Below are 72,089 nucleotides of genomic sequence, written 5' to 3' on the forward strand. Positions count from 1 at the left end.
CCTCACCTCAAACATTCTGCAGGAGGAATATTGCGCTGACTTCCCTGCCATCCCCTCTTGATAAAACAAGAAAATGAATGAAAGAGCTGACCTGTTATTCACTCTATCCCTTAGGTTAGAGGAGTTGGGAGGCTGGGGGACATTACAAGTGTAGTGTCTAATGTTTAGGAACTGCCCAACTTAATTACAGATACAAATAAAACACTTAACCAGCAACCACTGCGCCCCGCACGATAACTGCAATCAGCTGTTACGGACCTACGCAAACAATTTAAATATTTACTACTTACCCAGCAGTCACTCTGTCTTCACTCCGACCGGATTCTGCTGGAAACCACCGACAGTAAGTTTAAAAAAAATATTCTCGTTCTCAGCAAGCACTCACTCAGAACCACAGCGCCCTGCACGAGAACACCTCAGGTGAAATAAAAACTACTTCCCAGTCACTAGCCAATCAATTACCTGGCGGCTGGGGCGTCACGGTTCAACTTCTTTCCACTTCTACCTGCCTTCGTGTCTCCCTCTTGATCTTTACTCAGCTGGGATCCTCCCAGTGGTTGTTTTTTTTTGTTAGAGGAGGATGTAGGGAGGGAAACACTGAAGAGGTTTTTTTTGAGTTTAACTGTCACTTGACAACAGCTCCTCCACAAATCACCTTCTAGATACAGTGACCGCACTGTTCTGATGCAAATTTCCCCCGTAACAGCCAATCAGCAGCTCCACTCTGCTGACCTCTGCTGCTGAGTCCATGTCTGTAAAGCATACAGGCAAGATTTTTGGCCCTGCCGCACAATGCCCACACCTATCTTCCACCCATTCAAAAAACCTGCTCATCCTGGCCACCGTCATGTGCGCCCTGTGGACCAACTGAATAAGGATGCATTCATCACCACCACCACCCCCCCCCCTCCCCACCCTCCCCGGTCTCCAAGCCTCCTCCACCTCCTTCCCCAAACCTTCACTTAGCCTTCACTGCCCCCACCGTGGCTTCCTTCCAATCCATCAACTCCTTATATACATCCGGCACATTACCTTCGGCTACCCCTGTTTGTGACACCATCTTGCCCTGTAGCCCCTGGGGTGATAGATGGGGAATGGACGGTGCTTGCTTCTTAACAAAATCCCTCACTTGTAAATAGTGGAACCAATTCCCGGCGGGCCACTCAAATTTCTCCACCAACCCCTTCAACCTCGATAAGATGCCTCCAACAAATGGATTCCCAAACAGCTCAATCCCCGTCTGTTACCATATCGACCTCCCCCGGGCCAGACCGCCCGCCGTCCTGAGCGAAGCTATAGTTCCCTCAGATCGGTGCCCAAGCCGAGGCCCCTTCCAGAATCAGGTGTCCGCACACTCCGGGTCGCAACCACGACCAGGCCTGTGGAGAATCTGGCCGGCGGGAACAGTAATGGCGCCGTCAGCAGTGCCGGCAAACTCGAGCCCATAAAAGGTGCTGCCTCTGTCCACTTCCAAACCGACTCTTCCCCCACGACCCACTTCCGAACCATGGCTATATTCCCGTACCAGCCTCCCCGGACAGGCGCCAGAATGCAGCGACTAGGGGCTTTTCACAGTAACTTCATTGAAGCCTACTCGTGACAATAAGCGATTTTCATTTTTTTCATTTCATATTCGCCGTCCAATGATAATTTACTTTATTTCGAAGAGTTCGCTCACACTGACCCGACTCCCGCAGCACAATTTTTACCGCGGGGCTTTACCCGCCCAAACAAACCCCGAAATCAATGCATTCGCCCATTGAAAAAGGCCTTCGGAATGAATATCGGGAGATACTCAAACACAAATAAACACCTCGGTAGAACCGTTATCTGTAACCTGCAGCACCGGTCCCGCCAGTGACAGCGGGAGCACATTCCATCTTCTAAATTCCCCCTTCATCTGCTGCGCCAGCAGAGCCAGATTGAGCTGGTGCAGTTTCTCCCATCGCCTCGCCTCCTTAACACGCAAATAACGAAAGATCGACCCCACCTCTCTTAACGGAAACTCCCCAGCCTCTTCTCCTGCCCACTCGCTGCAATTCCAAAATCCTCGCTCTTCCCCATATTCAATATATATCCCGAGCACCGGCCAAATTCCTCCAATATTCCTTTAACCCCCCCCCCCCCCCCCCCAATACCTGCCAAATGGTTTGATATGTAGGGAAGTAAATCGTCCCCGTACAACAAGACCTCATGCCCCAACCCTCACCTGCACTATCTCCTGCCAGTCCATTGCCTCTCAGCGCCATTGCCATATTCTCTTCAGGAAACGCAAGTAGCAGTGGGGAGAGGGGGCACCCTGACTCATTCCCCAGGCCAGCCTGAAATATGCCAAACTCACCTGGTTTGTTCGGACACTCGCTACTGTCTCCCCACCCGGTACAACAGCCACACCCAGTCCATAAACCACTGCCCAAACCCAAAGCGCCCCAGCTCCTCCCATACCTTACCCCACTTCATCCCCCCCCCCACCCGGTACAACAGCCAGATTCAGTTCATAAACCACTGCCCAAACCCAAAGCGCCCGAGCTCCTCCCATACCTTACCCCAGTTCATCCCCCCACCCGGTACAGCAGCCAGACCCAGTCCATAAACCACTGCCCAAACCCAAAGCGCCCCAGCTCCTCCAATACCTTACCCCAGCCCCCCCCCCCCACCCGGTACAGCAGCCAGACCCAGTCCATAAACCACTGCCCAAACCCAAAGCGCCCCAGCCCCTCCTATACCTTACCCCAGCCCCCCCCCCCCCAGTCGGTACAGCAGCCAGACCCAGTCCATAAACCACAGCCCAAACCCAAAGCGCCCCAGCCCCTCCCATACCTTACCCCAGCCCCCCCCCCCCCCCCACCCGGTACAGCAGCCAGACCCAGTCCATAAACCACTGCCCAAACCCAAAGCTCCCCAGCTCCTCCCATACCTTACCCCAGTTCCCCCCCCCCCACCCGGTACAGCAGCCAGACCCAGTCCATAAACCACTGCCCAAACCCAAAGCGCCCCAGCTCCTCCCATACCTTACCCCAGTCCCCCCCCCCACCCCCACCCGGTACAGCAGCCAGACCCAGTCCATAAACCACTGCCCAAACCCAAAGCGCCCCAGCTCCTCCCATACCTTACCCCAGTTCACCCCCCCCCCCCCCCCCCACCCGGTACAGCAGCCAGACCCAGTCCATAAACCACTGCCCAAACCCAAAGCGCCCCAGCTACTCCCATACCTTACCTCAGTTCACCCCCCCCACCCGGTACAGCAGCAAAACCCTGTCCATAAACCACTGCCCAAACCCAAAGCGCCCCAGCTCCTCCCATACCTTACCCCAGTTCATCCCACCCCCACCCGGTACAGCAGCCAGACCCAGTCCATAAACCACTGCCCAAACCCAAAGCCCCCCAGCTCCTCCCATACCTTACCCCAGTTCATCCCCCCCCCCACCCGGTACAGCAGCCAGACCCAGTCCATAAACCACTGCCCAAACCCAAAGCGCCCCAGCTCCTCCCATATCATACCCCAGTTCATCCCCCACCCCCGGTACAGCAGCCAGACCCAGTCCATAAACCACTGCCCAAACCCAAAGCGCCCCAGCCCCTCCCATACCTTACCCCAGTTCACCCCCCCCACCCCCCACCCTGTACAGCAGCCAGACCCAGTCCATAAACCACTGCCCAAACCCAAAGCGCCCCAGCCCCTCCCATACCTTACCCCAGTTCATCCCACCCCCCACCCCCCCCCCCCACCCGGTACAGCAGCCAGACCCAGTCCATAAACCACAGCCCAAACCCAAAGCGCCCCAGCTCCTCCCATACCTTACCCCAGTCCCCCCCACCCGGTACAGCAGCCAGACCCAGTCCATAAGCCACAGCCCAAACCCAAAGCGCCCCAGTCCCTCCCATACCTTACCCCAGTTCATCCCCCCCACCCGGTACAGCAGCCAGACCCAGTCCATAAACCACTGCCCAAACCCAAAGCGTCCCAGCTCCTCCCATACTTACCCCAGTTCATTCCTCCCCCCACCCGGTACAACAACCAAACCCAGTCCATAAACCACTGCCCAAACCCAAATCCCCCCAGCCCCTCCCATACCTTACCCCAGTTCACCCCCCACCCGGTACAGCAGCCAGACCCAGTCCATAAACCACTCCCCAAACCCAAAGCGCCCCAGCTCCTCCCATACCTTACCCCAGTCCCCCCCCCCCCCACCCGGTACAGCAGCCAGACCCAGTCCATAAACCACAGCCCAAACCCAAAGCGCCCCAGCTCCTCCCATACCTTACCCCAGTTCATCCCCTCCTCCCGGTACAGCAGCCAGACCCAGTACATAAACCACTGCCCAAACCCTAAGCGCCCCAGTTCCTCCCATACCTTACCGCAGTTCACCCGATCGAAGACCTTTACTGGATACATGTCGACAACCAATTCCACACCCTCCATCCGGGGTCATCATTATATCATTCAGGCGACGCCTGATGTAGGCCGACAAATTCCTTTCCATAACAAACCCCGTCTGGTCTTCTCCAATCAGCCCTGGCACAAATCCTCAATCCTTGAGGCTACAACCTTGGCCAGCAACTTATCACCCACATTTAAAGCGAAATTGGCCTATCGGACCCACACTACTCCGGATCCTTATCCCTCTATAAAATTACGGAGATCTGGGCCTGTGATAACGTAGGGGGATCAGACCCTGCTCACTCACCTTATTAAACCCCCTAACCAGCAGGAGCCCCAAATCATCCATTTTGTAAAATTCTACCGAGAAACCGTCCGGGCCCTTGGCCTTCCCTGCCTGCATGGCCCCCCATGCCCTCAACCAACACCACCCCCACCAGCCCAATGAGAGCTCCCAATCCCTCCACCAGACCCTCCTCCATTTTAGGGAACTCCAATCCCTCGGCGAAACACCTCTTTCCCTCCACCCCGACCGCGGTTACCGACTCATACAGACGCTTAAACAATCCTCAAACATCCCCTGCATCCCCACCGAGTCCAGGACCATGCCCCCTACCCTGCATAGCCTTCACTTTTCCGTTCTCCCTTGCTGCCTCCGGCTTCTGAAATTGATCAGCCACCATCCTACTTGCATTTCCTCCGTATTGACAGACCGCCCCTTAGCTCTCTTCAATCACCCCCTGCCTTGCCCATGGGTATCAGTGCAAACCATATCTGGAGTTTCTGTAGCTCGACCAACAATCCCGCCCTGGGGTCTCCAAATATCTCCTTTCCACCCGCATGATCTCATCCACCAACCTCGCCATCTCCGCCCGCACCATCTGATCTCTGTCCGCCCGGATAGGGATAGATTCCCCCCTAATACTGCCTTCGGTGTCTCCCGCAGCATGGCAGCCAACATCTCACTCCTGGAGTTCATCTACACATATCGCCGGTTAGCATTCCGAACCCGCTTACAAACCTCCTCATCTGCCAACATCCCCACATCAACCTTCACTGCGGCGCAGACCCACACCCACCTGCACTGCGGCGCAGCCCCACATCAACCTGCACTGCGGCGCAGACCCACACCCCCGATTCACCTACAAATCCACCCAATGCGCGCATGAACTGAAACCAGAACAGCGAATACTCCACAGCAACCAACCGCGCCAATAATGTCCTGTCCAACACAACATAGTTGATCCGGGAGAGCACCCTATTCACATGGGAGATAAATAGGAGGCGTTGCCCTCGGTCGACATATCCTGCACGGGGCCAACCCCCCCCCCCCCACGCCTCCCCACCTCCCACCCCCTCACGCCACCCAACCCCCGCAATCCTCCTCTCCGCATGCTCCATAAATCACAGTTCCCTCAGCAACACCACAGGCATCCCATCCAATTTGCTACTCCTCATAAGAAACCTCCCCCCTGGAGTCTGCCACATTTGTCCCAACTTCAAAAGCGAACCGTTTAATTCCCCGCACCGCCACCCTGCCCGTCTTCAATTCCAGTCCTGAGGGCAGTAACTGCCCTACCCAGCCTACCCTGAGCCTAGTGTGATCCCCAATGTTCAGTTGTATTTCCAGTAAGAATGCCCCATCCACGTTTAAAGCTCCTCAAAATGGCAAAGACGTGAGCCCTCCTGACCAGCCCATTCAACACTCCCACATTCCATGTGATCAAACTGACCGGGGAACCAGACCGCCCCCTCCCCCATAAACCATGCCCCTACCCCCCCCCCCCCCGCCGGAAAAGCCTCCATCCCGCATCCAGCACCATCTCAGGCAGCCCTCGGATGCCCACCTACATCAGTGCACCTGGTACCACATTTCAAATGTCCATGCATTGTCAACTGTCGTCTCCCCTCCCCGCACAAAAACAATGCCATCCCCATCAACACACTGACCACCTGCTCACCTACCCCCACTGCACTTCCGTGAGCTAGTGCACCCAACTAGCCTGGCAGCCCCGCCCGTGGCACCCAGCATCCTACCCGCCACAGATTCCCCACCCCGCCCCCTCACAAAGACCATCCTGGTGCAAACAACGACATCAACATTCAAAGACCGATGGAGAAAAATCAATCTCAAACCCACAGAAGAACAAAGGACCATGGCCGCCAGAGAGTGAAACAAAAAACAGATGAGCTCAATCCATTTACGCATGCCCCATCCCCATTTCAACCAACCCCGAAACCCCTCCCCCAAGAACACTCCGATAGTGGAAACAAAAGCCGCTCAAAAAAGAAGCAAAAAGAAGGGAGGGAAAAAGCCCCCCAAAAAATACCGCCAAGGACCTCGGGCTGCGGGACAGGTAGAACCAAGCTTCCCAAACACCTACTTCAACTTTGAATGTGTTCCTTCCCCTACAGGGGGCAGCACGGTAGTATTGTGGGTAGCACAATTGCTTCACAGCTCCAGGGTCGCAGGTTCGATTCCCGGCTTGGGTCACTGTCTGTGCGGAGTCTGCACGTCCTCCCCGTGTGTGCGTGGGTTTCCTCCAGGTGCTCCGGTTTCCTCCCACAGTCGAAAGATGTGCAGGTTAGGTGAATTGGCCATGATAAATTGCCCTTAGTGTCGAAAATTGCCCTTAGTGTTGGGTGGGGTTACTGGCTTATGGGGATAGGGTGGAGGTGTTAACCTTGGGTAGGGTGCTTTTTCGAGGAGCCGGTGCAGACTCGATGAGCCGAAGGCCTCCTTCTGCACTGTAAATTTTATACTGGGGTATTGACTCAAAAACTCCATCCCTTCCTCTTGAAACCCATAATAATATTCACGACCATTACAGGTCACCCAGTGGCGAACCGGGTACAGCATCCCGAACTTCACCCAGTTCTTAAAGAGGTCAGCCTTGACAATGTTCAAGCCGCTCTCCTCTTGGCCAGCTCGGCAATAAGACTCTTTACTCTGCTGGGTGAACATTTCGTTTCAAGAGGTCCGTCAGCCTCTCCATAAACCTCTGGGATAGAACATAGAACACTACACTACAGCGCAGTACGGGCCCTTCGGCGTTCGATGTTGCGCCGACCTGTGAAACCATCTGAAGCCTATCTGACCTACACTATTCCATTTTCATCCATATGTCTATCCAGTGACCACTTAAATGCCCTTTAAGTTGTCGAGCCTACTACTGTTGCAGGCAGGGCGTTCCACACCCTACTACACTGAGTAAAGAAACTGCCTCTGACATCTGTCCTATATCTATCACCCCTCAATTTAAAGCTATGTCCCCTCGTGTTGGTCATCACCATCCGAGGAAAAAGACTCTCACTGTCCACCCTATCTAACCCTCTGACTATCTTATATGTCTCTATTAAGTCACCTCTCAGCCTTCTCCTCTCTAACGAAAACAACCTCAAGTCCCTGAGCCTTTCCTCGTAAGACCTTCCCTCCATACCAGGCAACATCCTAGTAAATCTCCTCTGAACCCTTTCCAAAGCTTCCACATCCTTCCTATAATGTGGTGACCAGAACTGCACGCAGTACTCCAGGTGCGGCCGCACCAGAGTTATGTACAGTTGCAGCATGACCTTGTGGCTCCGAAACTCAATCCCCCTACTGATAAAGGCTAGCACACCATATGCCTTCGTAACAGACCTATTAACCTGGGTGGCAACTTCCAGTGATTTATGTGCCTGGATGCCGAGATCTCTCTGTTCATCTACACTACCAAGAATCTTGCCATTAGCCCTGTACTCTGCATTCCAGATGTCAGGACCTATCCGTTACCCTCCACAAGCTTCCCCTGTGTCGCAGAGAAGGTTTCTCGGCCCTCGTGCTCCTTTCGCATAAAACCACTGCTGGTCCAGGAATCCATTTCCCGGTGGAATGAACTCTTCCTCCGCCACACCTGCAGCTTTCCCATTACAGTAACCGCACGATAATCGTAGAAAAAGGTCCAAAACACGACCAGAAGCGGGCACTACCAAATATGCGACCATTCACACCATGGATGTCTAAAATAGTTTTAATATAAAAACACACACGCACAAACTGACATAGACAGGCACACACACGCGCATACACACATACATCACACACATACGCAAACAAACACATACAGATTCTCAGATACACACATACATACCTACCCACACGCACATACACCGACGCAAACATAAACAATAACAGACACACATATACTCAGCAACACACATACATACCCACCCACACACACAGACACCGACACACAGACACAAATACACACACACATAAACACAAACACACACATACATACCCACCCACGCATATACACACATACGCCGCCAGAGAAAGGCAAAAACACACATTCACAGATACGCACAAACACCCCACCCACAGACATAGAAACAGGCTTTGCAGCAACAGACACAATGTGAATTCCTGCATTCTGAACGCAGTTTAATCACAGAAGCAATTTAAGAAAATTCAGAAATCAAATTGAGAACAGCGAAGTACAGGGTTGGAATCTTGGAATTATTAGCCCGGGATTCGAGTTTCAAGAATATATATATTCACATTCTGAATAAAGAGTTGGTCTCACTACTGGAATTTTATGATTAACTGCCAACTCATGCTCTGTATCTCACACGACCCCCCCCCCCCCCCCCCCAGCACCACCCCCCCCCCCCCCGCCTCCTCGATGTGTGAGGAGACCTGGAGAATTATTGTAACAGTGGAAACGCTTTTCTTTCTCCAGTGGCATTTCTTGAAGCAGCGAACAATGGTTAATAGATAACTTTCAGGCTGGGCAAAGGTTTGTAGCGGCGTTCCCCGGGGGCCCGTATTGGGATCCTTACTTTTCCTGACAGAGATTAATGATCCAGATCTTGTTATGATGTGGAGATTCCGGCGTTGGACTGGAGTGAGCGCAGTAAGAAGTCTTATAACACCAGTTTAAAGTCCAACAGGTTTGTTTGAAATCACTTAGTTGCAGAGCACTGTTCCTTCCTCATGTGAGGCATTTTGTTAGGTGAGACATGGCGAAACTATACAATATAACAGTAACATTTTAAAAGGGGAGCAGGAACTGAGATAGCTCAATGCATGTATGCATTGACTTTGAAGATGGAAGGACAGGTGGACAGAAGTTAATAACGATTCAAACACTCTTGACTTTATTGAATGGGACGCAAAGTACGAAAGCGAGGAGGTTATCCTGAACTTACACAGGACTGAACAGGGGTAGACACAGAGTAAAGCTCAGCTATACTGTTACCATCAAACACTCCCAGGACATGGACAGCACAGGGATAGATACAGTGGAACGCTCCATCTGCACTGACCCAATCAAAAACTCCCAGGACATGTAAAGCACGGGGTTAGATACAGAGCAAAGCTCCCTCTACACTGTCCCATCAAAGACGCCCAGGACAGGTGCAGCACGGGGTTGTATACCGAGTAATGCTCCCTCTACAGTGTCACCAACAAACACAGCAAGGACAGATAAAGCACGGGGCTAGATATAGAGCAAAGCTCCCTCTGCACTGTGCCCATAAAACACTCCCAGGACAGGTGCAGGACGGGGATAGATACAGCGTAAAGCTCCCTCTACACTGTTACCATCAAACACTCCCAGGATAGGTATAACACAGGGATAGATACATTGGAAAGCTCCAACTGCACTGACCCAATCAAACACTTCCAGGACATGTAAAGCACGGGGTTAGATACAGAGCAAAGTTCCCTCTACTCTCTCCCATTAAACACTCCCAGGACAGGTGCAGGACGGGGTTAGATACAGCGTAAAGCTCCCTCTACGCTGTCATCAACAAACACACCCAGGACAGGTAAAGCACGGGGTTAACTATAGAGCAAAGCTCCCTCTGCACCTTCCCCATCAAACACTCCCAGGACAGGTACAGCACGGGGTTCGATACGGTGGACAGCTACACATACACTATCCCCACCAAATACTACCAGGACAGGAAAAGCACGGGGTTAGATACAGAGCAAAGCACCCTCTACACTGACCCCAACAAACGCACCATGACAGGTACAGCACGGGGTTGTATACAGATTAATGCTCCCTGTAAAGTGTCCCCATCAAACACTCCTAGGACAGGTACAGCACGGGGTTGGAAACAGAGTAAAGCTCCCTCTACATTGTTACAACTAACACGCCCAGGACAGGTACAGCACGGGGTTGGATACAGAGTAAAGCTCCCTCTACACTGTCCCCATCAAACACTCCCAGGACAGGTGCTGCACGGGGTTAGATACAGAGTAAAGCTCCCTCTCCACTGTCCCATCAAACACGCCCAGGACAGGTGCAGCACGGGATTGTGTACCGAGTAATGCTCGCTCTACAGTGTCACCAACAAACACAGCAAGGACAGGTAAAGCACGGGGTTAGATATAGAGCAAAGCTCCCTCTGCACTGTCCCCATAAAACATTCCCAGGACAGGTGCAGGACGGTGATAGATAAAGCGTAAAGCTCCCTCTACACTGTTACCATCAAACACTCCCAGGACAGGTATAACACAGGGATCGATACAGCGGAAAGGTCCAACTGCACTGACCCAATCAAACACTTCCAGGATATGTAAAGCATGGGGTTAGGTACAGAGCAAAGTTCCCTCTACTCTCACCCATTAAACACTCCCAGGACAGGAGCAGGAGGGGGTTAGATACAGCGTAAAGCTCCCCTCTACACTGTCATCAACAAACACACCCAGGTCAGGTAAAGCACCGGGTTAAATATAGAGCAAAGCTCCCTCTGCACTTTCCCCATCAAACGCTCCCAGGACAGGTACAGCACGGCGTTCGATACGGTGGACAGCTACACATACACGATCCCCACCAAATACTCCCAGGACAGGAAAAGCACGGGGTTAGATACAGAGCAAAGCACCCTCTACACTGTCCCCAACAAACGCACCATGACAGGTACAGCACGGGGTTGTATACAGATTAATGCTCCCTGTAAATTGTCCCCATCAAACACTCCTAGGACAGGTACAGAACGGGGTTGGATACAGACTAAAGCTCCCTCTAGATTGTTACAACTAACACGCCCAGGACAGGTAAAGCACGGGGTTATATATAGAGCAAAGCGCCCTCAACACTGTCCCCATTAAACACTCACAGTACTGGTGCAGCACGGGGTTAGATACAGAGTAAAGCTCCCTCTACATTGTTACCAACTAACACGCCCAGGACAGGTAAAGCACGTGGTTATATAAAGAGCAAAGCGCCCTCAACACTGTCCCCATTAAACACCCCCAGGACAGGTACAGCACGGGGCTAGATACAGAGTAAAGCTCCCCCTACACTGTCCCATCAAACACTCCCAGGTCAGGAAACGTACGGGGTTTGATACAGAGTAAAGATCCCGCTACACTGTCCCCAGCAAACACTCACAGGATCGGTACAGCACAGTGGTAAATACAGTGGAAATCTCCCACTATGCTGTCCCCCTGAAACAGTCCTAGGACAGGCACAGCACGGTGTTAGATACAGAGTAAATCTCCCTCTACACTGTCCCCATCAAACACTCCCAGGACAGGTACAGCACGGGGTTAGATACAGAGTAAAGCTCCCCCTACACTGTCCCCATCAAACACTCCCAGGACAGGTACAGCACGGGGTTAGATACAGAGTAAAGCTCCCTCTACACTGTCCCCATCAAACACTCCCAGGACAGGTACAGCACGGGGTTAGATACAGAGTAAAGCCCCCTCTACACTGTCCCCATCAAACACTCCCAGGACAGGTACAGCACGGGGTTAGATACAGAGTAAAGCTCCCTCTACACTGTCCCCATCAAACACTCCCAGGACAGGTACAGCACGGGGTTAGATACAGAGTAAAGCTCCCTCTAAACTGTTTCAATCAAACACTCCCAGGGCAGGTAAAGCACGGGGTTAGATACAGAGTAAATCTCCATGTGCGCTGTCGCCATCAAACACTCCCGCGACAGATACAGTGCAGGGTTAGGAAAAGAGTAAAGCTCCATCTACACGCCCTTCGCTAAAACTTTACGTGGGTGGTTACATAGGAATAGGGTAGGCTATTCAGCCGGTCGACCCTGCTCTGCCATACTATCCGGTCATGGCTGAACATTCTCTTTGATGCCGTTATTCCCACACTATCCTTGGAAAATCTGTTTTAAACATTCTCAGTGACTGAGCTTCCGTAGCTCTCTGACCAGGGAATACCAAATATTCACAACCCCCTGGGCAGAGACATATCTCCTCATCTCCATCCGAATTGGCTTCCCCCAGAACTTGTAAATGTGTCTCCTGGTTCTGGACTTTGCAACCAGGGGAACCATCTAAGCTGCATCCAGCCTGTCTGTCGCACTGATTATTTTGTAGTTTTCAATGAGATAACCTCACATTAATTCAAATTGTGGAGAATACAGGCCCAATTTCCCCAATCTCTCTTCAAAGGACAGTCCCGCCAGACCCGGAATAACATGGCGAACCTTTGTTCCGCTCCCTCTGAAGCAATAATTTTGTTCAGAAGGAAAAGGGACCAAAACTATTCACAGTGCTCCAGGATTGGCCTAACCCAGCTCAACAATTGGAGCAGAATCGCACACTCCTGAACTCAAACCGTATTGCGATGAAGGTCACCATACTATTAATCTTCTTAACATATTGCTGCACATGCATTGCAGCACTCTCTATGTGTCCATGTGTACTGCCCCCAGAAGGTGGCAGAATCAGAAAGCAAATCTGCATTATAGAATGCGTCTATTTTGTCAATCGAGTCTGCACTGACCCCCGGAAAGAGAAAACTACCGAGCCCCACTCCTCCGCCTATTCACAGAAACCCTTAATCTGCACATATTTGTGACACGAAGGGACAATTCGTTAGCACGGCCAATCCACCTAACCTGCACATCGTTCGACTTTGGGGAAAAACAGGAGCAGCCGGAAGAATCCCACGCAGGCACGGGATAAGGTACCATCTCCACACAGAGAGAGACCCACCGTCGATCTAATGTGCGGTCTGAGAAGTTCCTGTCACAGCTCCAGCACTCAAATTATCCTTGTGATTCAGGGTCAATATATTATTATCCTTTTTAATATATTGCTGCGTCAGCATTATGGACAAGGACATCCAGGAATCAAAGTGCCTTTGTATATCGGTACTTACACTACATATTTTTTGGGTTGTCGGACTAAGAGACGGATAGAAACGGGCGAATGTACAAACACCACACGGACAGTGACCCAGGGCCGGGAACGAACGCGGGTTCTCGGACCCGAGAAGCAGCATCTTTCGGGATTGCGCCACGGTGCATCCACCACTTTCAAAGCATTTCAGAGACATTCTTCACACTGATCATCCTACCAAATAGAGACACACATCGAGAGAGTCTATCAATAGTTAGAGCACAGGATTCTATACAAGGAACAGCTCCAACATACTGTCCCCATCAAACACTCCCAGGGCAGGTACATCACGGGGTTAGATACAGAGTAAAGCTCCCTCTACACTGTCCCCATCAAACACTCCCAGGACAGGTACATCACGGGGTTAGATACAGAGTAAAGCTCCATCTAAACTGTCCCCATCAAACACTCCCAGGGCAGGTACACCAGGGGGTTAGATAAAGAGTAAAGCTCCCTCTACACTGTCCCCATCAAACACTCCCTGGACAGGTACAGCACGGTGTTAGACGGAGTAAAGCTCCCTCTACACTGTCCCCATCAAACACTCCGAGGACAGGTACAGCATGGGGTTAGATACAGAGTAAAGCTCCCTCTAAACTGTCCCCATCAAACACTCCCAGGACAGGTACAGCACGGGGTTAGATACAGAGTAAAGCTCCCTCTACACTGTCCCCATCAAACAGTCCCAGGACAGGTACAGGACGGGTTAGATACAGAGTAAAACTACCTCTCCACTGTCCCCATCAAACAACCCAAGGATAGGTACAACACGGCGTTAGATAAAGAGTAGAGCTCCCTCCACACTGTCCCCATCAAACACTCCCCAGCCCGGGACAGCACGGGGTTAGATAGAGAGTAAATTTTCCTCGACACTGTCCCCATCCAACACTCACAGGATAGGTACAGCACGGGTTTAGATACAGAGTAAATCTCCCTCTACACTGTCCCCATCAAACACTCCCAGGACAGGTACAGCACGGGGTTAGATACGGAGTAAAGATCCCTCTACACTGTCACCATCAAACACTCCCAGGACAGGTGCAGCACGGGGTTAGATACAGAGTAAAGCTCCCTCTACACTGTCCCCATCAAACACTCCCAGGACAGGAACACCACAGGGGTTAGATACAGTGTAAAGCTCCCTCTGCACTGTCCCCATCAAACACTTCCAGGACAGGTACAGTACGGGGTTAGATACAGTGTAAAGCTCCCTCTTCATTATCCCCATCAATTACTCCCAGGACAGGTACAGCACGGGGTTAGATACAGAGTTAAGCTCCCTCTACACTGTCCCCATCAAACACTCCCAGGACAGGTACAGTGCGGGGTTATTTACAGTGTAAAGCTCCGTCTACACTGTCCCCATCAAACAATCCAAGGACAGGTACAACTTGGAGTTAGATAAATGGTAGAGCTCCCTCGACATAGTCCCCATCAAACACTCCCCGGCCATTTACAGCACGGTGTTAGATACGGAGTAAAACCCCCTCTATACTGTCCCTATTAAACACTCCCCGGCCATTTACAGCACGGTGTTAGATACGGAGTAAAACCCCCTCTATACTGTCCCTATTAAACACTCCCCGGCCATTTACAGCACGGTGTTAGATACGGAGTAAAACCCCCTCTATACTGTCCCTATTAAACAGTCCCAGGACAGGTGTAACATGTGGTTCGATGCAGAGTAAAGCTCCCCCGACAGTGCCCCATCAAATACTTCCAGGACAGATGCAGCACGGGGTTAGATACAGAGTAAATCTCTGTCTATACTGTCCCCATCAAACACTCCCAGGACAGGTACAGCACGGGGTTAGATACAGAGTAAAGTTCCCTCTACGCTGTCCCCATTAAACACTCCCAGGACAGTTACAGCACAGGGTTAGATACAGAGTAAAGCTCCCTCTATCCTGTCTCCATCAAACACTCCCAGGACAGGAACACCACGGGGTTAGATACAGTGTAAAGCTCCCTCTGCACTGTCCCCATCAAACACTTCCAGGACAGGTAAAGTACGGGGTTAGATACAGTGTAAAGCTCCCTCTTCATTATCCCCATCAATTACTCCCAGGACAGGTGCAGCACGGGGTTAGATACAGAGTTAAGCTCCCTCTGCACTGTCCCCATCAAACACTCCCAGGACAGGTACAGTGCGGGGTTAGTTACAGTGTAAAGCTCCGTCTACACTGTCCCCATCAAACAATCCAAGGACAGGTACAACTTGGAGTTAGATAAATGGTAGAGCTCCCTCGACATAGTCCCCATCAAACACTCCCCGGCCATTTACAGCACGGTGTTAGATACGGAGTAAAACCCCCTCTATACTGTCCCTATTAAACAGTCCCAGGACAGGTGTAACATGTGGTTTGATGCAGAGTAAAGCTCCCCCGACAGTGCCCCATCAAATACTTCCAGGACAGGTGCAGCACGGGGTTAAATACAGAGTAAATCTCTGTCTATACTGTCCCCATCAAACACTCCCAGGAGAGATACAGCACGGGGTGAGATACAGAGTAAAGCTCCCTCTATCCTGTCTCCATCAAACACTCCCAGGACAGGTACAGCACGGGGTTAGATACAGAGTAAAGCTCCCTCTACACTGTCCCCATTAAACACTCCCAGGACAGGTACAGCACAGGGTTAGATACAGAGTAAAGCTCCCTCTATCCTGTCTGCATCAAACACTCCCAGGACAGGCACAGCACAGGGTTAGATACAGAGTATTGCTCCATCTGCACTTTCCCCATCAAACACTCGTATGCCAGGTGCAACATGGGGTGAGATACAGAATAAATATTCCTCTAGAGTGTCCCCACAAACACTCCCTTGTCAGACACAGCACAGCATTATCACAGTAAATGGCAGACAGGCTGAGCGGTATGGGCCGACACATCAACACCTCAATGGATGCGGCAACGATGTGCATATGCCTCCTGCATATGGCACCATGGTGGCACAGTGATTAGCACTGCTGCCTCACGGCACCGCGGTACACAGTTTCGATCCTGGTTCTGGGTCACTGTCCGTGTGGAGTTTGCACATTCTCCCGGTATCTGCCCCCACAACACAAAATATGTGCAGGGTTGGTGGATTGGTCAAGCTAAATGGCCCCTTCACTAGAAAAAATGAGTACTCTAAGTTTATAAATAAATGAAAAGAAGACCTGGGCCATCCTTGCCTTCATTGAAAGGGGCATTGGGTTTAGAAATTCGCAGGATACGCTGCAGCTGGACAGAACATAAGTTCGGTCACACTTAGAATAGTGTTTGCAATACTGGTCTCCACTCTAGATGGATGTGGATAACTTTTGTGAGGGTACAAAAGCGGATTCCCAATTCTTGATAGGTTTGGGTTCAATAATATTCGCCTATTATCACGTTAAAGTTGTTACTATGAAAAGCGCCTAGACGCCACATTCCGGCGCCTTTTCGGGGAGGCCGGGAATTGAACCCGCGCTGCTGCCTTTGTTCTGCATTGGAAGCCAGCCCACTGTGCTGAACCAGCCCCAGGGTTTGGGCTGAGGCTTGTAGTGTGGTTCCGGTTGTTGCATGTGCCCCTCATGTCAAGCTTGCCAGTGAATGAGATGGACTCAGTGTATTTGGAGCTGCAGATGTGTGCAAGGCAGGGGTGCCTGTTGTTGCTGCTGTTAATTATTTTGGCAATTGAGCCCTTGGAAATGGCATTTCAGGTCTCAGCTGGGTGGAGGACAGGAAGTGAAGCCGGTCGAAGCATCGGGTGTCGCTGCACGCCGATGACCTGTTGTCGTTAGTGTCGGATAGAATGGAAAGCAGGGGCAGAATGATGGGCTTATTGGAGAGGTTTGGGGCCTTTTCCGGTTATAGATTTAGTGTCGGAAAAAGTGAGGTATTTCCGCTAAACGCAAGCATGCCCGAGGCCTTCATTTTTTGTATTTGCAAACAAGAGGCAAACCTGGGTTCACTGCCGTTTAAGTTGGAAGGGCAGCGGTTTCGGTACGTGGGGATTCGGGTAACCCATGTGTGGTCCATAATGCATAGGGGGAACCGCTTTCTTCCGAAACCCTTGTGTCAGTCCACAAACTAATCTCAGCGCTCGACTAAATGCCCATAGCCCTGTATAAATCCCAAAACTAAACACACTGCCCTGCTCTCTCCCCACAGCCGTGTATGAATTCACAAACTAATCCCACTGCCCCGCTCTATCCCCACAGCCGTGTATCAATCCACCAACGGATCCCTCTGTCCCGGTCTATACGCATAGCCGTGTATAAATCCACATCTAATACCACTGCAGAACTCTTCACCTTAACCCTGTATCAATTCCCAAACTAATCCCACTGCCCCACTCTCTCCCCATAGCCCTGTGTCAATCCCCAAACTAATCCCACTGGTTCGCTCTCTCCCCATAGCCCTGCAGCAATACTCAAACTAATCCCACTGCCCCACTCTCTTCCCATAGCCCTGTATCAATCCCCAAACTAATCCCACTGCCCCATTCTCTCCCCATAGCCCTGTATCAATCCCCAAACTAATCCCACTGCCACGCGGTCCCCCATCGCCCTGTGTCAATCCCTAAAAGAATCCCACATCCCCGCACTCCCACATAGCTCTGTGTCAACCCCAAACTAACCCTAATGCCCCGCTCTCTACCCACTCTCCACACTCACTCGTATAAAACCTCTGTAGGTACACCTACCCCTCTGTAACTGCACCCTGCTTCCCCAAACAACATTTACAACTTATACCACCTCTATACGTACACCTCCAACTCCTTAAATACTTCTGTAGCGTTTATTCCCAAGTCCATAAATCCACTGTCATCCAGACACCCCCTAGCGCAATCTATCCAATCAGTCCTAACATGGTCCTATACAAAAACCCTCACCGCCTTGGCCTTCCGTTGTCACACCCCTTCCCGCCAACATATCTTCACACTGCACCTCACCATCGTCAGTTATATTGAATACCTACCTACACCCTCTGCCTCATAACTTAAAGTAGTCTATTGACTCCTCCAAATAATCAGCCATCCTGTCCACAAAACAGTTGACAAAAAGCTTTCCCCTTCACCGCTCCTAATATCACTCCCTGTCTATACCCATACTTGCACATTCTCCAGACTCAATGCCTTGATCCGGTCCCTTACGGCTACCAAACCTTTGAAATTCGGGTATGCACGATTATATCCACCCCGATTCATTGCCTTCAATTTCCACTTTTTCACCTCTGCTTCCATCTCAATAACCACCTCCATACCTCCACTGTCGTTCCTCCACTCCTCAAGCAGCATCCATCTCATTTTCTTCCCTTCACCGTACCATTTTTCAAGCTTTTCAAGGAACCCCCAGTTTTGCCTACTCTTAATCACATATCTTTATACAATTACTATTCGATATTGATCACCGCCGTTCCACTTCAACATATTGCTGCCCTCTCAATTAAGTTATTAAAAATGAGGGTCCATAGCGTTAAGTACGTGGGAGTTCCGCAACCTCCCCCATTTCCATCTTCATCATGTTTTCATCCTGCAGCACAATGTATCTGATGATTATCTTCTCTGCGGTAATATTTCAATTACATCTCTACTGTCTGCCCGGCTTCTGGCATAGAACATAGAACATAGAACATTACAGCGCAGTACGGGCCCTTCGGCCCTCGATGTTGCGCCGACCTGTGAAACCATCTGAAGCCTATCTGACCTACACTATTCCATTTTCATCCATATGTCTATCCAGTGACCACTTAAATGCCCTTAAAGTTGGCGAGTCTACTACTGTTGCAGGCAGGGCGTTCCACACCCCTACTACTCTCTGAGTAAAGAACCTCACACATTATTCTGAATCAGCCCACATAGACTGCAGCATGTCAGTTTGAACTGCTCCACTGAACTTCTACCTTCGCAGTTTACTTCTGTTATTAGAATAATACCTTGACTTCAAATGTAATGAACATTGTTGCAGATCGATAAAAAAAATGTTCGATGAGTAAGCATGTTCTCCCGACAATCAATCATTTTTCGTTTAAAATTCTCTCACATTTATTAAATTATTACAGATTCTGAATAATGAGTATTTTTTTAAGTAAATGCATAAATAAGTGAAGAGGATTACAGAAAAATGCGCAATAAACAGGGATTAATTAGTTAAGTGTTTCGGTGCAAATAATCATCAATATCCAATTGGACCCATTTGATTTTCACATTTCTATCAGTCTTGTGAAGTAAATTGATAAATGAACAGGTTCCAATATATTAGTGTTCTACGCGCATTGGATGTATTTTCTTCAGTCATTGGACTGCTGATGTTGGTCAATTTATTGCTGGTTAATTTTGCAACAAATAGATTGTTTTAAAAATCAGTTAAAATTATTTGATCTGCTGATTGGATTTAATAATATTAGGTTATAACTGGAATCAACTTGAAATGGGACAAGGAGAATGGGAGATCGGTCTTCAGTAATGTTTTCCACCACATTTTACTAATTTCCCTATCAGTGTAAAGGGATATTTGATCGCACTGAGCAGCAGGTTTCTGAACTTTCTCTGGGTTATTGTGTAAATAGCTGTGTTGGTGCAGGAGCTCAGAAGCTGCAAAATAATCCCAGCCTCTTGAAAACGAGGAAAGGCAGGAAATAGGCTTCTGCCCTTGAAGGCCGACGTAATTCTAATGTATATGAAATATATAACTGTTGTCATCCAGAGCAGGATAAAACTACTGGATATTGCAAAGAGTAACACAATAGATCGTCTCCGGTTGATCATCTCAGGATCCTTTTCATCCCTGTCATTGCTGTGCTTCCGGAGGCTCATTCGGCCGCGACTGGCTATTAAAATGCGTTTGACGGTGACAATATTAAAGAACAAAATCAGAAAGAATGGAATCACTGGGGTTAGCAGCTGCTCAATCCAAGAATATGCTATCCAACTCGGCTCAATGAAAACATTTCTGGACAGCTTGCACCCCCACAGCATCCAGTTGTAATATGAGGAATACAGGAAGGGCCAGGGAATGTTCTTCAAGCAGAACACCGAGCTCACAGTGGTGATAACAACAACTGCAGTTTTCTCGGTGCAGTATTTGGTTTTCAGCTTCTGATAGCAAATGGCCACCAGGCGGTCAAAGGTAAAAGAGACAGTCAACCAAACAGAAATGTCGATTGCAGCTGGAGACATGAAGAGAATGAATCTGCACACGGGAGTGTAGAATAGAAAAGTGGAACCCCAATATAATGTAGCAATGCGATGTAAGATTACATTCCAGACAATAATCATGAGATCGGCTGCCGCCATGGCCACCAGATAGCGGGTGATGCATTTGGAGAGGCCACAGTCTTTGAAAGACAGGATTGCGATTGTAACGATATTCACTGTGAGAAGTAGAATAGAAACCAGATATAATAATGTCACAAGCAGGCGCACATGAACACTGCGATGAGGTTACTGTGGAAGTCTCCACATGTTTCGGTACACAGAGAAAACATTCAGAAAGTCACATTCACATGCAACAGGCACGTTTCGGGACTTGTGGGAGGAAACCGGAGCACCCGGAGGAAACCCACGCAGACACGGGGGGAACGTTCAGACTCCACACTGACAGTGACCCATGCCGAAAATCGACCCGGGGACACTGAAGCTCTGAGGCAACAGTCTTGAAGACTGTGCTACCGCCAGGTTATAGTCCGGGAACGTGATTATGCCAAACGAACTGTAGCATAGTGGTTAGCACTGTTGCTTCACAGCTACAGGGTCCCAGGTTCGATTCCCGGCTTGAGGCACTGCCTGTGCGGAGTCTGCACGTTCTACATGTGTGTGCGTGGGTTTCCTCTGGGTGCTCCGGTTTCCTCCCACAGTCCAAAGATGTGCAGGTCAGGTGGATTGGAGATGATAAATTGCCCTTCGTGTCCAAAAGGTGTAAAGTGGGGTTAATGGGTTACATAGATGGGGTGGAGGTGCCGGGCTAAATTGGGGTGCTCTTTCCAAGGGCTCAAGGGCCGGTGCAGACTCGATGTGCTGAACGGCCTCTTTAGTCACTGTGAATTCTATGATTCTATGATATCATTCTATGATGCTATAACTGGTCAACACTCAATATAGAACACCTGCTGCCACAATGAAGATCATTTGAAGTTCCATATACTGATATCCACACCCCCGGCGAGCTGCGATAATCTCCTGAATATCCAGTGCTTGATGTTGGCAGACATTGTGGATTATCACCTCTCAGCTGTAATGCTGTAATGCTATGTTTGAGACTTCAGATGGCGTTGAATTAGCTGTTTCAACGGATGCATTAAAACAGGGTAGAAAGCCGAGTTGGCAAGCCGATAACGTCCCCGGTTAATGGTTTGAGGGGACAGAAAATAAGGATGATCACCAGACCGCCAGAGAACAAACCAATGATAAAAATGAGCAGTCTGATCAACCGCTCTGAATAGGTGATCGGAAACGGAGCGGAAAGGAGCAGAAAGAAAACACTGCGCAACATTTAGAAAGGCAGAACATCATTAAACACGAAGCTGGTCGGTGGTAAGAGTCCAAAGGGGGGAAAAGGGAGTTGCAGAACATCTGACAAATATAAATAAACAGAAGAAATAATATCAAGATGTGAATAAACAAAAATATCAGTACTGTAATGCACTTGGTCAAAGGACACATTCAGAGATAATGTACCAGTTTTCTCGATCAGATAGTTATTCTAATGGTCAAACTGAAGAACGTTAAAAAATCATCACCATGTTTAACTCAAAATTGAAGGTCAACGCAATATATTTGCCCGGGTTTGAACATTAAACAGAAACAAGTTCAAGATTTCAAGATCTAAAAGTAATTTACCAGATACACCGACCGTTGCAAGTACAGGATAGTACACAACTGCTGACTCGAAAGATTTTGTTAAACGCATTTTCTGTGTAAAGGACTCGTGCTGGTGTTGGTGAAGATCTGACCCCTGGTGTTTGACACAGTAAAGTACCATGAACGGTTTATTTATATTAAACTGGATGCTTAGTGATCCGAGGTATATACATCCCTAGTGATGTTCTTTGCAGGTTGCTCAACAAACAATTTACTGGCAGCAGCTGCGCTCTCGCTGTCAGTCTCATTGGGGATTTCATCACAATCTATGGATCAGGCTCGAAACTCAAAGATGACCACTACATTTAAATATGCAATGTTGCTTGTTTCAAAACCATGGAGATCAACATCGATTTTGCATTTGGATACTGGGCACTAATTGCCTATGCCCTCGCATCATCCCCTCACTCACAATGTCGCAGTCACAGTCCTTATTCTTCTTAAATAATTTTCGTCTTTGTTCCTTTCAGTTTCCCGAGATTATTTTTCTCTGGTCCTTCCGCATTCATGTTTCCAAATTTATTTTCTCTCTTATTCTGTCTCCCTTTTATAGAAAATCTATTTCACTTTGCCCCATCTTCAATTTACCTATACTCTTTGAGAAACTGCTATATGTTTGTGTGTCTAATTCTCACATGTCTTGTATGCTCTCCCCTGCTCATGCTACAATAACTTGGCAGACAAGTGGTGAGGATGGAACAGAGTTACAGATCGCATAGACAGTTTGGGTGAATGAACAAAGGCTTGGCAAATGGAATATCATGTCGGGAAATGTGATGGTATACATTGATGGGAAGAATAAAGGATCTCAATATTATTCAAATGCAGAAAGACAGCGGAAATATGCCGCGCAGAGGAGTTTCATGAGAGGTGGGGTCCTCGTGAATAAGACATTAAAAGCCAGCATGGACGTTGAGAAGGCCAGAGGTGCGTAAAATGGAACGTTGGTCTATGTTTCAGCGGCAGGTGAGCACACAAACAGGGAGGTCTTGTTGCACATGGACAAGGCACTGATTGGATACAACAGAATTAGTGGTTCCAGCTGATGGCACTGGATTCAATGACGTGTCAGGCAGAGCAAGGCCATAAAGAGACTTTAAAACACTTGTTGGAGTGTAACATTGTTGTTTCTGTTTTTCTATGCGCCTGGGGAGTATCAATATAGGTCAGTGAAAATATTGACCACCGAAATCGTTGTTTCAAGTGATATCGGTGGGCAGATATTTTGGCTCAGTTAAAATTCGTCAGAGTGGGAGGACGAAACAAGGTCAAGGGTGCATTGATTTGGCAGGAGGTACAACATGCTTTAGATAGGAACTTCGGAAATAGATCGACAGATTTAGTTACTCGATTGGTTATGAGTGTAATTAAATGATTCCCTCCCAGAATAATAAATATGAATTTTCAGCTCAGAGGAAGATGTTGTCGTTTCAGATAATCCAAACAATTTTATGCAACTTCATAACCTTTCGCCGCCTCTTTATCTCTGTGATACATTTAATCATTGTCCTAAGTCTGTTTCCATTCATACCGAACGTTCAAAGGAGTTCGTTTCTACAAAATAGCTAACATCTCCCTAACCCCCCTCCGCGCCAAATCTATATCATAAGACCATAAGTCCATGGGGTATAGGAACATAATTAAGCCATTCGCCCATCGACGTGGCTCCGCCATTCGGTAATGGTTGTTATGTTTCTTACCTGCCTTGACCTCCTTTTTAATCAAAAATCTATCTATCTCTGTCTTAGAGACAGTGTGTTGGCCTCCACAGTATTCTGCAGCAAAGTGTTCCACAGATTCAGTACCCTTTGGTTGAAGAAATTCCTCCTCATCGCAGTTTTTTGTATTGTCCCTTTTGTCTGATACTGTGTCCTCGTCTTCTAGTTTTTCTTACTAGTGGAACAGTCCTCTCAACGACCAATCTATCCAGGCCTCTCAGTATTCTGTAAGTTTCAATAAGATCCACCCTCATCCTTCAAAACTCCAACCAGTACAGACCCAGAGTCCCCAACTGCTCCTTACGGCAGGCTCTCCATTCCAGCCATCATTCTTCTGAACCCACTCGGAACTCTTTCCAAGACGAACACATCCTGCCTGAGATACTGGGCCCAAAACTGCTGACAATACTCCTAATCGGGTCTGACAATAACATTATACAGGCACAGAAGTACATCACTGCTCTTGTGTTCTATCCTCTCAACATAAATGCTAACATTGCATTTGCCTTCCTAACTACTGACTGAACTTGCACGTTAATGTTAAGGTAATCTTTGGCTAGGACGCGTGCTTCTCATTTTCTCAGCATTTCTACATTTAGAAAATACTCTGTGCATCCATTCATCCTATCAAAGTGCATGACATCATACTGTAGCCCATTGCATTCAATCTGCTACTTATTTGCCCACCCGCTATCCTGCCCAAGACCTTATGTCGCCCCCTGATTCCTCAACACGACCTGTGCCTCCGCATAGCTTTGTATGATAATCAATTTCATTTTACATTTGCAAATTCTTGTCGAACTGAGAGATGAATAAGAAGAGTTGAGGGTAGAATAAAGGGCATTAGAGAGGTGGAGAGAATAAATAAAGTATATTGAGAGTAAAGGAAAGTACACGAGAAGAATAGATTGATATGTGAGGAGTTTGAAATAGTGCAACATGTCAGGAAGCTCACAGAGTGGATTGTTGACAATTGAAGAGTGGCTGGGAGGGAATGTAAAGAGTTGAAACCGAGAGGTTGTAAATGGTATGGAGAATGAAGGCGGAAACGTAGATGAAAGATAAGGAGGACATAACAGAATTGTGAATAAGGGAAAGTAGTGGAGGGTAATTTAAGGTGTGGAGAGAGAAGTCAGTGTAGAAAGTGAAGAGTATTATTTTGTCAGTTAAAGGGGTAAGATAGAGGAGCAGAATTATGCCACCGACATTCGAGTCTGCTCTGCCATTTAATCGTGGCTGGAATTTTCTCATCCCCATCCTGCAGCCTTCTATCCATAACCCCTGATCCCCTTATTGATCAAATATCTATCTATATATGTCTTAAGGACACAGTGAATTGGCACAGTGAAAGAGTTTCACAGATTCACCACCCTCGGGCTGAAGAAATTCCTCCTCATCTCTGTTTTAAACGTTTGTCCCATTATTCTGAGATGGTGTTATCCGGTTCTAGTTTTTCCTACAAGTGGAAACATCCTCTCCACGTCCACTCTCTCCTAGCGTGATCTTCTGAAGCCCTCTTGCTTCGTCAATACTGCCTGCCCCTCTGATGTTCTTTGTATCATCTGCAAACTTAGCAACAGTGCTTTCAGTACCTTCTTCCAGATCATTAATGTACATTCAAAAAAATTGGCAGCACTAGTTATAATGAGGGGGAATCATCAGATTAGGAAAGAACCAGCATGCATTAAATTCAAGGACAGTTTATCTGTTTTCAAAACACTGGAAACGACGTTTAATCTGGCGAATGCACGAGAAACAAGGTCATTGCGCTGTGAGAAGTCCAACGAGCGTTTCTAACGCCGTATCTCTGAGTCCAGGATGGCATTTAGCCTGACTGGTGCCAGTGTCATGAATGTCGGCAAACCCTTGCAGGACATTCTGAATGGGGAGTGATAACAGGCAGAGGTCGTGGGTTCCATTGGTACCAACGACAGAGATAAAAAATTGGACGAGGTCCTGCATTAAGAATTTACGGTTTTCGGAGCAGATTGAAAATATGACGTCAGAGGTTACTATCTCCGGATCCTTGACAGCGAGGATTGGATGAAGGAGGTATAGCAGATGAATGGCTGCTAGTGAGATGGTGCAGGCGACTAGGCCACTGATTCCGTTCCTGGGAAGGGCGCAACATTTAAATCTCGGATTAGTTGCACCTGAATCGGACTGTAATCTACTACTTTGCGGTGGGTTTGCTGATACTGCTCGATGGTGTGACAACTGGATTGGCTGGGGGAATGGGTCACAGTGCACAGGTTCAGTACGGAGTCACAGACAGATAAATTCAGAAATAAAAACAAGTCAGTCTGGATGGGAGAGCACAGATAAACTTGTCAGGGCACACAGGAATCCAAAACTGTACAGGTTAGTTTGATAGGCTATGATCAATGCACAGGGTAATCAATTACACATGCAAGTAATTACACTGGAACGAAGGAGGATGAGGTGCGACCTGACAGAGGTCTATAAAATTATGAGGGGCATCGACAGAGTGGACAATCAGATATTTTTTCCCCAGAGTAGAGGGGTCAATTACTAGGGAGCATAGCATTAAGGTGCGAGGGGCTAGGTTTAGAGGAGATATACAAGGCAAGTTTTTTTTTACACAGAGGGTAGTTGGTGCCTGGAGTTCGCAGCCAGAAGAGGGGGTGGAATCAGGGGCGGGAGTGACGTTAAAGGGGCATCTTGACAAATACATGAATAAGATTGGAATAGAGAGATACGGACCCAGGAAGTGTAAACGATTATGTTTGGACGGACAACATGGTCGCAACAGGTTAGGAGGGCCGAAGGGCCTGATGCTGTGGTACTTTTCATTCTTCTTTGTTCTTTTAACAGAGTCTATTTAAACAGTGTTCCATAATAACAGCTTGTTTACAGTGTCCTACAGTAATCAGTCTATTTGCACTCTTCCCCACAGAAAACTGTCGATTTAAACAGTGCCTACAGTGAACTGTCTATTTTAACAGTCTACTGCAGTAAACATAGATTACTTAAACAGCATCCCACGAATCTGTCTGAATCCTGTCTACTTACACAGTATCACAGGGAGGGGAATTAGTCAGGGTGGGTGCTTTTCACAGGGAGGGCTAATTAGCCAGGGTAGGAGCTGCTCACAGAGAGGGGGAATTAGTCAGGGTAGGTGCTATTCACATGGATTGTGAATTCGCAGGGTAAGGGCTGTTCACAGGGAGGGAAACAAGTCAGAGTAGGAGCTGCTCAGAGGGAGGGGACAATAATCAGTGCACGTGCTGTTCATATGGAAGGATAATTAGTTATTGACTATTCCAAATCAAAACAAACGATTTTACAAAGCTAGCCACGGGAGTGGCACCCACAGCCACCTGTGTAAAAACCTTGCCTCGTACATCTCTTAACCTTGCCACTCGCACCATAAACCAATGCCTCGTAATATTTGACCACTCTACCTGGGAAAAGCCTCTGTCTATCCACTCTAAATCTGTCCCTCATAATTTTGTAGACCTCTGTCAGGTCGCCCCTCAACCTCCTTCATTCCAGTGAGATTGCTAGCATGTGTAAATCATTACCCTGTGAGAACAAACCGAGTTTATTCAACCGTTCTTCATAGCTAATGCACTCCATACCAGGCAACATTCTGGTAAATCTCTTCTGCACCCTCTCTAAAGCCTCCACATCCTTCCGTTAGTGTGGAGACCAGAATTGAGCACGATACTCCAAGTGTGGCACAACTAAGGCTCTATACAGTTGCAATATGACGCGCCGAAATCTTATACTCAATGCCCCGGCCATTGAAGGCAAGCATGCCGTATACATTCTTGACTACCTTCTCCAACTGTGGTGCGCCTTTCAGTGACCACTGGACCTGTACAACAATATTTATCTGACTGCCAATACTCTTGAGGGTTCTACCATTCACTGTATATTCCATACCTGCATTAGCCCTTCCAAAATGCATTACCTCACATTTGTCCGGATTGATCTCCATCTACCATCTATCCACCCAAGTCTCCAAACTATCTAAATCCTGCTGAATTCTATCCGCAATTCTACGAACCATTGTGGCGTCTGCAAACTTACTAATCAGACCAGATTTTCCTCCAAGTCATTTTTGTGTACTACGAACAGCAAAGGAGCCAGCACTGATCCCTGCGGAACACCACGTCACAGCACTCCAATCAGAAAAGCGCGCTTCCATTGCTACACTCTTCCTTCTCTGACCTAGCCAGTTGTGTATCCAGCTTGTCACCTCACCCGTGATCCCGTGACCTCTCCTTTTGTACAATCTGCCATGAGGGACCTTGTCAAAGGCCTACTGAAGTCCATATAGATATCATCCACTCCCCTACCTGAATCAATCATCTTTGTAACCTCTCTGAAAAAACACTATCAAGTTTGTGAGGCATGACCTAGCCTCACAAAACCGTGCTGCATCTCGCAAATACGTCCATTTGTTTCCAAATGGGAGTAGATCCTGTCTCGAAGAATTCTCTCCAGCAAGTTCCCTACCACCGACGTAAGGCTCACCGGCCTGTAGTTCCCTGGATTATCCTTGCTACCCTTCTTAAACAAAGGAACTACATTGGCTATTCTCCAGTCCTCCGGGACATCACCTGAAGACAGTGAGGATCCAAACATTTATTCAATTTACTCACTTGCCTCCTTCAGTATTCTGGGGCAGATTCCATTAGGCCCTGGGCACTTATCTACCTTACTAATTTTCAAGATTCACAGAACCTCGTCTTTTTGGATCTCAATGTGACCCAGACTACCGATACACCTTTCTTCAGAATCAACGTCCACCAATACCTTTTCTCTTTGGTGAATAGTGATGCAAAGTATTAATTTAGTACGTCGTCCATTTTCTCTGGCTCCACACATAGATTCCCTTGCCTATCGATCAGTGGGCCAACCCGTTCCCTGGCTACCCTCGTGCTTTTATATGTACGTGTAAAAATCTTGGGGATTTTGCTGAACCCTATTTGCCAATTACTTTTCGTGACCCCCTTTTAGCCCTCCTGACTCCTTGCTTAAGTTCCTGCCTTATTTTCGTGTATTCCACAAGGGATTCGTCTGTTCCCAGCCTTCTAGCCCAGACAAGTGACTGCTTCTTTTTTTTGACGAGGCCTACAATACTTCTCCTTATCCAAGATTCACAAAATTTGCCTTATTTATCCGTCCTCCGCAAAGGAACATATCGGTCCTGAATTCCTTTCAACTAACATTTGAAAGCCTCCCACATGTCAGATGTTGATTTACCATCAAACATCCGTCTCCAGTCTGGGTTCTTCAGTTTCCGGCTTATATTGTTATAGTTAGCCTTCCCCGAATTTAGCACGTTCACCCTATACCATTCGTATCCTTCTCCAAAAGCACGTCAAAACTTATTGAATTGTGGTCACTGTTCCTGAAATGCTCCCCTACTGAAACTTCAATCACCTGTCCGGGCTCATTCCACAATACCAGGTTCAGTGCAGCCCCTTCCCTCGTTGGACTATCAATATATTGTTTTAAGAAGCCATCCTGGTTTCTCCTCACAAACTCTGCCCCGTCTAAGCTCCTAGCACTAAGTGAGTCCCAATCAATATTCGGGAAGTTGAAGTCTCCCATCAGAACAATTATGTATCTTACACTCCGTTCCAAAATCTATCTGCCTATTTGCTCTATCTCCCACTGGCTGTTGGGAGGTCAGTAGTAAACCCCCAACATTGTGGCTGCACCCTTCTTTTTCCTGATATCTACCCATATAGAATCGCTGCCCTCTGAGGTGTCCTCCCGAACCAGTAGCGCAACTCCGACACCACTTTTACATCCCCCTCTATCCGGCCTGAAACATCTAAATACTGGCACGTTTGGCTGCCAATCCTGTCCTTCCCTCAACCTGGTCCCTGTAATGGATACAACATGATAGTTACAGGCTCTAAATCAATCTGCCTTACCCGTTATACGTCTTGCATTGGAACATATGCACCAGTCCACCATTCACTCTGTTTGCAGCAACATCTCCCTGCCTGCTCTTTCCCAAAGCCATACTGGCTCTATTCCCCAGTTTTCCTTCAATGTTTTCAGCTTCTGACCTATTGCTCCGATACCATCCCCCCTCCCCCTCCTCCTCCCCCCCCCCCCCACCCCCCCCCCCCCCCCACCCGCCATACTAGTTTTTGTTCTAGGGCACTGTTTAAATAGACTGTTTACTTTAGGACATTGTTTATGTAGTCTCTGTTTACTGTTGCACACTGTTCAACAGATTGTTTACTGTAGGGCACAGTTTAAATAGGATGTTTACTTTAGGGCACTGTTCTCTAAGATGTTTAAAATGCAGCCATGCAGGGCAGCACGGTAGCACAATGGGTTAGCACTGCTGCCTGTCCCCTCTCCACGTTTGATCCCATGTTTTATCTCTCTGCGTTTGGTCCCATGTTTGATCCCGGCTCTGGGTCACTCTCCGTGTGGACTTTCTACCCGAGTTTGCGTTGGTTTCACAACCCAAAGATGTGCAGAGTAGGTGTTATGGTCATGCAAAATGTATTGAATAATTGTTTTTAGAAAGAATTCTGCCATACTCGACCTCTAAGATTTTTAAAATTTAGTCATTCTCGACCTCAAAGATGTTTAAAATATACCCATGCGAGGCCTTGAAAATGGTTGAAATGTAGCCATGTTCGGCCTTGATGATGTTTAGAATTTTGTCATTCTCTGCCTCGAAGATGTTTAAAATTTAGCCATACTTGGACTCGAAGATGTTTAAAATTTAGCCATACTTGGACTCGAAGATGTTTAAAATTTAGCCATACTTGGACTCGAAGATGTTTAAAATTTAGCCATACTTGGACTCGAAGATGTTTAAAATTTAGCCATACTTGGACTCGAAGATGGTTAAAATTTAGCCATACTTGGACTCGAAGATTTTTTAAATTTAGCTATGAGCAGTCTCTAATGTTGCTCATTCTGGGAGAATGTGCTTTACACTCAATTTGGCTCTGTTTTATTGCTTAGCTCCAGAGACGCCAGGTATCGTTAAGATACCGCCACAAGATTCAAGTTCAAATTCAGACCAATAACTCAATACACCAGTTAGTAAGTTCAAACAAGGCACGTTTATTATAATAAAGTTATCTACTACTTATGCATATAAAAGTACAAGACTAGGCTATTCCTACCACTAGCAGGCCAATACTTATCTGAAATAAGGGGACTGCCGGATCAGGGAACAATGGCCTCTTGCTTTGTCCTGGATCCGCAGGCTTCCAGTCGGTGTGGACTAAACGGGTCAGGAGTGTCTACTCTCGTAGCGTGCGTTGTATGACACTTACATGATGGCGGCTGCTGACCAGGCCTTTCCTTCTCAAGGTTCTTCTACTGCAAAGGTGTTCTGCAGGGAGGGCAGGCTGGTCAAGAAGAACAAATCGGTCCTGGGACCTGACTTCTATGGTTCCCAGGGGCTTTGCATCCTTCTGAGCGGACCCACTATAAACCTGTAATCGATTGGGTCTCTGCCCAATCGATTGATTTGAATTTCCCCAATAACGGGGCCGTTCCTCAATCACCGGGTCATTCCTTACACCTTATTGGTGGCCTTTGTCTTAGACTACTGGTGCTGAAATGTCTGGCCTTCCATAAACTGTTTAACTGTTGTGTCCATTGTCCCTGGGAATCACCGTAAATCGCTTCATTAATATGCACAGCTTGTTAGTTACAATTCTGTCAGGTTTCTGTGGCAGCTAGAATACAGGGGATTCTGCAGACTGCTGGTTTCTTTGCCAATGTCCATTTTACCCTGCAATCTTTGCATTCTTCCATTTTGTGTGAGGAAGTGGCCAACACAGGTGGATACATTCCCTCCTTGTGATCCTAACACGAAAGCGTGAAGGATCACCCAAGTACGCTGTCTCTGTTCCCTGACCTCAGCGAATTCCATGGCCTCTGCACTTTCCTCAACTCTGCAGAACATTTTTAACCACAATCTCTACTTGGCGCTATGTCAAAGGGGACATGCATTACCAAAATCAACAACGGGAACCTCTAACCATCCTTAAATAAAGTACACTCATTTACATTCAATCATGCTAAACTTCCTATCAATACAAAATTACAGCAGCATTCATGGCACATTTCTCTGACTCGGCAGTCGAACTCAGAGGTACAAAACATTTAAAGTTCCTTTATATACGTGGCATGGCAAAAACGAAAATAAAATCCTTCATTCACATTAAAAGGGGCTCGGGGGACTGATGGAAACCGAAGATAGGGGATCTCATTCTATATATTTAAGGGCAGCACGGTAGCATTGTGGATAGCACAATCGCTTCACAGCTCCAGACTCCCAGGTTCGATTCTGGCTTGGGTCACTGTCTGTGCGGAGTCTGCACATTCTTCCCGTGTGTGCGTGGGTTTCCTCCGGGTGCTCCGGTTTCCTCCCACAGTCCAAAGATGTGCAGGTTAGGTGGATTGGTCATGATAAATTGCCCTTAGTGTCCAAAATTGCCCTTAGTGTTGGGTGTGGTTACTGGGTTATGGGGATAGGGTGGAAGTGTTGACCTTGGGTAGGGTTCATTCCAAGATCCGGTGCAGACTCGATGGGCTGAATGGCCTCCTGCACTGTAAATTCTATGTTAAAAAACACCGCCTAGGTACGAGAGTGGTATGCTCTCCTTCGCCATTTCCTCATCCTAAGGGTCTGAACTAGGATACAGTCAATCGCTAGTGCCAAAAGCGATTCTATCACATATCAAGTCATGAATCTGGTACATCAGGTCAGGGTAGTGTTGCCGTCTGGGATTGGAGTGGTCTGTGTCTGGGAAACATTAACGGCCGGGGTGGGGGTAAGGGGATTAAGCGATGAAGAAAAATACAATCGCAGCCGTCATCTTCCTTCTCTCTTCTCTTCCTTCTGTTTTCTTTCACCTTGATCTTGCTCTGATCATGCTTGGTCCCTCCTTCGAACGTCCGAAAGCTAAGGGGTCAAGCATTGTATCTGTTAGTGTTCTGCTTAATACCTCGACTGATCGTATATCTGTCCTCTTGTGCCAATTATCCCTTAATGATTAGTCAAGTCACTTCCTGTGACTCCCGTCATTTTTTTTTGAAAACGAAATTTTGGACCAGGCATATACTGAAAATACTGTACCACTGCGAGCCGTCTCGCAGGCTTTGCAATTTACCATCCCACTGTTTCGGATGTAAATAGCATTTGGAAAGGCAACCGAAGGGCTACCTAAACAAAGGAAACAAAAACAAACATTTTCGAATTAAGACTTTCGAATGAGTTGCGTATGGGCCGCAACGGGTAAGATTTGAGTGTAATCCACAGGTAGGGCGTGCAGTGCTGTACCCGAGCTTAGTTGACCAGTTGGGTGGTTTTTAGACAGGGCGGGTCCTCAATGCCGTTTCTCCACTGCCTGAGTGACCTTAAACGAACGGGCAAGAATGTAGTCATCATGGGGGTTGCTTCTTCTGTCCTCCAAACAGAAGAGCAGTTATGAAACCAGTTGATTCAAGGGAGAAGTCTTTAGCTGGGCTTCTGACATTTCAGCTGATCTGGTCTCGGGAACAAAACATCTTCACGACAGAAGAACTGTGACGAAATGTGAGATGGTCTCAAACTTTTCAGCTGAAAGTCTTGAGGCCAATCCTCCTAGTCTGAACTGATCCAAAAAGAAACATAAAACAAACAAACATGAAACAAACATACTGCAGGTTCCATCAGAAAAGGACACCGTTTACCTCTCAAGCTGTTCCTCTTTTTAGATCATCTGGACACCTCAATTGTCTTCATTCTCTGCGAACAGGGGCGCAAAGGGGTTGCCGTGTCAGGAGTCAGACTTAAAGTCATCCGCTTCTCCCGGATCCCAGACACTTGTATGGATCAGGCATGCTATGGGTGCATTGTGTTACCGACGGTCTCTCTCGTCATTCCGGACGAGCCTATAAGAGTTGTCTCGGTGCCAAATGGTCGTGTCCAAATTTGTGTGATCATTATCGGGGTCGTCATAGTTGGGCAGTGGGTCCTAAAAGGAATTCAGAACCTTTCATGGGGCGTCCGGTCATGAGTGTGTGTGGGGTGAAACCTGTTGATGCTGAAACAGTATTTCTTAAAAACATAAGTGGCCCCAAAACAGATCCTTGCGGTACACCACTAGTAACTGAACTCCAGGATGAACATTTGCCATCAACCACCACCCTCTGTTTTCTTTCATCTGGTCAATTACTGATCCAAACCGTTAATTCACCTTCAATCCCATACTTCCTTATTTCCTGCAAAAGCCTACCGTGGGGAACCTTATCAAACGCATTACTGAAATCCATACACACCACATCAACCGCTTTATCCTCATCCACCTGTTTGGTCACCTTCTCAAAAAAGTCCATAAGGTTTGTGAGGCATGACCTAACCTTCACAAAACCGTGTTGACTATCGCTAATCAACTTGATATTTTCAAGAAGATTATCAACCCTATCTCTTATAACCTTTTCCAACATTTTACCCACAACCGAAGTAAGGCTCAAAGGTCTATAATTATCAGGGTTGTCTCACCTCCCCTTCTTGAACAAGGGAACAACATTTGCTATCTCCTAGTCTTCTGGCACTATTCCTGTCATCAAAGACAACATAAGGATCAAGGACAAAGGCTCTGCAATCTCCTCCCTGGCTTCCCAGAGAACCCTAGGATAAATCCCATCTGGCCCAGGGGACTTATCTATTTTTACATTTTCCTAAATTGCTAACACCTCCTCCTTGTGAACCTCAATTACATCTAGCCTGGTCGACTTAACCTGACTATTCTCCTCGACAACGTTGTCTTACTCCAGTGTAAATCCTGATGAAAAATATCCATTTAACGCTTCCCCTATCTCCTTTAATTCCACACACAACTTTCCAATAATATCCTTGATTGGCCCCAATCTTACTCTAGTCATTCTTTTGTTCCTGATATACCTATAGAAAGCCTTTGGGTTTTCCTTGTTCCATTCTGCCAACGACTTTTCGTGTCCACTCCTCGCTCTTCTTAACTCTCCCTTTAGGTCCGTCCTGGCTAACTTGTAACTTTCAAGTGCCCTAACAGCCTTCGTGATGCGCATCTCATGGCCACACACCATCTGCACTTTCATTGAATTGAATCCCCTTTGGTTTGTGAAGACAGGTTTATAATGGGCCGCCGGTACCCCATGGGGTACATTAATCGCGTTGGTCACCCACTGGACCTGTGACATATCTAAGATGGCAGTGAACCGCGCTGCCCGGGAATCCGGCTGGGCTCGGTGCTGATTGACGATGTGCTGTTCAGGCATCGAGAGCCTCCGTGACAGTGCGGATGGACCTGTGTACCGAGACCTGTGAGATCCCTGACAGGTCCAAAGTGCTCACCTACCTCCTTGGCAGCATGGGTTGGTACCTGGGACTTCGATTTTGTGGCCATTTCAGAGACATGGATAGAGCAGGGACAGGAATGGTTGTTGCAGGTTCCGGGGTTTAGGTGTTTTAGTAAGCTCAGAGAAGGGGGCAAAAGAGGGGGAGGTGTGGCGCTGCTAGTCAAGGACAGTATTACGGTGGCGGAAAGGATGCTAGATGGGGACTTCTTCTGAGGTAGTATGGGCTGAGGTTAGAAACAGGAAAGGAGAGGTCACCCTGTTGGGAGTTTTCTATAGGCCACCTAATAGTTCTAGGGATGTAGAGGAAAGGATGGCGAAGATGATTCTGGAAAAGAGCGAAAGTAACAGGGTAGTTGTTATGGGAGACATTAACTTTCCAAATATTGACTGGAAAAGATATAGTTCGAGTACATTGGATGGGTCATTCTTTGTACAATGTGTGCAGGAGGGTTTCCTGACACAATATGTTGACAGGCCAACAAGAGGCGAGGCCACATTGGATTTGGTTTTGGGTAATGAACCAGGCCAGGTGTTAGACCTGGAGGTAGGTGAGCACTTTGGAAACAGTGACCACAATTCGGTGACCTTTACGTTAGTGATGGAAAGGGATAAGTATACCCCGCAGGGCAAGAGTTATAGCTGGGGGAAGGGCAATTATGATGCCATTAGACATGACTTAGGATGTGTTGGTTGGAGAAGTAGGCTGCAAGGGTTGGGCACACTGGATATGTGGAGCTTGTTCAAGGAACAGCTATTGCATGTTCTTGACAAGTACGTACCAGTCAGGCAGGGAGGAAGGGGTCGAGCGAGGGAACCGTGGTTTACCAAAGAAGTGGAATCTCTTGTTAAGAGGAAGAAGGAGGCCTATGTGAAGATGAGGCGTGAAGTTTCAGTTGGGGCGCTTGATATTTACAAGGAAGCGAGGAAGGATCTAAAGAGAGAGCTGAGACGAGCAAGGAGGGGACATGAGAAGTCTTTGGCAGGTAGGATCAAGGAAAACCCAAAGCTTTCTATAGGTATGTCAGGAATAAAAGAATGACTAGGGTAAAAGTAGGGCCAGTCAAGGACAGTGGTGGGAAATTGTGTGTGGAGGCTGAGGAGATAAGCGAGATACTAAATGAATACTTTTCGTCAGTATTCACTCAAGAAAAAGATAATATTGTGGAGGAGAATGCTGAGACCCAGGCTATTAGAATAGATGGCATTGTGGTGCGTAGGGAAGAAGTGTTGGCAATTCTGGACAAGGTGAAAATAGATAAGTCCCCGGGGCCGGATGGGATTTATCCTAAGGTTCTCTGGGAAGCCAGGGAAGAGATTGCTGAGCCTTTGGCTTTGATTTTTAGGTCATCATTGGCTACAGGAATAGTGCCAGAGGACTGGAGGATAGCAAATGTGGTCCCTTTGTTCAAGAAGGGGAGTAGAGATAACCCCGGTAACTATAGGCCGGTGAGCCTAACGTCTGTGGTGGGTAAAGTCTTGGAGAGGATTATAAAAGATACGATTTATAATCATCTAGATAGGAATAATATGATTAGGGACAGTCAGCATGGTTTTGTGAAGGGTAGGTCATGCCTCACAAACCTTATCGAGTTCTTTGAGAAGGTAACTGAACAGGTAGACGAGGGTAGAGCAGTTGATGTGGTGTATATGGATTTCAGTAAAGCGTTGGATACGGTTCCCCACGGTCGTCTATTGCAGAAAATACGGAGGCTGGGGATTGAGGGTAATTTAGAGATGTGGATCAGAAATTGGCTAGTTGAAAGAAGACAGAGAGTGGTAGTTGATGGAAAATGTTCAGAATGGAGTTCAGTTACGAGTGGCGTACCACAAGGATCTGTTCTGGGGCCGTTGCTGTTTGTCATTATTATAAATGACCTAGAGGAGGGTGCAGAAGGATGGGTGAGTAAATTTGCAGACGACACTTAAGTCGGTGGAGTTGTAGACAGTGCGGAAGGATGTTACAGGTTACAGAGGGACATAGATAAGCTGCAGAGCTGGGCTGAGAGGTGGCAAATGGAGTTTAATGTGGAGAAGTGTGAGGTGATTCACTTTGGAAAGAATAACAGAAATGCGGAATATTTGGCTAATGGTAAAATTCTTGGTAGTGTGGTTGAGCAGAGGGATCTCGGTGTCCAAGTACATAGATCCCTGAAAGTTGCCACCCAGGTTGATAGGGTTGCGAAGAAGGCCTATGGTGTGTTGGCCTTTATTGTTAGAGGGATTGAGTTCCGGAGCCATGAGGTCATGTTGCAGTTGTACAAAACTCTAGTACGGCCGCATTTGGAGTATTGCGTACAGTTCTGGATAGGACGTGGAAGCTTTGGAACGGGTGCAGAGGAGATTTACCAGGATGTTGCCTGGTATGGAGGGAAAATCTTATGAGGAAAGGCTGATGGACTTGAGGTTGTTTTCGTTAGAGAGAAGAAGGTTAAGAGGTGACTTAATAGAGGCATACAAAATGATCAGAGGGTTAGATAGGGTGGACAGCGAGAGCCTTCTCTCGCGGATGGAGGTGGCTAGCACGAGGGGACATAGCCTTAAATTGAGGGGTAATAGATATAGGACAGAGGTCAGAGGTGGGTTTTTTACGCAAAGAGTGGTGAGGCCGTGGAATGCCCTACCTGCAACAGTAATGAACACGCCAACATTGAGGGCATTTAAAAATTTATTGGGTAAGCATATGGATGATAAGGGCATAGTGTAGGTTAGATGGCCTTTAGATTTTTTCCATGTCGGTGCAACATCGAGGGCCGAAGGGCCTGTACTGCGCTGTATCGTTCTATGTTCTATGTAGGTCCGCACTCGGTGCCTGGAATGACCACGTGGCATAAACTTTCAGGACGACCGTCACCTTGAAGGCCACGGGGAGCACGTGCCCTCCCACATAAACCCGCCATGCCCGGTCCCCATTATCAAGGAGATATGTCCAATATCCCCCAGCTCAGCGAGACTCGAACGGCATGCCCGGTACGGCAGGTCGTCGAATCACAGGCGCTACGGAACAAACAAGGCCTCATGTGGTGCCTCCTTCCCACCTCCTCCTCGACCTTTTGGGCGGCCGGCTCTCCATCCTCACCGTCTGGCTCTTATTACTCTGCGGCTAGCTCCTGTTCTGCTTGGGCCATCTCCAGCAGTTCCAGCCTTTAGAGACTCAGTGCATCCCCCTGGACTTCGGCGGCCAGGATAAAGGCCAGCATGCCACTTGGAATCCCAAATCCATTGTCTGCAGGGAGTGAAAGACAGCGATATTAATATGGTGCGTACTTCCGGCCCAACCTGGCCCACTGGGCTGCATAATGGCCCCGGTCTGCATTGCAGCTCCTTTCCCCACATGTCACCCCACTACCAATTCCCACGCCAACCACCCGCAGTACCCCTGGCACATTGCCCTTCGCATCCCTGGCTCATTCCATGACCGCACACGGTGGGGATCTCCCTGCTACCAGGCGTCCTGTTGGCTGGCACTACTTATGCTATGTGTGACATTCCGCTGTATCCATCCGGCGCCCTCAAGCGGCTACTGTGTCCCTTGGGTTGGTCGTGTGCTCCCCCATCGGTGGGCTGCTGCCGGTTTTCGGGGGACGTTGGCAGAGTGTGCTCTGGCGTGGTGGGGTGGGTGACGTGCTGGTTTGGTGGGCTGCAGGGAAGAGGGTGCGGCGCTAGGGTGACGGGTGTAGGGTGCGGAACTGGGATGTAAGGGGGGGAGGGTGTGGTGCTGCCGTGCGGAGGCTGGATGGTGCAGCGCTGCGGAATGGCTTTGGAGGGTGCGATATTTTGTTTGGGGTGGACTCTGCGATTATAGAGTGTGCGGGAGGACGGTGTGATTCAGGGCTGCAGGGTTTTTTGGCGTGATATTGGTATGCATATTTGGTGGGTGTAGTGCTGGTCTCTGGAGGCAATGGGTGCGCTACTGGGATGTGGGGGTGGAGGGTGCGATACTGGAGTGTGGGGATGAAGGGTACGAAACTGGGGTGTGGGGGTCAAGAATACTAGACTGGCTTGTGGGTGAAGGTTGCGTGACTGTGGAGTGAGGGCGGCGGTTCCAATACCGAAGTGCTGATTGTGGGCTTGTTCGGTGTGGTTTGGTTTGGAGTTTGCGTGACTGGAGTGCTTGTGTAGTGTGGTGGGAAGCAAAATGGTCTGAATCAATCTGCACTGCCAGTGACACCCCTAGCCAGCCGCGCGGGTGGCCCTATCAGCCTACTTTGCCAGTGCCCCTACCCCTGCCAGTGTTCCCATCACCCAGCAGGTGCCTCTCCCCAGCGAGCCCTTCCATCGCCCCCCTGCCAGCTCGGCCAGTGTCCTCCGCAATCAGCCCTGCCAGTGTCCCCATCATTGCCAGTGACAAGCCCCAGCCATGCCAGTGCCCCCACACAACCATCCCTTCCATTGCCTCCCTAGACAGCTAGACATGCCAGTGCACCTGCTCTCCAGCCAGATCTGCCAGTGCCCCCCCCCCCCCCCCCCCAGCCAGCGCTGCCCGTGCCTCTGCATTTCCAAACTGTTGTGTCAGTCTGTAAGCGGTGTCTGCGATTGACAGATCAGTCAGTCAGTAAGTGCTCCGAGTTCCCTCATTGGCTCACAGGTTGAGTCGTCGTTTCGGCCTTCTGGTTGGTGACACGGTGTGGTCAGTAATTACACAGCCCTCTGATTGACTGAGGCGACATTTAGCCTGAAGATGGAGCCCCAGTATTGCTGAAAGGCCGTCCATCACCGGCTGGAGCTCCTGATTGGCTTTGTCAGTTTAATGCATTGATTGATTTAATAATTGTTGAAACACGATATTTCACTGCGATCTGTATCTGCTCCCTGAACCGGGACTGAGTCACCACATCAATAAATGTGTTTGTGCAGCAATATAAATCCCGCAGCATAAATCCGACTAGATTTAAGTTATATTAAGGAAGGGTGAGCGAATAAAAATATGCCAAATCCAAATAGAAACATTTAAGAACCGATATCGTCCAGAGGAGAATCAAAGTTACAGAGATGATGACGAGTAAATTCATTGACTTCCTTCTGCTCTTCATCTCTGGGTCTGTGCGATTGTCTCCCTGAATCTGAGCCCTCAGTGCCTTCCGGACTCGACTGCTGAGTAAAATGTGTCTGACTGTCAGAGCGTTGGTCAACAGGATTGAGAAGAATGGAATCAATGGGGTTAAAACCTGATCGAACGACTTCCGGTGGCGGTTATGAAGGAGAAAGTCGCTCATTTGGTCGCTTCCACACGGGTCGGTCTTTTGGACCTTTCCCCCGATTTGTTATCGGACTTGATTTGAAAATGTGACGACAGAGGCAATTGTGCACTGAATTCCCACATGGGAGTGCTTCGCCAGGCAGAAGCAGGGCTGCTTAGACCAGATTAAAGAGGCAATTTTGCGGCTGCAACTTAGATCGGATGCCCAAGATAGGGCGATCCAGAAAGTAGACAAGGCGCAGGCTGAGCAGGAGGAACATCAAACAGCACCGGAGTTGGAGGTGGGGATGTTAAGAAACCAGCAGGAAAGGCTCCTGGAGAAGTTGGAGCGGCTGGACAACCGGTTCGGCCGGCAAAGCCTGAGGATCATTGGGCTCCCGGAGGGAATCAAAGGAGCGGGCATGGGGGCGTATATAGCGGCCATTTTCGAGAAGCTGATGCATTCTCCCGACCTTTGGAGGTGGACAGGGCTCACAGAGCGCTTGCGAGGAATTCGCACACGAATGGGAGACCCTCCGAGGGCAGAGGTGGTGAGATCCCACAGATATCTGGCTGAGGAGTGTGTTATACAGTGGGTCAAGCAGACACGGAGCTCCAAGTGGGCCAGCAGTATTCTACAGATCTATCAAGACCTGAGTGCAGAGGTGGCCAGGAGAAGAGCGGGATTCAATCAGATCAGGTCGACAATTACACGCAAAAGGTGAAGTTCTGGCTGTTGTACCCGTCCCGCCTCGAGGTCACATAAGTGGAACAACATTTCTATTTCGAGTCGCCAGAGGAAGCGCTGGACTTCGCGAAAAGGAATGGACTGGTATCGGACTAAGAACTTAGTACGTGGAATTTGGCTGTAGCGTTTATGTTTTGCAAAGAAAACGTTTCTTGTTTCTTGTGGGTTTTTTTCTGGACACGATTTGTAATGCCTGCTGTAAGGATCTGGGACCAGTTGCAGAGCTGAGTGAGGTCAAAGTTTGTATTTGCACTCTTGGGGAATGGAGGTGTGTTTGTTCAGATGCTGGATCTTTTGCTTCAGCTATTCCTTTATTTGAGTTCAACTAGGGTTTTTTTCATCTCTGTCAGACAGTTGTGTTGGGATTGTTTTTCATTTGAATATGTATGTATGAGAGGGGGGTGGGAGAGGGACAATAGGTGGGAGATTGTCTGGCGCCAGGGGCGAGGACCACCAATCTAGATGGACAGGCTAGCGTAGTGGGGGGTGAACAGACGGTCGGCTTATCAAAGGGGTTGATTTATTTAGTGTTGTCACTGGGGGAGGGGGAGGGGGAACATTGTTCTGCTGACGAGGTAGGGACTTTTGCTGAAGGACAGAGAGGAGGCCGGGGGCGGAGGCTGTCTGGGGGAAGGCTACTGGATGTGCGGGTCGCGCGATGGTGACTGGCCAAAGAGAGGGGATGGCTCATCGGCGAAGGGCGGGTGAGGGGGGGGGGGGGGGCGGTGAGCTCTCCAACTAGACTGAGCACCTGTAGTGTAAGAAGGCTCAATGGGCCATTCAAGAGTGCATGCGTGTTCGCGCATCTGAGAGGACTGATGGTGGACATGGTAATTCTGCAGACGCACCTTACAGTACCTGATCAGACTAGGTTAAGGAAAGGTGGGGTCAGTTTTCCACTCGGGACGGGACTCAAAGACCAGAGGGGTCGCGACCCTGATCAACAACCGCGTGGGGGTGTTTGAGGGGGGTAGAATACTTTAAGATGGAGGAGGCCGGTGCATTATGGTCAGTGGGAAATTGGAGGAGGTGTTGGTAGTATTAGTAAATGTACATGCGCCAAACTGGGGCGATATGGTGTTTATAAAGAGGATGCTGGGTAAGATACCGGACCTGGATTCGGATAAGCTGGTCATGGGAGGGGACTTCAATACAGTTATTGACCCTGGTTTAGACCGGTCAAGCTCAAAAACGGACAGGGTGCCAGCAATGGCTAAGGACGGAAAAGGGTTCATGTAGCAGATGGGGTGGGGGGAGGGGGGCGGGCAGGGTGGACCCATGGAGATTTGGGCAGCCAAGTGTAAAGGAGTTCTCCTTCTACTCACACGTGCAGAAATTTTTACTCCCGGTTCGATTTCTGCACTCTGAGCAGGGCTTTACTCACGGGGGTAGTGGACACGGGGTACTCGGCGATTACAATATCAGGCCATGCCCCGGTTGACCTGCAGGTTAGTAAAGACTGTAATTAGTGCCCGCACTGGAGGTTAGACATTGGGGCTGTTCGCGGACGAGGAGGTGTGCAGGCGGTTGAGGAAATGTATTCAGAATTACCTGGAGGTCAATAACACGGGGGAAGTTTCAGCAGCGGTGTTCTGGGAGGCCTGGAAGGCGGTGGTTAGAGGGGAGCTGATCTCAAAACGGGCTCACGGGGAGAAGGTAAACAGGACAGAGGCGGACAGACTGGTAAAGGAGATACTACAGTTCGACAGAAGGTATGTGCAGACCCGAAAGGCAGGGCGTCGAAGGGAATGGTGGATGCTACAGGCAGAGTTCGGCTTGTTAACTACAGGGAGGGCGGTAGAGCAGCTGAGAAAGGCGAGGGCGGCGATCAATGAGCATGGAGAAAAGGCCAGCAGAATGCTTCAACAGTAGCCTAGAAAGAGGGAGGCAGCCAAGGATTTAGGGAAAGTAAAGAATGGAGATGGGAACCTGGTGGGAGACTCGGCAGGGGTGAATAAGGCGTTTAAGGATTTTTACAGTAGGCTGGATGAGTCGGAACCTCCACCAGGGCCAGAGGTATTGAGGCACTTCATCGGGAGGCTGTATTTCCCTAACGTGGAGGAGAGCTGAAAGGGCTGGGCTCTCCGATCAGGATCGTAGAGATAGTGGAGGGTGTGAAGGCCAAGCAGTCGGGTAAAGCCCCGGGGCAGGACGGGTACCCAACGGAGATCTACAAAACGTTATTTGGTATATTGGGGCCGTAGTGGATGAGGATATTGAATGAGGCAAGGGAGATAGAGGTGCTTCCCCCGACGATGTCACAGGCCACGATCTCGCTGATTCTAAAGCGGGATCAGGATCCGGAGCTGTGTGGGTCCTTCAGGCTGATATCTCTATTGAATGTGGACGCCAAACTGTTGGCCAGGACTTTGGCGTCTAGGATTGAAGATTGTATTCCGGACGTGATTGAGGGGGAACAGGGAACGGTCGTTCAGGGAAGGCAGTTGGTGTCCAATGTCAGAATGTTGCTAAATGCAATCATGATGCCCGCAGAAGGTAGGGGGTGGAGGTAGTGGTTGCAATAGACGCAGAAAAGTATTTTGATCGAGTAGACTGGAAATATTTGTGGGAGGATCTGGGACAGTTCGGATTTGGACGGGGCATTATTGACTGGGTCAGTTTGCTGTATTAGGCTACTGTGGCGAGCGCAACGATGAACAGGACGACATCACGTAATTTTAGGCTACGCTGGGGGACGAGGCAGGGTATCGCCTCTCCCCACTGTTTATCTCGCTAACTATAGAGCCGCTGGCATTTGCGCTGAGAGCCTCAAGGGGCTGGAAGTGGTTGGTCAGGGGGGTGGGAGTGGAACACAAAGTATCACTTTACGCAGAGGACCTGCTCCTTTATGTGTCGAACCCAGTAGGGAGGATGGAAGAAATTATGAGGATCCTGGGGGAATTTGGCCGGTTGTCGGGGTACAAAATAAATATGGGGAAAAGCGAAATGTTTGTGACCCATGCAAGTGGGCAGATGAGGCGATTGGGGGAACTGCCGTTTACACTGGAAGGGGGACGTTTCAGGTATCTAGGCATCCAATGGGCGAGGAATTGGGAACGGTTACACAATCTTCATCTTCCCCGTCTGATGGACCAAATGAAGGACGATTTGCGGAGGTGGGACGCGCTTCTGCTGTCACTAGCTGGGAGGGTCCAGACGGTAAAGACTATGGTCCTTCCAAGATTCCTGTTTTTGTTCCAGTGTCTCCCCATCTTTATTCTGCCCTGTTTCTTTAAATGGGTTAACAAAGTTATAACAGGTTTTGTGTGGCCTGGCAAGACCCCGTTAGTAAAAAGTGGGATGATTGAGCGGAGCTGGGTAGAGGGTGGGCTGGAGCTGCAATACTTCAGCAACTAATATTGGGCGACGAATATAGCCATGATCAGGAAGTGGATGGTGGGAGAAGGGTCGGTATGGAGGCGATTTCATGTAAGGGCACCAGTTTGGGGACGCTGATATTGGCGCTTCTGCCTTTCCCACCGGCACGGTACTCACTGCCCCGTGGTTGTGATAGCCCTGAGAGCCTGGGGACAATGGAGGAAGCATGTGGGAGCGGATGGAGCTTCGGTCTGGTCCCCAGTTCGAAACCACCGGTTTTCCCCGGGGAAAGATGGAAGGAGGATTTCGGAGAAGGCAGAGGGCAGGAATTGAGATGATGGGGGATATGTTTGTAGAAGGGAGCTTTCCTAACTTGAGGGAGCTGGAGGAGAACAAGATTGGCGAGGGGAAACGAATTTAGGTACCTCCAGGTGCCGGATTTCCGCCGTAGGCATGTTTCAACCATCCCGCTCCTACACAAATGGGATAGGGTAGTTTCTAGAGTGGGGGTGGGATAAGGGAAAGTCACCGACATCAATAAGGAACTCGAGGGGTCAAAGGACACGCAAATTGAGGGGTTGAAGTGCAAATGGGAAGAAGAGTTAGGAGGAAAGTTAGAGGAAGGTCTCTGGGCTGATGCGTTGAGTAGAATAAAAATGCCTACAAAATGTGCAATGCTCAGCCTGATACAGTTCAAGGTCCTTCACCGGGCTGACATGATAGTGGGCCGGATAAGCAGATACTTTGGTGTAGAAGGCAGCTGTGTAAGGTGTGCGGGGTGGCGAACGAACCATGTCCATATGTTCTGGAGATGCCCAAAGCTCAGAGGATTCTGGCAGGGGTGTGCAGACGTCATGTCCACGGTGTTAAAAACAAGGGTGGCGCTCGGTCCAGAGCTGGCAATTTTTGGGGTGCCGGGAGACCCTGGAATCCAGGAGGAGAAAGAGGCAGGCGCTCTGGCCTTTTCTTCCGTGGTAGCCCGGAGGCGGATACTATTAGCTTGAAGTGACTGAAAGCCCTCGAAGTCGGAGATCTGGCGATCTGATATGGCCAGCATTCTCTGTATGGAGAAATTAAAGTTCGCCTTGAAAGGTCACTATTAGGGTTCGCCCGGAGTTGGCAACCGTTCGTCTACGTATTTGCAGAACATTAATCGTCAACAGAAGGTGGGGGCGGGGGTAGTTTAGTCTAGCGTAGGGGGCTAATAAAGCTGGGACCTGCAAGGGAAGCAGCAGGCTTTGTTTTTGCACGATGTTGATAGACTTGGATATAATGTTTATTTTGCCGCCGTTGTAAAACCAAAAAATACCTCAATAAAATGATTGTTAAAAAAAACCTGATCGAACCAAATACATACAACCCACCCGGGGTCAGTGACAACGCTGCTCTTTGAAAGACAGAACCACTGGGCATTGCGATTAGTCATGCATGTCCATATAAAAAGTGCACCGTGATTTTATTTTGCACAGAACTGCAGGCCGCTTGACAGGACCACAGCAGCAGTTTTCTTGGTACAACATTAATCATTCAGTTTCTCGCAGTGCCCCCCCCCCCCGCACCCCCCACTCGCCGGCAACTGACAGTGTTTCCTGACTTCACCTTGCCCTGATTGTGGCCTCCAGCAAGTTCTACCAGTTGCACCCATACAGGCCTACCAGTGCCCCGACCAGCGATGCCAGTGAAACGCACAGCTGACCCTGCCAGTTTACGCCCCAGCCAGCCCAGCGAATGCCACTACCAGCCTTCCTTGCCAGTGTCCCTCCCCCCAGCCAACCCTGTGCTCCTCCACAGCAAACCCTGCCAGTGTCCCCATGCCATCCGTGTTAGTGCCTCTAGGTCCCACCTCCTGTCAGTCTGAAAACGGAACCTGCAATTGTCTGCACATGTGTAAGTCAGAGTTCCGAGTTCCCTGATTGGCTCATCCTGCTGTGAGTTGGCGGTTCGTGCTCCAGATTGGCGACACTGCGTTGTCCGTCAGTACAAGAGACCTCTGATTGGCGGAGGCGACATTTAGATTGACGAATAAGTTCTTCATTGGTTGAGAGGCTATCGGACAGCGGCTGGAGCTTCTTATTGGCTAAGGGTCTGTCAGTCAGTTTTATTTATAATTTAATTTAATAATTGATCACTGGATATTTCACCGCGATTTTATCTTCTGCCAGTACCGAGACTGTCATCTCATCAATAAATGTGTTTGTGCAGCAATTTAAATCCCGCAGCATAAATGTGACTTGTTTTAATTTATATTGAGGACAGGTGATTTAATAAAAAATTGCCAAAGTTAAATAGAAAAAAATAATGACAGACACGGTCCAGATGAAAATAAAAGCTCTCGAGCTACTGAACAGTAAAATCATTGCCTTCCTTCTGCTCTCCATCTCTGGGTCTGTGCGATTGTCTCCCTGACTCTGAGCTCTCAGTGTCTTCCGGACCCGACTGCTGAGTAAAATGTGTCTGACTGTCAGAGCGTTGGTCAACAGGATTGAGAAGAGTGGGATCAATGGGGTTAAAACCTGATTGAACCAGTTTAAGACATCCATCCCGGATCAGTGACAAAGCTGTTGTTTGACCGAAAGTACTAGTGGACATTTTCACTTATCTCTCCATGTTCATTTGCAAAGTACACAGATTTCTGGTGATCACATTGCTGGGAGAGTTTGATCTTGACTCGATGCAGAAAATCATTCTGGAGGTGAGAAACTGTTTCCAGATTAAATATTGACACCAAAACCTGCCTCTCACTGTTTGAATTCAGAGACCAGGAGCCTCCACCTCACATACAACAGCTCCACCCAATCTGGTCAACCTCCTATTACCCAGACAACCCTCCTATCCCATGGAACAGGTTCGACGGGCTAAATGGTCTTCTCCTGTTCCTGTGTTGGTTTATGAGCCTCGAGAGTGTAACTGAAGCTTTGTCACCGTCCCATACCATTTGGCTGATCTCCGCACACAACAAAGTACAGAATGACGGGGGAAACAGTTTCACATTGCACTGCTGACCCCGAGATCACCTCTCTGTCTCAGCATCATCCCTCGCTCTCTCTCTCTTTCTTCGTGTCTTTACCCCCCCCCCCCCCCTCTCTCTCTCTCTTGCTCTCTCTCTCTCTCTCTCTCTCTCTCTCTCTGTCTCGGTATTTTTCTCTCGATCTCTCACTCTCTGTCTCGGTATCTTTTCCTCGCTCTGTCTCTGTCTCTGTATCTTTCCTTCGCTCTCTCTCTGTCTCTGTGTCCCTTTCTCTCTCTCCGTCCCTCTGTCTCGGTATCTTTCCCCCTGTCTCTCTCTCTCTCTCTCTCTCTCTCTCTCTCTCTCTCTCTCTCTCTCTCTCTCTCTGTCTCGGTATCTTTCCCTCGCTCCCTTTCTCTGCCTCTGTATCTTTCCCTCACTCTCTCTGTGTCTCTGTATCTTTCCTTCGCTCTCTCTCTTTCTCCGTATCTTTCCCTCTCCCTCTCTGTCTCTGTATGTTTTCCACGCTCTCTCTCTCCTTGTATCTTTCCCTCGATCTCTCCCTCTGTCCCTGTATCTTTCCCTCGCTCCCTCTCTCTCTGTCTCTTTTCCACGCTCTCTCTCTCCTTGTATATTTCCCTCGTTCTCACTCTCTCTCCCTCTGTCCCTGTATCTTTCCCTCGCTCGCTCTGTCTCCTTCTGTTCCTGTATATTTCCCACGCCCTGTCTCTCTCCCACGGTCCATCTCTTTTGCTTCCTCAATCTGTCTGTCGTCTGTCTCGCTCTAAATCTCTCGCTATTTCTCACAATCTCTCTCCTGCCGTCTCGCTCCCTCTAACCTTCAATCTCTCTCTCTCCCCCCCTCTCTCTCTCTCTCACGCTTTGTCTCCATCTGCCCTCTTTTACTTTCTGTTCTGTATCAGAGTAACACCGTTGGCTGGTGTAATAGAAACTCATTAGTCCATAGAATCCGTACATTGCAGAAGTAGGCCATTCGGCCCTTCGAGTCTGCACCGACCCTCTAAAAGAGCATCTTGCCGACGCCCACATCCCCGCCTGACCCCCATAACCCCATAACCCCTCCCAAACTGCAAATATTTGCACAGTTTGAGGAAACCGTTGCACCCGGAGGAAACCCACGCAAACACGGGGAGAAAGTGTAAACTCCGCCCAGTCACTTGATGTCGGAATTGAACCCGGGACCCTGGCGCTGAGAGGCAACAGTGTTAACCACTGAGCCACTGAGCCGTCCACTTGCTAATGTCATGTGGTACGCAATGACATAATTGGAGCGTTTCACGGGGTTTTATGAAGCTCACCATTGTGCCCTCTTTGAGCTGGATTTTGGAAATAAACCCCTTCCTCAATGTGAAATCAACTCGCCGTGTTTCGCGTCTGAAACCTTCTACTTGCGGCTACAAGAAAGAATAAAACACCTGTTATCTGTCTCTTGCGTCTGCCCCACTCTCTCTCTCTCTGTCCCCTGTCTGCCCCACTCTCTGCCTCCTCTCTCCCTTTCTCTTCCCCCTTTCTGCCCCCTCTCTCTTCTACCTCCTGTCTGCCCCACTCTCTCTCTCTCTCTCTCTCTCTCTCTCTCTCTGCCTCCTCTCTACCTTTCTCTTCCCCCTTTCTGACCCTCTCTCTCTCTCTACCTCCTGTCTGCCCTACTCTCTCTCTGCCTGCTGTCTGAACAACTCTCTCCCTCTCTCTCTGCCTCCTGTCTGCCCGACTCTCTCTCTCTGCCTCCTGTCTGCCCCACTCTCTCCCTCTCTCTCTGCCTCCTGTCTGCCCGACTCTCTCTCTCTCTCTCTGCCTCCTGTCTTCCCCACTCTCTCCCTCTCTCTCTCTCTGCCTCCTGTCTGCCCGACTCTCTCTCTCTCTGCCTGCTGTCTGACCCACTCTCTCCCTCACTCTCTGCCTCCTGTCTGCCCGACTCTCCCTCTCTCTGCCTCCTGTCTGCCCGACTGTCTCGCTGCCTGCTGTCTGACCCACGCTGTCCCTCTCTCTTAATGCCTCCTGTCTGCCCGACTCTCTCTCTCTCTCTGTCTGCTGTCTGACCCACTCTCTCCATCTCTCTCACTGCCTCCTGTCTACCGACTCTCTCTCTCTCTCTGCCTGCTGTCTGACCCACTCTCTCCCTCTCTCTTTCTGCCTCCTGTCTGCCCGAATCTCTCTCTCTCTCTCTGCCTGCTGTCTGACCCACTCTCTTCCTATCTCTCTGTGCCTCCTGTCTGTCCGACTCTCTCTGCCTCCTCCCTGACCCACTCTCTCCCTCACTCTCTTTACCTCCTGTCTGCCCGACTCTCTCTCTCTCTCTCTGCCTCCTGTCTTCCCCCATTCTCTCTCTCTCCCTCTCTCTTCCCCTGTCTGCCCCATTCTCTCTCTCTCTCTCCGCCTCCTGTCTGCCTCACTCTACCTCTATCTGCCTCCTGCTTGCCCCACTCTCTCTCTGCCTCCTGTCTGCTCAGCTCTCTCTCTCTCTTTCTCTGTGCCTCCTGTCTGTCCCCTAACTCTCTCTGCCTCCTGCCTGCCCCATTCCCTCTCTGTCTCTCCGACGCCTCTACCCCTCTCTCTCTTTCTATCCCACTCTCTATTCTATCCCTCTCTCTCTCTTTCTATCCCTGTCTCTCTCTCTCTCTCTCCGCCTCATCCTGTATCCCCCTTTCTCAGTTACTCACACCCACTTCCACACTGTCTCTCACTAAGTTCATTTCTACCTCTTATCTCCCCATTACACATATTGGCAGCAATTTCCCCCGTTCCTTACATCTTGTGCCGTTCCAGCCAGTGATAGGCATGGAAGGTAACTGTTTGTCCCCAAACTCTACCTCACCATCCCCCCCCCCCCCCCCCCCGCCCACCACCAACCCCCACTGCAATATAAACCACTTCTCCTGTCTGTGATTTAGCTGTCGCTCAGCAATCGATTCCCGCAACTGGAGCTTCATTTGAGTCTCGAAAAATATCAACTCTGGGCTGTGGCTTCTCCAGAAGATTGGCGGTGAATAATTGTACCAGTGAGCACCAGGTCAAATGTGTCTTTACAGCTTCGCTCAGTAACAGCCCTGCCTTACAGCGTTAAGCAGCGGACCAAGGGTTAATCGCTCGTTGTGTGTTAATGTTACGTTGCGATTCATTCTTCTTCATATTAGAGAATGTCGAACTTTTAGTTTTGGCTTTGCCGAATACGGAAGTATAACCTCCATTTGGAAGTCCTGACCACTGGGCTGTTGGATAGAGACTGACCCCAAATTACCCTTTTTAACCTTCTGCTTAATGAAAGGATTTTATAAAGATCTGTGTCCAGTTGCTGAATTCCAAGATTTGTCAGCACCGAGAATAGGTGCCCAGACAAAAGTTAATCCCAGCACAATCTCTGGCTAGATATCATCCTTTCCCTCAGGGTTCCTCGAGAATGATGTTGTTGGCACAAAATAAAATCCAGGATTATTGATTTCTTCACAGAAACATCTTTCTGTTGAGCAAAGTGAAACAGTTGATAACTGATCGCAGGAGCGAGGTTCCTGATGGAGCAGAGAGCATAGTGTTCTCTCCTTCACTCATATCAACCAATATACCCGGTGAAAATGTCCTGTTGACCACAACTCTGCAGCGTGAAGCTCGGAAACTCCTTGCGTGAGCAAGACACGATCAGGACTAATATCAGGGAAAACCACTGCAGACATTGAGCTCTCAGCCAGTCAGGCAGCGGCTGTGGAAAGAAAACCCAGATCATGTTCCAGCTCAATGCTTTGACTCCTGACCCTGAAACAGTAACTGTGATTCTCTTCACAGTGACTGCCTGACCGACTCAGCATTTACAGCTCGTTGGTTTTTCTCTTGTTTCTATGACACAATCAGGTCTGTGAGCTTCCCATTAATAGACTTTCACAGACACAAACCTGGGGTCAAAAAGGTCTCGAATGAAGCAGTCCACCGTGCTGAGGATTTGGAATGTGGAGAGTTTATTTCACTGAATATTCAGCTGGGAAGTGTAACATGTCCGAGTTCCTCACCATCACACGTGGGCTGATTGGTTAAGCGTGTTTTTCAAAGGTTATTGCTTGAAGTGTATACTCAATAAATCTATAAATGCTTGAAACATGGTGGGGGGGGCATGATTAAGATATATAAACTGATAAGGGGCATCGATAGAGCATACAGGAAGAAACGTGCTCCTTGGTGGAGGGGTCAATGACGAAGATACATAGATTTAATATCAGGGGCAGGAGTTTTACAAAAGATGTGACGAGAATAAGTTTCGTGGGATTTTGGAACTCGCTACCTCAATGGACGGAGAAGGAAGAAAACCCTATAACATTTGATAATTATTTAGATGAGCTCTTCCGATCCCAGGCAGACAAGTCCATTGGCCAAATGCTGGGAAATTTGTTTCGAATATCTCGGTGGTTGTTTTTCACCGGCGCAGACTTTACGGGCCGAATGTCTGTTTTACGCTGTCTGATTTGATTAAGCCCTCATTCCAACCGTTTTAGGATCATAATTCATGGCATTCGAACCAATTCTACAGTCTGTGAGCGGTTCTTGTTTAAAGTGTGTTGCTGTTGCTGTATATTTTAGCATTTTCATCTCAAAATTGGAGGAGGCATGTCAGAAACCTATCACGTCCCCGGAATTCGCCGCCCATTGCCATTCAATTTACCGCCGGCAGCGCACCCCCGCACCGCAGGTCTTTGGACACAGTGCGGTGGCTTCGATGTGAAATCCCATTGACAAGCGGTGGACGGATAGGAGCCCTCCGCAGCGACCAGTGCGACGCTGAGAAACACACATCCCCCGAAATTTATCATAAAGATTTACCTTTCGTCTCCAATGGGTACAGGTCCAATCTGCTCAATGTTTCTTCATCCAGTAAGCCCTTCATCGGAGGTACGAGACACAGTGAGGAGAAATGTATTTATCAGCATGCGGTGATCATGTGGAATTCGACACGACAGAAGGCTGTGGACCCCAGTTAACTGAATATATTTTCGAATGAATTGAATTTTTCGACTTTTCAGTGGGACCAGGTGGGGGTTGCGGGGTCGGGGGAATTTGGCATTGAGACGGAAGATAAGCTTTGATCATATTGAATGGCGGAGCAGGCTGAGGCGATTGGGTTTAAGAAAATCGACTATTTGGCGAGAAGGATTGCAAACCTGACGATTCTGACTGAAGGTAAGTGACGCCCCGGGGGCAACATTAGGCAATGATTGTGGTTTAAGCCGTGATCGTTGTTGTGCCGCACATTTAGCTGCTGGCCCACCTGGAAATCTCACTGTCCCTCTCTGCATTACTGGCACTCCCCATCTCTCCATTATTCGGCCTCTAAACATCATTCTATCCTAAATGAGGGGATAAGAGGGATAGATGGATGTGGTACATTGAGATTTCCAGAAAGGTTTTGATAGCACAAGAAGTTGTAAAATAATAATGGAGCGATTGGAATTAGGTAGAATATACCGGCATGGATTTAGACTTGGTTACTGGACTGAAAACGTACTCGTAACAAATGGGACATTTTCAGGTTCGCAGGTGGCAAGTATTAGTACTCGTACCGCCAGGTATTCACAATCTTCATCAATGATTTGACGTCTCGAATTAAATGCAATTTATCCCAGATTGCAGATTACACAAAACTAAGTGGACGTGTGAGTTGAGATGATGCCGCAATGATTAGCAGAGTCTGAATGATTGGTCAACAATTTTGAAGGTGGAACTCATTAAGTTGAAATGTCAGGTTATCCTCTTTGGTAAGAGAAAGAGAAACACAGAACATTTCTTATATATTTGAAGACTGGGATGTGTTGAAGTTTAGAGGACTAGGGCGTCCTTTATCATAAGTCACTGAAAGCTAACATGTAGTGACAGCAATAAAGTAAGAAGGCAAATGGTATGTTGGCCTTTATTGAAAGAGTATCTGAGTGTCGAAGTAAAGACTTCTCAGTGCAATTATATAGAGCCTTGGTGATCCCGGACATGGAGAATTCTGTTAAGTATCAAGCACAAGAGCATGGAGGTTATACTAAACTGGTAAAATACACTAATCAGACCTCAGATAGAGTTTTGTGTACCGTTATGGGTGCTGCACTAGAGAAAGGATGTAATTTTACTGGAGAGAGTGAAGAAGAGTTTGAGAAGAATGGTTCCAATGTTGAGAAATGTCAGTTATGAGGTTAGATTGGTGAGGTTGGGCCGGTACTCTTGTAGAGAAAATGGCAAGAGGTGATTTTAAAGATATATTCAATATCAGGAGGAGGCTGGATGTTCTAAACAGGCGAAAATGTTGCTGCTTTTAAAGGACCAGGAACGAGAAGGCTAGACCTAAAGTGATTCGGAAAACGAACAAAAGTGATGTGAGAAACAAAAATCAGAGATCAAGTAGTTTGGGTCTGTCATAAACGGCCTGTAAGTTTAGTGGAGGTCGGTTAAATCGTTGAATTCCAGTGCGAATTAGATGACTATTTGAATAGAAACAATGCGCAGGGTATGAAAAAGTGGTAGGCCAAAGGGACTGAGTCGTGATGCTCATTGGGAGAGCAGGAAGAGACGCAATGGAAAAAATGGCCACGCTCTGCGCCGTGATCAATCTGAGACGCCACGATGGCCTGAGTATTACGAGTCAAAGATGCAGTTCAATGAAGGATAATATATTTAATTCATGCGATGAATAGATTGTACCATGAAATAGTAAATTTAAGTGAGATCAGCGAAAATCTTCCATAAAATTGTTGCATGGCTAACAGGGTAGATTCAGATAACATGTTTGCCCTGGAATATGGGGGTGCAGAGAATAAGGGGCAGGTGCTTCAGGACTGAGAGGAGGAATTTATTGACTGGAATGGTGGTGAATCTTTGGAGTTCTATACCATAGAGTCATTCAGCATAGTCAACATTAAGATTGATTGTTTTCTACATAGTAAAAAAATTGAAGGACACTGAATAGAGCAGAGAAAGGGTTTAACAGCGTTGCAGTTTAGCCATAATCGAACTGACCGGTAGAGCGAGATCGAGCTTGAGAAGTACAATCCTGCTCTTATTTCTGATATTCCGTTAATCGTAATTATTCGTATGTTTTTTTGACAGTGTCCGGGCAGGTAAGGTGTAAATGAATTCTGATTCGTTTCTTATTTGGTAGTCGAGCGATTGACATTTTGTATGAGATGTCTTTTCTTAACATTTTCTTATCTTTGCTAAATACAAGGGCAGCACGGTGGCACAGTGGTTAGTATTGCTGACTACGTTGCTGGGGACCTGCTTTCGAATCCCGGCCATGGGTCACTGTCTGTGTGGGGTTTGCACGTCCTCTCCATGTCTGCGCAGGTGCCACTCCCAACCCAAAGATGTGTATGATAGGCGGATTGGCCACGCTTAATTGCCCCTTAATTGGAAGAAATAAATGGGTACTCAAATTATTTTTATTTTTAAAAAAATCTTTGTTAAATACAGTCATTTTGAAACACGGCATTGTTGCCAGTGCCTTAGCCTCCACTGGGGGATTGAGTCCAGTTCCAGGTAGCGCACGTTTAGCAGACGGGTGAAGGTGTTCGAGACGGTGCAGGAAATGGTTCAGAACTGCGACTGTGCGGATGAGTGACCTCAGGGATATCAATATATTGCAAACACTGGGACTCTGTGTGATCCTGATACAGAAAATAATTGCCTGTCCATTTTGAATAAGCGTTTAGCAGAAACCACACTGGGGCTGACGGGGATTCAAAAGCTGTTTTCTCTCACAGCGATTCAATTCTTCCTGCTACAGTAAAGGGCCAAATCTATCTGTGTTTCGGCATACATTTACTAGAATCATATCCGCATTGCAGGGATTTATTTACAAAGTTAGAGGACGCCAACTTGGTTTGTGTTCCTGGGAATTGAGACGATTCAGGGATGGTTTCATCTAAATTATCAGAATATGAAGATGAATCGACGGTGATTCATTGGGGGAGTGTTTAAGAGTATCTGTGTGCCAGTGTGCATATGTGTCTGTGTCTCTGTGCATGTGTGTGTGCACATGTGCGAATGCGTCTGTGTGCACATGTGTATCTGTCTGTGTGTATTCATCTCCTTCAATTTACAGATGGAGAGGGCAGCATGGTTGTGCATTGGCTAGCCCGTCTGTCTCACGGGGCCGAGGCCCCAGGTTCGGTCCCGGCTCTGCGTCACTGTCTTTGTGGAATTTACACATTCGTCCGTGCTTGCGTAGGTTTCGCCCCCACAGCGCAAAGATTGACCACGCTAAAATTGCTCCTTAATTCGATAAAATGAATTGGGAACTACTGGGAGAAGTGACTAATGTCCATTTTACAGACGGACAATCCATTTTACAGATGGACCAATGCCCATTTTAGAGATGCAGAAGGGAATCAGTGTTCATTTTATAGATGATGGTACAAATGTTTATTTTATAGATAGAGAAGGGATCAGTTTCCATTTTAGATATGGAAAAGGGATCTATATCAATTTTCGAGATGGAAAAAGTATATATGGCTATTTCAGAGATGGAGAAGGGAGCTATGTCTATTTTCGAGACGTAAAGTGATCAATGTCCAGTTTAGACCTCGAGAAGGAATCTATATTCATTTTAGAGATGGAGATCGTATATTCGTTTAAGAGATGGAAAAGTAATCATTGTCCATTTTGGAAATGGAGAAGGGGCTAATGTCCAGTTTAGAGTTGGAGAAGGGATCTATGTCAATTTTAGAGAAGGATAAGATCATAAGACCATAAGACATAGGAGCGGAAGTAAGGCCACTCCACCATTCAATCATGGTTGATTTCAACTCAATTTACCCGCTCTCTCCCCACAGCCCTAAATTCCTCGAGAAATCAACAATTTATCAATTTCTGTCTTAAAGACACTCAACGTCCTGGCCTCCACCGCCCTCTGTGGCAATAAATTCCAAAGACCTACCACTCTCTGGCTGAAGAAATTTCTGTTCTAAAGTGACTCCCTTTTATTCTAAGGCTGTGCCCCCGCGTCCTAGTCTCCCCTGCTAATGGAAACAACTTCCCTACGTCCATCCTATCCAAGCCATTCATTATCTTGTAAGTTTCTATTAGATCTCCCCTCAACCTCCTAAACTCCAATGAATATAATCCCACGATCCTCAGACGTTCATCGTATGTTAGGCCTACCATTCCTGGGATCATCCGTGTGAATCTCCGCTGGACCCGCTCCAGTGCCAGCATGTCCTTCCTGAGGTGTGGGGCCCAAAATTGCTCAGTATTCTAAATGGGGCCTAACTAGTGCTTTATAAAGCCTCAGAAGTACATCTCTGCTTTTATATTCCAAGCCTCTTGAGATAAATGACAACATTACATTTGCTTTCTTAATTACCGACTCAACCTGCAAGTTTACCTTTAGAGAATCCTGGACTAGGACTCCCAAGTCCCTTTGCGCTTTAGCATTATGAATTTTGTCACCGTTTAGAAAATAGTCCATGCCTCTATTTTTTTCCAAAGTGCAAGACCTCGCACGTGCCCACGTTGAATTTCATCAGCCACTTCTTGGACCATTCTCCTAAACTGTCTAAATCTTCCTGCAGCCTCCCCACCTCCTCAATACTACCTGCCCCTACACCTATCTTTGTATCATCGGCAAACGTGGCCAGAATGCCCCCAGTCCCGTCATCTAGATCGTTAATATATAAAGAGAACAGCTGTGGCCCCAACACTGAACCCTGCGGGACACCACTTGTCACTGGTTGCCATTCCAAAAAAGAACCTTTTATCCCAACTCTCTGCCTTCTGTCTGACAGCCAATCGTCAATCCATGTTAGTACCTTGCCTAGAATACCATGGGCCCTTATTTTACTCAGCAGTCTCCCGTGAGGCACCTTGTCAAAGGCCTTTTGGAAGTCAAGATAGATAACATCCATTGGCTCTCCTTGGTCTAATCTATTTGTTATCACTTCAAAGAACTCTAACAGGTTTGTCAGGCACGACCTCCCCTTACAAAATCTATGCTGACTTGTCCTAATCCGACCCTGCACTTCCAAGAATTTAGAAATCTGAACCTTAACGATGGATTCAAGAATTTTGCCAATAACCGAGGTTAGGCTAATTGGCCTATAATTTTCCATCTTTTTTCTTGTTCCCTTCTTGAACAGGGGGGTTACAACAGCGATTTTCCAATCCTCTGGGACTTTCCCTGATTCCAGTGACTTTTGAAAGATCATAACTAACGCCTCCACTATTTCTTCAGCTATCTCCTTTAGAACTCTAGGATGTAGCCCATCTGGGCCCGGAGATTTATCAATTTTCAGACCTTTTAGTTTCTCTAGCACCTTCTCCTTTGTGATGGCAACCATATTCAACTCTGCCCCCTGACTTTCCTGAATTGTTGGGATATTACTCATGTCATCTACTGTGAAGACTGACGCAAAGTACTTATTAAGTTCCTCAGCTATTTCCTTGTCTCCCATCACAAGATTACCAGCGTCATTTTGGAGCGGCCCAATGTCTACTTTTGCCTCCCGTTTGTTTTTAATGTATTTAAAGAAACTTTTACTATCATTCCTAATGTTATAAGGGATAAGACTCCATATTGGAGATGGAAAAGTAACCAATTCCCATTGGGCAGACGCAGCAAGTAACCAATTCCCATTGGGCAGACGCAGCAAGTAACCAATTTCCATTGGGCAGACGCAGCAAGTAACCAATTTCCATTGGGCAGACGCAACAAGTAACCGATTCCCATTGGGCAGACGCAGCAAGTAACCAATTCCCATTGGGCAGACGCAGCAATTAACCAATTCCCATTGGGCAGACGCTGCAAGTAACCAATTCCCATTGGGCAGACGCAGCAAGTAACCAATTCCCATTGGGCAGACGCAGCAAGTAACCAATTCCCATTGGGAAAGACGCAGCATTGTTTATTAAGGGCTTTCCTGCCTAACTAATTTAGTGGAATTTTTGAGGATATTACCAATGCAGCAGATAAAAGGGAGCCAATTGATGTGGTATATCTGGATTTCCTGAAAGCCTTTGACAAGGTGCTACGCAAAACGTTGCTGCATAAGATAAAGATGCATGGCATTAATGGTAAAGTTGCTATATCTCTGTTCATTTGTCTGCCTCTCAGTCCACCGGTGAAAGATTCTGTTTCTCTCTCCACAAATGCTGATTCGTCTGCTCAGTATTTGAGCTTCTTCAATTTCAGAATCTGAGCAGTTGTGAATGGGGCTGAACTTTGTGCAAACATCAGTGAACATCCCACCTTTGACGAGGCGATGAAGGAAATGTCATTCCTGAAGCATTTGAAGATACTTGGGTCGTGGACACTGCCCTGAGAAAATCTGGAAATGATCTCTGGAGCTGAGGTGATTAGTTTTGAGATAATAGGCACACCGGCGGAAAGGTTGAACACAAATGAATGTGGATGTAAGATTGATACCAACAGAAATAACACGAGGTCATAGGTTTAATATCGTGAGTGTCTGGTATCTGCAATGTACTGTCGCGGTGAGAGGTGGTAGCATATTGTATCATGTACTTCAAAAGAAAACTGAATGGGCATTTGAAGGGGAGCATACCTACTGGATTGCCGGGACTGGGTGGAGGAGTGGGGATAGTATAATTAATCTGGCAGTGTGTCGATATGGCCTGACGGCCTGTAACTAATCTTTCACAGCTCCATCAAATCTCCCGTCAAGGGGATAACTCTGTATCTAACTCCGTGATGTACCACTCCCTGAGAGCGATTGATGGGAACAGTGCAGAGGGAGCTGGTCTATATGTCCAATCCGGTGCTGTACCTCTGCTGGGAGTGTTTGATGTGGACGGTGTAAATGGAGCTTTGCTCTGTATCTAACCCCGTGCTGTACCTGTCCTGGGAGTGTTTGATGGGGCAGTGTAGAGGGAGCTTTACCCTGTATCTAACCCCGTGCTGTACCTGTCCTGGGAGTGTTTGATGGGGACAGTGCAGAGGGAGCTTTACTCTGTATCTAACCCCGTGCTGTACCTGTCATGGGAGTGTTTGATGGGGACAGTGCAGAGGGAGCTTTACTCTGTATCTAACGCCGTGCTGAACCTGTCCTGGGACTGTTTGATGGGGACAGTGTAGAGGTAGCTTTACTTTGTACCTAACATCGTCCTGTACCTGTCCTGAGAGTGTTTGTGGGGACAGTGAAGAGGGAGCTTTACACTATATGTACCCCAGGGCTGTGTTCGGAATTTTTGATGGGGCATTGTAAATTGAGCTTATCAGGGTCAGCTACAGGAGTCCCTGTTAGACGATTTCGGGGCGATCTCTTCGAGGTTTATAAAATAATGAGGAGCATAGATCAGGCAGATTGTCAACATCTTTTCACAAAGATATAATGGAAATGAAAATCGCTTATTGTCACAAGTAGGCTTCAAATGAAGTTAATGTGAAAAGCCTCTCGTCGCCACATTCCGGCTCCTGTTCGTGGAGGCTGGTACGGGAAGTCTGGAAAGAGGGCATAGAATAAAGCTGAGAGGAGAGATATACAAAAGAGACCAGAGGGGAAATAATTTCAAACAGTGGGTGGTGAGCATCTTGAATGAGCTGCCAGAGGCAATGGTAGAGTCTGGTATGTTTCTTTCCTTTAATAAGCAGTTAGACAATTACATCGGGAGGGTGCATATATAAGGATATGGATCAGATATGGGAAAGTGGGACTAGCTTAGTGATATAAACTGGGCACCATGGGCTAGTTGGACTGAAGGGCCTGTTTCCATGCTGCGAACATCTACAAATATGACTCAGAGGGTGATAGCAGGCGGCTGCTTGAGTGATTGGACGATTGTGTCCATTAGAGTACCAGAGGGATCTGTGCTGGATCCCCTATTATTCGTCAGTTATATCAACGACATAGAATAGTATATCGGTGGTGGAATCAGCAAGTTGCGGATTACACAAAGATTTCCGGAAGATTTAGAGTGAGTTTGAGTTTCTGTGGTCGAGGAAGGTAGAGAGGGGATGGTGAAATGGGCAGAAAAGTGGCAGATGGAATTTAACACTGAACAGTGTGAGTTGACACACTTTTGAAGGAGTAATTTGAGAAGGAAGTATTCAAAGACTGTCCTGACACTAGGGATTTCAGTGGAAAAGAGGGCCTCGGGTGTTTGTCTGTAAATATCTGAAGGCAGAAGAGCAGGTTGATAGGGTGGTGAAAATGGCATCTGGGTCACTTGCCTTTATCTGTCGAAGTATTGATCACAAAAGCAGGGAGGCCATGTTGGAGTTGTATAGAATGTTTGTGAGGGCACAGCTGGAACAATGTGCGGAATTATGGTGTCAGAATATAGGAAGGGTACGATTCCACTGGAGGGGGTGGAGAAACGATTCACAAGGATATTGCCTTTGATGAATCATTTACGTTATGCATAGACATTGGATAGGTTTGGGATCGCTTCGCTGGAGCAGAGTAGACTGAACAGAGAACTGGTCGAGTAGTTCAAGATTATGAGGGGCTTGCACAAGGTTGATAGGGAACAGCGGTTCTCCTTAGATGAAGAGTCGGGCACGAGGGGACATCACTTCAAGGTGAGGGACAGCAGGTTTAGGAAGTATTTTTGGAACAATATTTTTACCCAGAGGGTGGTGAGGTTCTGGAATGCACATCCTGGGACGTGGTAGAGGCGGTTTGTCTCTCATCCTTCACAAAGTATATAGACGAGTACTTGGAGAATTGCCGGCAATCGCGAGTACGCGGTCGGGGGCCATTGAAAGACGCCTCCGTAGCGATTCTGCGCCTGCAACTGGCGGAGTAACCTCCGGCGTGATTAACACATGATGCCACCCGACGGGAGCAGGCACTCATAGCTGCGGTGGCCTCCCAGGAGGTCGGAGGGGGGAGGATCTGTCACAATGGTTAGGGTGGGGTGGGGGGCTAGTCACCAGGACGGCCAGCGTCGTAATCCGAGGCCACCGATCGGCAGGCGCGCACGATTCTGTGATGGGGGCCGGTAGTGGAGGGAAAATATCTTCGAGGCTGGCCCGCTGTCTGGGTCTGCGATGCATAAGTGGACAGGCGGTCGGGTGTGCAGGACACCGTATCGGCAGGCGGTGCTGTAAGGAGCACATCCGGGGACATGCTTGCCACCTTCGCAACGGTGACTCACTCCAGACTTCTAGAATAAAGTCCAGAGTGATTCACGCTAGTATTCTCGAAGGCGTCGGGACATAGCGCCATTATTGGGAGACCCCGGCCCCAGTATTTTCCTAAATTCCAAACCACTGCCAACCCGCAAAGCAAGACTCACAGTGCACACAAGCAGAAATCTCAGTGCATAAAAGGAGAATTCTCAGTGCACACAAGCAGCACTCTCAGTGCACACAAGCAGCACTCTCAGTGCACACAAGCAGCACTCTCAGTGCACACAATTAACACTCACAGTGCACACAAGCAGGACTCTCAGTGCACACAATTAACACTCTCAGTGCACACAAGCAGCACTCACAGTGCAGCCAAACAGAACTCACAGTCCAGACAAGCAGCACTCACAGCACAGACAAGCAGCACTCACAGTACAGACAAGCAGTACTCTCAGCGAAAACAAGCAGCACTCACAGTGCAGACAAGCAGCACTCACAGCACAGACAAGCAGCACTCACAGCACAGACAAGCAGCACTCACAGTACAGACAAGCAGCACTCTCAGTGCACATAAGCAGCGCCCACAGTACAGACAAGCAGCACTCTCAGAGCAGACAAGCAGCACTCACAGTGCAGACAAGCAGCACTCACAGTGCAGACAAGCAGCACTCACAGTACAGACAAGCAGCACTCAGTGCAGACAGGCAGCACTCTCAGTGCACATAAGCAGCAGTCTCAGCGCAGTCAAGCCACGCTATCAGTGCAGACAAGGAGCACTCACAGTGCAGACAAGCAGACCTCTCAGAGCAGACAAGCAGCACTCTCAGTACAGACAAGCAGCACTCACAGTACAGAGAAGCAGCACTCACAGTGTAGACAAGCAGCACTCACAGTGCAGACAAGCAGCACTCACAGTACAGACAAGCAGCACTCAGTGCAGACAGGCAGCACTCACAGTGCACATAAGCAGCAGTCTCAGCGCAGACAAGCCACACTATCAGTGCAGACAAGGAGCACTCACAGTGCAGACAAGCAGTACTCTCAGTGCACACAAGCAGCACTCTCAGTGCACACAAGCAGCACTCTCAGTGCACACAAGCAGGACTCTCAGTGCACACAATTAACACTCTCAGTGCACACAAGCAGCACTCACAGTGCAGCCAAACAGCACTCACAGTCCAGACAAGCAGCACTCACAGTACAGACAAGCAGCACTCACAGTGTAGACAAGCAGCACTCACAGTGCAGACAAGCAGCACTCACAGTACAGACAAGCAGCACTCAGTGCAGACAGGCAGCACTCACAGTGCACATAAGCAGCAGTCTCAGCGCAGACAAGCCACACTATCAGTGCAGACAAGGAGCACTCACAGTGCAGACAAGCAGTACTCTCAGTGCACACAAGCAGCACTCTCAGTGCACACAAGCAGCACTCTCAGTGCACACAAGCAGGACTCTCAGTGCACACAATTAACACTCTCAGTGCACACAAGCAGCACTCACAGTGCAGCCAAACAGCACTCACAGTCCAGACAAGCAGCACTCACAGTACAGACAAGCAGCACTCACAGTACAGACAAGCAGCACTCACAGTACAGACAAGCAGTACTCTCAGCGAAAACAAGCAGCACTCACAGTGCAGACAAGCAGCACTCACAGCACAGACAAGCAGCCCTCTCAGTGCAGACAAGCAGCACTAAAAGTGGAGACAAGCAGCACTCGCAGTGCACACAAGCAGCACTCACAATGCAGACAAGCAGCACTCACAGCACAGACAAGCAGCACTCACAGTACAGACAAGCAGCACTCACAGCACAGACAAGCAGCACTCACAGCACAGACAAGCAGCACTCACAGTACAGACAAGCAGCACTCACAGCACAGACAAGCAGCACTCACAGTACAGACAAGCAGCAGTCTCAGCGCAGACAAGCAGCCCTCTCAGCGCAGACAAGCAGCCCTCTCAGAGCAGACAAGCAGCACTCTCAGTACAGACAAGCAGCACTCTCAGCACAGACAAGCAGCACTCACAGTGCAGACAGGCAGCACTCAGAGGACAGACAAGCAGCACTCACAGTACAGAGAAGCAGCACTCACAGTGTAGACAAGCAGCACTCACAGTGCAGACAGGCAGTACTCTCAGTGCAGACAAGCAGCACTCACAGTGCAGACAAGCAGCACTCACAGTGTAGACAAGCAGCACTCACAGTGTAGACAAGCAGCACTCACAGTGCAGAAAAGCAGCACTCACAGCACAGACAAGCAGCACTCACAGTGCAGAAAAGCAGCACTCAGTGCAGACAGGCAGCACTCACAGTGCAAATAAGCAGCAGTCTCAGCGCAGGCAAGCCACACTATCAGTGCAGACAAGGAGCACTCACAGTGCAGACAAGCAGTACTCTCAGTGCACACAAGCAATACTCTCAGCGTAAACAAGCAGTACTCTCAGCGTAAACAAGCAACACTCTCAGTGAAGACAAGCAGCACTCTCAGAGCACACAAGCAGCAGTCGCTGTGCAGACAAGAAGCACTCTCAGTGCACACAAGAAGCACTCTCAGTGCACACAAGCAGCACTCTCAGCGTAGACAGGCAACACTCACAGTGGAGACCAGCAGCACTCAAAGTGGAGACAAGCTGGACCCGCAGTGCACACAAGCAGCACTCACAGTGCAGCCAAGCAGCACTCAGTGCAGACAAGCAGCACTCACAGTGCAGCCAAGCAGCACTCACAGAGCAGACAAGCAGCTCTCACAGTGCAGTCAAGCAGCAGTCTCAGTGCAGACAAGCAGCACTCACAGTACAGACAAGCAGCACTCACAGTACAAACAAGCAGCACTCACAGTACAGACAAGCAGCACTCACAGCACAGACAGACAGCACTGATAGTGCAGACAGGCAGCCCTCACATTGCAGACCAGCAGCCCTCACAGTGCAGACAGGCAGCCCTCACATTGCAGACCAGCAGCACTCACAGTAAAGACCAGCAGCACTCACAGTGCAGACAAGCAGCACTCACAGTGCAGACAAGCAGCTCTCACAGTGCAGTCAAGCAGCAGTCTCAGTGCAGACAAGCAGCACTCACAGTACAAACAAGCAGCCCTCACAGTACAGACAGGCAGCACTCACAGTACAGACAAGCAGCACTCACAGTACAAACAAGCAGCCCTCACAGTACAGACAGGCAGCACTCACATTATACTCAAGCAGCACTCACAGTACAGATAAGCAGCTCTCACAGTGCAGTCAAGCAGCAGTCTCAGTGCAGACAAGCAACACTCACAGTACATACAAGCAGCATTCACAGTGCAGACAAGCAGCACTCACAGTGCAGACAGGCAGTACTCTCAGTGCAGACAAGCAGCACTCACAGTGCAGACAAGCAGCACTCACAGTACAGACAGGCAGTACTCTCAGTGCAGACAGACAGCACTCACAGTGCAGACAGACAGCACTCACAGTGCAGACAAGGAGCACTCTCAGTGCAGACAAACAGGACGCTCAGTGCAGACAAGCAGGACTCCGTACAGACAAGCAGCACTTTCAGTGCAGACAAGCTGCACTCTTATTGCAGACAAGCAAAACTCACAGTGCAGACAAGGAGCACTCTCAGTACATACAAGCAACACACTCAGTGCAGAAAATAAGCACTCTCAGTGCACACAAGCAGCTCTCTCAGCGTAGACAAGCAGTACGCACAGTGCAAAAAAGCAGTACGCTCGGTACAGACAAGCAGCACGCAAAGTTGAGACAAGCAGGAATCGCAGTGCACACAAGCAGCACTCACAGTGCAGACAGCAGCACTCACAGTGCAGACAGGCAGCACTCACAGTGCAGACAAGCAGCACTCACAGTGCAGACAAGCAGCACTCAAAGTGCAGACAAGCAGCACTCTCAGATTAGAGAAGCAGGGTTCTCAGTGCAGACAAGCAGCACTCACAGTGCAGACAACCCGCACTCACAGTGGAGACAAGCAGGACTCTCAATACAGAGAAGCAGCACTCACAGTTCAGAAAAGCAGCACTCACAGTACAGACAAGCAGCACTCACAGTGCAGACAAGCAGCAATCACAGTACAGACAGGCAGTACTCTCAGTGCAGACAGACAGCACTCACAGTGCAGACAGACAGCACTCACAGTGCAGACAAGGAGCACTCTCAGTGCAGATAAGCAACACTTACAGTACATACAAGCAGCACTCTCAGTGCAGACAAGCAGCACTCACAGTGCAGACAACCCGCACTCACAGTGGAGACAAGCAGGACTCTCAATACAGAGAAGCAGCACTCACAGTTCAGAAAAGCAGCACTCACAGTACAGACAAGCAGCACTCACAGTGCAGACAAGCAGCACTCACAGTACAGACAGGCAGTACTCTCAGTGCAGACAGTCAGCACTCACAGTGCAGACAGACAGCACTCACAGTGCAGACAAGGAGCACTCTCAGTGCAGATAAGCAACACTTACAGTACATACAAGCAGCACTCTCAGTGCACACAAGCAGCACTCTCAGTGCACACAAGCAGCACTCTCAGTGCACACAAGCAGCACTCTCAGTGCACACAAGCAGCTCACTCAGCGTAGACAAGCAGTACGCACAGTACAGAAAAGCAACACTCTCAGCTAGAGAAGCAGGACTCTCAGTGCAGACAAACAGGACGCTCAGTGCAGACAAGCAGGACTCCGTACAGACAAGCTGCACTCTCATTGCAGACAAGCAAAACTCACAGTGCAGACAAGGAGCACTCTCAGTACATACAAGCAACACACTCAGTGCAGAAAAGAAGCACTCTCAGTGCACACAAGCAGCTCTCTCAGCGTAGACAAGCAGTACGCACAGTGCAGAAAAGCAGTACGCTCGGTACAGACAAGCAGCACTCAAAGAGGAGAGAAGCAGGAATCGCAGTGCACACAAGCAGCACTCACATTGCAGACAAGCAGCACTCACATTGCAGACAGGCAGCACTCACAGTACAGACAAGCAGCACTCACAGTGCAGACAAGCAGCACTCACAGTACAGACAAGCAGCACTCACATTGCAGACAGGCAGCACTCACAGTACAGACAAGCAGCACTCACAGTGCAGACAAGCAGCACTCACAGTACAGACAAGCAGCACTCACAGTACAAACAAGCAGCACTCACAGTACAGACAAGCAGCACTCACAGCACAGACAGACAGCACTGATAGTGCAGACAGGCAGCCCTCACATTGCAGACCAGCAGCCCTCACAGTGCAGACAGGCAGCCCTCACATTGCAGACCAGCAGCACTCACAGTAAAGCCCAGCAGCACTCACAGTGCAGACAAGCAGCACTCAAAGTGCAGACAAGCAGCACTCACAGTGCAGACAAGCAGCTCTCACAGTGCAGTCAAGCAGCAGTCTCAGTGCAGACAAGCAGCACTCACAGTACAGACAAGCAACACTCACAGTACAAACAAGCAGCCCTCACAGTACAGACAGGCAGCACTCACATTATACTCAAGCAGCACTCACAGTACAGATAAGCAGCTCTCACAGTGCAGTCAAGCAGCAGTCTCAGTGCAGACAAGCAACACTCACAGTACATACAAGCAGCATTCACAGTGCAGACAAGCAGCACTCACAGTACAGACAGGCAGTACTCTCAGTGCAGACAGACAGCACTCACAGTGCAGACAGACAGCACTCACAGTGCAGACAAGGAGCACTCTCAGTGCAGATAAGCAACACTTACAGTACATACAGGCAGCACTCTCAGTGCACACAAGCAGCTCTCTCAGCGTAGACAAGCAGTACGCACAGTACAGAAAAGCAGCACTCTCAGCTAGAGAAGCAGCACTCTCAGTGCACACAAGCAGCTCTCTCAGCGTAGACAAGCAGTACGCACAGTACAGAAAAGCAACACTCAGCGAGAGAAGCAGGACTCTCAGTGCAGACAAACAGGACGCTCAGTGCAGACAAACAGGACTCCGTACAGACAAGCAGCACTTTCAGTGCAGACAAGCTGCATTCTTATTGCAGACAAGCAAAACTCACAGTGCAGACAAGGAGCACTCTCAGTACATACAAGCAACACACTCAGTGCAGAAAATAAGCACTCTCAGTGCACACAAGCAGCTCTCTCAGCGTAGACAAGCAGTACGCACAGTGCAAAAAAGCAGTACGCTCGGTACAGACAAGCAGCACGCAAAGCGGAGACAAGCAGGAATCGCAGTGCACACAAGCAGCACTCACAGTGCAGACAGCAGCACTCACAGTGCAGACAGGCAGCACTCACAGTGCAGACAAGCAGCACTCACAGTGCAGACAAGCAGCACTCAAAGTGCAGACAAGCAGCACTCTCAGATTAGAGAAGCAGGGTTCTCAGTGCAGACAAGCAGCACTCACAGTGCAGACAACCCGCACTCACAGTGGAGACAAGCAGGACTCTCAATACAGAGAAGCAGCACTCACAGTTCAGAAAAGCAGCACTCACAGTACAGACAAGCAGCACTCACAGTGCAGACAAGCAGCAATCACAGTACAGACAGGCAGTACTCTCAGTGCAGACAGACAGCACTCACAGTGCAGACAGACAGCACTCGCAGTGCAGACAAGGAGCACTCTCAGTGCAGATAAGCAACACTTACAGTACATACAAGCAGCACTCTCAGTGCAGACAAGCAGCACTCACAGTGCAGACAACCCGCACTCACAGTGGAGACAAGCAGGACTCTCAATACAGAGAAGCAGCACTCACAGTTCAGAAAAGCAGCACTCACAGTACAGACAAGCAGCACTCACAGTGCAGACAAGCAGCACTCAGAGTACAGACAGGCAGTACTCTCAGTGCAGACAGACAGCACTCACAGTGCAGACAGACATCACTCACAGTGCAGACAAGGAGCACTCTCAGTGCAGATAAGCAACACTTACAGTACATACAAGCAGCACTCTCAGTGCACACAAGCAGCACTCTCAGTGCACACAAGCAGCACTCTCAGTGCACACAAGCAGCTCTCTCAGCGTAGACAAGCAGTACGCACAGTACAGAAAAGCAACACTCTCAGCTCGAGAAGCAGGACTCTCAGTGCAGACAAACAGGACGCTCAGTGCAGACAAGCAGGACTCCGTACAGACAAGCTGCACTCTCATTGCAGACAAGCAAAACTCACAGTGCAGACAAGGAGCACTCTCAGTACATACAAGCAACACACTCAGTGCAGAAAAGAAGCACTCTCAGTGCACACAAGCAGCTCTCTCAGCGTAGACAAGCAGTACGCACAATGCAGAAAAGCAGTACGCTCGGTACAGACAAGCAGCACTCAAAGTGGAGAGAAGCAGGAATCGCAGTGCACACAAGCAGCACTCACATTGCAGACAAGCAGCACTCACATTGCAGACAGGCAGCACTCACAGTACAGACAAGCAGCACTCACAGTGCAGACAAGCAGCACTCACAGTACAGACAAGCAGCACTCACAGTGCAGACACGCAGCACTCACATTGCAGACAAGCAGCACTAACAGTGCAGACAGGCAGCACTCACAGTACAGACAAGCAGCACTCACAGTGCAGACACGCAGCACTCACAGTGTAGACAAGCAGCACTCACAATGCAGACAAGCAGCACTCAAATTGCAGACAAGCAACACTCACAGTGCACACAAGCAGCACTCACAGTGCAGACAGCAGCACTCACAGTGGAGACAAGCAGGACTCTCAATACAGAGAAGCAGCACTCACAGTTCAGAAAAGCAGCACTCACAGTACAGACAAGCAGCACTCACAGTGCAGACAAGCAGCACTCACAATGCAGACAAGCAGCACTCAAATTGCAGACAAGCAACACTCACAGTGCACACAAGCAGCACTCACAGAGCAGACAAGCAGCACTCACAGTGCACACAAGCAGCACTCACAGTGCAGACAGCAGCACTCACAGTGGAGACAAGCAGGACTCTCAATACAGAGAAGCAGCACTCACAGTTCAGAAAAGCAGCACTCACAGTACAGACAAGCAGCACTCACAGTGCAGACAAGCAGCACTCACAGTACAGACAGGCAGTACTCTCAGTGCAGACAGGCAGCATTCACAGTGCAGACAAGCAGCACTCACAGTGCAGACAAGCAGCACTCACAGTGCAGACAAGCAGCACTCTCAGATTAGAGAAGCAGGGCTCTCAGTGCACACAAGCAGCGCCCACAGTACAGACAACCCGCACTCACAGTGGAGACAAGCAGGACTCTCAGTACAGAGAAGCAGCACTCACAGTTCAGAAAAGCAGCACTCACAGTACAGGCAAGCAGCACTCACAGTGCAGACAAGCGGCAATCAGATTGCAGACTAGCAGCACTCACATTACCGACAAACAGCACTCTAAGTGCAGTCAAGCAGCACTCACAGTGCAGACAAGCAGCATTCACAGTGCAGACAAGCAACACTCACAGTGCAGACAAGCAACACTCACAGTGCAGACAAGCAACACTCACAGTGCAGACAAGCAGCACTCACAGTACAGACAAGCAGCACTCAGAGTGGTGACATGCAGGAATCTGTGCATACGACCAGCACTCTCACCGCACACAAGCAGAGCTGAGTGGCTTCACGATTGATAGGCCTCAAATCAAATTACAAAGCTCTGGACTAACCCTAACCCTAAACCTAACTTGGGAAAAGCATGTTGCTATCCACAGTGTCCATACCTCTCAGAATTTTGTAGACCTCAATCAGTTCCGCCCTAAACCTCCGTCTTTCCATCGAAAACAATCCTAATCTACTCAACCTTTCTACATAGCTAGCACCCTCCATGCCAGGCAACATCCTGGTAACCTCCTCTGCACCCTCTCCAAAGCATCCACATCCTTCTGGTAATGCGGCGACCAGAACTGCACGCAGTATTCCAAATGTGGCCTAACCAAAGTCCTGTACAACTGTAACATGACCTGCCGACACTTGCACTCAGTACTCCGTCCGATGAAGGCAAGCATGCTGGATGCCTTCTTGACCACTCTATCAACCTGCGTTCCCACCTTCAGTGTACAATGGACCTGACCTCCCACATCTCTCTGTACATTTTTTTCCCCAAGACCCTTCCATTGACCATATAGTCCGCTCTTGAACTTGATCTTCTAAAATGCAAAACCTCGCATTTGCCTGGATTGAACTCCATCTGCCATTTCTCTGCCCAACTCTGCAATTTATCTATATGTTGTTGTATCCTCTCACAGTCCTCCTCGCTATCTGCAACTGCACCAATCTTAGTATCATCTGCAAACTTGCTAATCAGACCACCTATACCTTCCTCCAGGTCATTTGTGTAGATCACAAAAGACAGAGGTCCGAGCACGAATCCCTGTGGAACACCACTATTCACCCTTCTCCATTTTTAGACACTCCCTTCCACCACTACTCTCTGTCTCATGTTACCCAGCCAGTTCTTTATCCATCTAGCTAGTGCAGTGAACCTCATACGACTTCACATTTTCCATCAACCTGCCATTGGAAACCTTATCAAACGCCTTACCAAAGTCCATGTATATGCTATCTACAGCCCTTCCCTCGTCAATTAACTTTGTCACTTCCTCAAAGAATTCTATTAGGTTTGTAAGACATGACCTTCCCTACACAAAACCATGCTGCCTATCACTGATAAGTCAATTTATGTGAACAGATGTGAATAGATCCTATCCTTCAACATCTTCTCCAACAGTTTACCTACCACTGACGTCAAGCTCACAGGTCTATAATTTCCTGGATTTTCCCTGCTACCCTTCTTAAACAAAGGGACAACATTAGCAATTCTCCAGTCCTCCGGGACCTCACCCGTGCTCAAGGATGCTGCACAAATATCTGTTGATGCCCCAGCTATTTCGACCATCGCTTCCCTCAGTAACCTGGGAAGTCCTGGGGACTTGTCCACCTTTATGTCTCTTAGAATATCGAAAATATCCCCATTCCGTATGACAACTTGACGTACTATATTTAAATATCCATCCCTAGCCTCAACAACCATCTTGTCCCTCTCCTTTGTGAATACCGATCCAAAGTTCTCATTAAGAATCTCACCCATTTCCTCTGAGTCCACCCATACATTCCCTATGTGTCTTTGAGTGGGCTAATACTTTCTCTAGTTACCCTCTTGCTCCTTACATACGAATAAAAGGCTTTGGGATTTTCCTTAACCCTGTTAGCCAAAGATATTTCATGACCCCTTTCAGCCTTCTTCATTGCGCGTTTGAGATTCGTCCTACTTTCCCCATATTCCTCCAAAGCTTCATCAGTTTTCAGTTGCCTGAATCTTATTAATGCTTCCCTTTTCACATTGGCTAGTCTCACAATTTCAACCGTCATCCAGGGTTCCCTTATCTTGCCATTTCTATGTCTCATTTTCACAGGAACATGTCTGCCCTGCACTCTAATCAACCTTTCCTTAAAAATCTTCCACATTTCA

General features: G+C 48.5%; 1 protein-coding gene across 1 annotated transcript; it reads right to left on the reverse strand.

Moving 5' to 3' along the window:
* Positions 1-19,955: 19,955 nt before the first annotated feature.
* LOC119960492 (probable G-protein coupled receptor 139) lies at positions 19,956-52,493 on the reverse strand. Its single transcript, XM_038788191.1, has 2 exons — positions 52,430-52,493; positions 19,956-20,869 (listed from the first exon to the last, which is right to left on the reverse strand). The coding sequence occupies exons 1-2, from the start codon at positions 52,491-52,493 to the stop codon at positions 19,956-19,958; spliced, it is 978 nt and encodes a 325-aa protein (XP_038644119.1).
* Between the last annotated feature and the right edge of the window lie 19,596 nt (positions 52,494-72,089).

This window comes from Scyliorhinus canicula, unplaced genomic scaffold (genome assembly GCF_902713615.1).
Source record: "Scyliorhinus canicula unplaced genomic scaffold, sScyCan1.1, whole genome shotgun sequence".
NCBI classification, from domain to species: domain Eukaryota; kingdom Metazoa; phylum Chordata; class Chondrichthyes; order Carcharhiniformes; family Scyliorhinidae; genus Scyliorhinus; species Scyliorhinus canicula.

Bases quoted from the DNA above. Each gene is read 5' to 3' on its own strand.
- LOC119960492 (XM_038788191.1), bottom strand. From the start codon at position 52,493: ATGAAGGGCTTACTGGATGAAGAAACATTGAGCAGATTGGACCTGTAC. The intron at 20,870-52,429 runs GTAAATCTTTAT...TACTTCTCACAG, and splicing joins GTACCCATTGGAGACGAAAG to TGAATATCGTTACAATCGCA.